Source organism: Castanea sativa, chromosome 1 (genome assembly GCF_040712315.1).
Source record: "Castanea sativa cultivar Marrone di Chiusa Pesio chromosome 1, ASM4071231v1".
NCBI lineage: Eukaryota > Viridiplantae > Streptophyta > Magnoliopsida > Fagales > Fagaceae > Castanea > Castanea sativa.
The window spans coordinates 90563996-90630787 of record NC_134013.1 but is presented as its reverse complement, the minus strand read 5'-3'; the positions used below and the strand labels follow the sequence as shown (position 1 = coordinate 90630787).

Here is a 66792-nt window from a genome sequence, read left to right as displayed (position 1 = left end):
TTCCTGTCGGCATTTACACGTGTTTAGTTTGTGTAACAACCAATTTGTGTAGTAGCAAATTTTAATGCGAGACTTATGGCAGGAATGTAACACATGATGGTCTTTTAAAATACAAACTATTATAATGCTTGCATGCTAAAAACAGTTCGGCGACTTCAACTTTTACTTGCTTTCCTTAAGAACTCAAAACCTCCCATAATTCCTTTATGCAACCATTGATTTCATCCATATTTTCCAATGGCTTGTGTAAAAAATGGTTGCAGATCACTCTACCAAGTCTTTTTTTTTTTTTTTGGGTAAAAGAGACGATGTATCTACCAAGTCGTTTCTTGAATATATAGTCTAATTCAAATCAAACCCCTTTGTTACTTAAATGCGTCACATTGGTCTTACTTCTGATGAGAACTAAAAAACTCCCAGTTTTCCTTTATGTAGTCCACATTGATTTCTTAATGCCATAAAATCCAAATTGGATGACATTATTTTAGGAATATTTGAATTACAATTCCTCGTTACTCATAAACCTTAGTTTATAGTCAATGATGAAATTGTGTATTTCATTATATAAGACTATAATATATTAATCACAATGATTTATTTTAATAAATAGAAGTGGAGATTCTAATTGATATGTTGGTGTATTTGGAATAAATTAAATTGGAATGCTGTGATTTGTTGTTCTACTAATTGTTGTCACTTTAATGAAAAATCTCGCGACTATTATATGCTTCAACTTTCAATACTAAGAGGACAGTTAACTCAAAAGTAAAGTGTAGATTACTTTGATGTATGTTAGAATGAAATATTGTTTGGTCAATGCCTCAGTACATTGAGTAATCACTTGTAACGTTATGAGAAGCCGAGATCACTATTTCTCATTATGGAATTCATAATATTGACGAGAGACAATAAACGTCCAATTAAGATATAAACGATAATTGAATATTTAGTGTGTTAGGTCTAGCTTTTAGTAAGTAGATATACAAATTTTATTCTATGGAATTAGATTCCTATAATATAATAACAATCGAGATATTAAATTGAGTACTCAAGAACTTAAGTGTAATATTAATACCTTCTCAACAAAAAAAAAGTGTAATATTAATAGAGTGAGAAATTGATAGTAACCTTATGATTTTATTTCACTATTGATAATTTTATGAAGGAGTTAAATGCAAATTTGAAGCTAGGGATTTGCCTACTTGCTTGCTTTCCAAGCCATCCTAGCAAAATCATCTGGCTATGTCAATAACAAATAGAAAAGTAGAGCCTTGAGGAACTTGTTTAATTAAATAAAAATCTAGAGTAAAATATAATTATTATTTTTATAGTATAAAATATAATTAATAGTAATTTTGGGTTGGTTATGAAATGACCAAAACGCAAGGCTCATTGGAAATAGACATTTATTTTTCATTTTGCTCACACGTCAAACTACATTTATAAAGTTCTTAGAGGGTTTAGCCACATGTGTGTGACAAACACAATAAGGCGTTCTAGGCGGTGCTTAGGAGAGAAGTTTGAATTATATTGTTTGAGTATTTTTTATATACACGTAGGTGAAAAAATGTGTGTAATGTTGTTTAAAATGTGAAAATGTAAGTTAGAACTCACTCACCAAACAAGGCCCTAATTACCCGAAGGTTCAAAACATGCCTAGTTGAGATAAATCTCAATATGCATTCATCTTCTTTAGAGCATACATGGATTCAAGAGGTTTTCTACAAAATAAGAGCCCATCCTCTTGGTCAACTATATAGTAATTGAGATGAAGATCAATATGGTTCAATAGTAGATCAAGTATTATTTTTGAATTTTTATTCTAGTGTTCCAAGTTTTAACCATAAAGGTATGTGTTTTCTTATTGAAATTTTTAGAATCAAGATAGAATGAGTTTATGCAAAATATGAAATAGATCATAATTTTATTCCATTGAGCACAACATATACGATGATGTATGTAGTTTTCTAACATTGTCAAGAATTTGGTAATATATCAATATGTGGAAAATAATCAAATGCTAACTTTAAATTCATTTTAACCCTGTTAATATTGTGAGAGAAGTAAAATAATCTTCAAGATTCGAGGATCAACCTAAATGCTACTATATTGGTTTTGCCTTTATTATTAAAGTACTTGCGGATATGTATTCATTTTCATATTACTATATGACTCATACCTATTATATCAAGAGATTGTGCTATGATTTTAAAAAAATTATCCATGTTATATGACAAAAATGAAAAGGTTTTGCCGACCGTGTTATAAGAGAAAAAAAGAAGAATGATGGCTTTCAAAATGGTACTTAATATTATGGGTACAAATCCAAATTTTAATTGTTAGGATTAAAAAAAAAAAACTAAATTTATAATATTGTTAGTTTTTGTTTGGGTAGTGTGTTTGCAGCCACATTTTGCATTTTTGTTTTTAGTTGAGCGCCTCTTGCACTATTCATGAATAGTGCGTTTTGGCATGTGAATAGTGTAACACGCATGAACAGTAACTTTTTTATTATTATTTTTATTGTTTTTACTTTTCAGCAAGATAAGTTGTATCCAAACAGACCCTAACTATATTTTTCAATATAATGCTAATATTTGGTTTATAGAGGGGACTATATTTATATTAGTTTTTTTATGAGAATATATTTATATTTAAATTATGGAAAATGCTAACGAATGCCCTAAGGGCATTGTTTAATAATCTATTTAAAGAAAGTTTTTATGGGGGAAAAAAAAAAGCAATTAATGTTTTGACAGCTTTTTTCATTTCCCATAAAAGTGATTTAAAAACTTTCCTAAAATGGATTATTAACCAATGCCCTAAGGGCATTCGTTAGCATGACCCTTAAACTATTAATGGTTGTATTAAATCTCCCAATCATCATATTTAATACTAACTACCAAACATTTAGTGTTCCTAAGATACTCGGACTTAATAGTAAATTCATGGTGTTATTTGCTAACAAGTTATAAAAGACCTTAATTTATTTTGATGGGTGAATATTCCTTTTGATCCAAAAAGCATCGACAGAGAAAACCTAGTTGGCTAGTTTATAATTGTTAAATTAGATGTGTACTAGTCATAACAAGGACACAAAAGTCTTCAACCAATAAAAGAAGACAGATCAGGAACTCAAAGCTTAAGCCAAATAATTACTAGCTCATTAAATAATAATTAACAATGGTTGTAATTAAATATTGAAAAGAACAGAATAATTAATACTATTTGCAACTAACTATGGGGGAAAGAAAGAAGAATAAGAAGAAAGAAGAATTTTCCTTTTGCGCATGGACAATGGGACAATGGATGTAACTTGTAAGCTTGTATGTGTACCGGGGTACGCATTGAATCGCATCTATGTTCTCACATTCCATCTAAAGTGAGACAAGTGTCCACATTGAGCACTCTATGCAATTTTTTGTTTAATAAAGCTATGATATATACTAAAAGTCAAAATATACCCACAAATATAATCACTTTAAGTTTGCCCATTCAACCAAGAAATTTGAATTGAATATCAAAATGTTGTGTGCCTACATTTGTGAATTAATGACAAATGTATTTATTCATTAAAAATAATATTAATATTTGTATTCACAAAAATTAGTTACAGTTTTTTAGATAAAGTACATCAAAAGTTAAATTTATACAAGTAATTGTATTACATTTTTTTTTCAATAAATAACTAAAGTCAAATTGTACTTGTACGCCAACATAAAAGAAACGCAAACACACACTCATGTTGAACTCAATCGAGGTGTGACTTGATTGTCATTGGTACTAACACATTTGTAGTACCTATTGTATTTGTATGGAGATTGAACCACAAGTTTCTCATTCCCCTATTTACCTAGTAAAAAAGTTGTTTGTTTTATCTAATAATTAAGTATTTATTATTATTTTAACATGTGCCCTTAGGTGCTCAATTTGTATTGTAGGTCTTAATTGAATATGACTTTGGTTAAAATTTTCCATAATGACACGCATTAAGGTACATTTAATGGTCTATTCAATAATTTTTTTACTATTTTCAATGAAAAAAAGTCAAATTTTACACAAATATCAAAAGAAATGCATATAATCATTTCGAATATAGAGAGAAGTGAATTATTGACGAGATATATATATAATTATTATATACTTTGTATGTCATACTTGAACATTTAATATCCCGTAATTTGTGTTCTTACATTTTTATCAAATTAATGAAATTGAATAGAATGAATTATTAAGAAGATATTCCATTTTCATCTATTCCTCATCTAGGAATTTGGTGAATATTAGTTTTGCCCATTTTTATTTTGTTGAGCAATTTTACTGCTTTTTTTGGGGATTAATTTTATCCATATTTTAATAAAATATAAATGATATAATAGTAAAATCTTATATATACATATATGTATGTATAAACTCAAATAGGGGAATAAATATATATTCTTCTTCTTTTTTAAATAAAAAAATGGGTGGAAGGAGGTAATTAAATGTGACATACCTACTTGGGCATGACTATAATAACATCTAACTCATTAAAATTGGGTCTATGAAGTATTAGAATAGGTAGACTCATAATTTGAACCACCCCCATTAAAGGTATCGGTTGACATTAAGTCTGCAACATAAAAATAATTTTGAATGCTTCCTAATTAGGGATTCAACTAACACCCATTAAAGGTATCGATTGACATCAAATTTGTGATGTAAAAATAATTCCAATGCTCCTTAGCTGGGAATTTAACCAACAGACCAACAATGAGCCACCCACCAAACCTACATATTCCAAGTCTAATGCCACCAAACAACCAAACCACCACCCCTTTGGTAGTAAATACATTATATTACTTTTGCTTTAGTTCATATTCTTTATAAACACCAAGCAAGATGTATGAGAGAATATAATACCATATTACTTTTGATTTCATACTATTAATTTATAAACTCCCAAATATATGGGAGAAGTACTTTGATCTTGTTCAATTTATTTGTAAATTTCCCCTATAAACTCACAAGGGTGCATTTGTTTCAAAGAGATGAAACCTCATTAGCATTTTTTTGGGATAAAATGTAAATTGCATAATCTGAATTTGGTTGAAATTTATTTTAATTTTCTAATTTTTCTTTCATTAAATTGGGTCTTTTAAGTTTCAAATTTATTAAATTCAAGCATTATGTTCAATTTTGTTAAAAAATTGCCCTTAAAAAAATTATTTTCGTAGGAAAAAAATCTATAAAAAAAATCTATTAAAAAATCTATAAAATTAATAAAAATATTTATAGATATTTTATGTAATTATATAATTGCACACTTAATGACAATTTTTTAATAAAATTTGACAATGGACCTAAATTCAATAATTTTGAAATTTAAAAGAATTAATAAAATGAAAGTAAAGTTAAAGACTGAAATGAATGTTAGTCAAATTTAGAAGATGTAGTGTTCGTTTGGAAAAATTATTTTTGCCAAATTATTTTACTATTCAACATATTTTTGCTGCTATTCATGGGTCTCATTGTATTTTTTGTATTATTCATAAATCTCACTGCACTATTTCAGCTAACTTTTATATTTATCTACAATACTTTCAACAAAATAAACTGATCTTAAACAAACCCGTAATCTATATTTTAGCCTAAATTTAATTATCACTTTAAGAGAAAAAACGAAAAATATTCCAACTTTTTAGAGGGAAAAGAAAGTGCTGTGCCAATATACTCCACTAGTTATGTGTATCATTAATTTTCCTTTTATGAAGTCCTAGTTGAATGGGAAGAAAAGGTAACAAAATTTAGTTTTGATTTTCATTGAATTTTCCAACTTTGTAAAGGTGGACAGTACACGCGGTTTACAGTTGAAAAAACTCTCTTTAACTCAAAAGTAAAATGTAGGTTACTTTGATGTATGTCGAAGCGAGATATTATTTGGTCAATACATTAGGACATTGAGTAATCACTTGTAACATTATGAGAAGCTGAGAACAGTATTTCTTATTATGGAATTAAAAATATTGATGAGACAATAAACATCCCATTAAGATATAAATGATAATTGAGTATTCAATGTGTTAGGTCTGGCTTTTAGTAAGTAGATATAAAAAATTTATTCTATGGAATTAGATTCCTATAATATAATAATAATCGAGATATTAAATTGAGTACTCAAAGACTTAAAGATATGTTTATCTGAAGGCAAAATAGAGTGAATGGAAAACTTTAGAGAGAAAATAGGAAGAAAAACTTTTTTGAGCGTGTTTGATTGGGTGGGGAGGAAGGAAAATAAATGATGGGCTCAAATTTTTTTTTTTTTTTTTTGAGACCTACCAAAAAGTTTTCTCTTCAAAATGAAGAGAAAACTGAGAGACAAAAGCTCATAAAATGAGCTTCCAAAAATACCCTTAGAATTCATCTCCAAGTTTACAATTCATTCGCTTCTAATTTTTTTAATCTTTTGATTTTTTCTTTCAGTTACTAACGTTTGTTGGCAACCTCTCTTCTTCTTCTTTTTTTCTTTCTCTGGAAAAGTGTTACCAACGTGTTGGCTTTTTTTTTTTCCTGGACGTGTAGCTTTCTTTTCTCTTTTTTTTTTTAGTGCTCATATGTTTATTTTTTCATTAATTTTGGTTGGTTTTTTCTTTTGTTCTTTTTTTTTTTAGAAAACAGTTTAGGTTAATTTCTTTTTTTCTTTACCAAAGTGTCCATCTATACACAACTTTTTAAAAGTATAATGTGTTACTTTCTGTTTTATTTAATAGGGACATGATTGTAGATTTATACAAACTTTATTTTCAACCAAACAAAAAAATTTTACATCCCTCCACTTTTTTCACCCTCCCAACCAAACACAAAATGAGGGAAACTAAAATCCTTTCTATACTCTCACTTTTCTGCCCTCCCAACCAAATGGACCGTAAGAGTAATATTAATAGAGTGACAAATTGATAGTAACCTTATGATTTTATTTCCCTATTGATAGTTTTATGAAGGAGTTAAATGTAAATTTTAAGCTAGGAATTTGCCTACTTGCTTGCTTTCCAAGCCATCCTAGCAAACTCATCTGGCTATGTCTGTAAAAAATAGAAAAGTAGAGCCTGGAGGAACTTGTTTAATTAAATAAAAATCTAGAGTAAAATATAATTATTGTTTTTATAGTATAAAGTATAATTAATAGTAACTTTGGGTTGGTGATGAGATGACCAAAACCCAAGGCTCATTGGAAATAGACTTTTATTTTTCATTTTGCTCACACCTCAAACTATATATATAAAGCTCTTAGAGGGTTTAGCCACATGTGTGTGACAAACACAATAGGGTGTTCTAATTACCAGAAGGTCCAGAACACGCCTAGTTGAGAGAAATCTCAATAGGCAGCTACACTAGTGAAAAAAGAAAAATATTCATTCATCTTCTTTAGAGGGCCAAAATAGGAAATTAGCAATAATTTTCAAACAATATAATTAGTAGTTGTTATTGTTTACAAACTATATTTTTTACTAGCATCTCGAGTCTAAAAGACTCGATGTTGGGTCTATAAATCGAGTCTTTGAGGGTCGATTTTTATGGTTTGATTCCGTCTGATGTGACATTTTTTTCACGTGACGTCCACCTAGAAATCAAATCTCTAAGAATCGATTTATATCTTCACTTTGTTTTCCTCCCTTCTTTTTTCCCTTATTTCCTCCTTTTTTTTATGCGTTTCATTTCCTCTGTGCATCTGTTCTCCATGTCTCTCTCCTCACTACCTCTCCATTTGCGCGACCTAGGTCACGACCTAGGTGTGTGACCCAGTGAGGTGAGGTTTAGGTTTTCAACTTCAGTTTGGGTTTTCTTTCTCCCTCTGATCTGATTTGGGTTTTCAACTTATTGTTTCATTGTTGAATATATAGCGAATGTTTTTCATTGTGCTGAGTTTGTTGTGTTTCTGGGATTTCTTAAATTTTTTTTTTTTGGTATTTCATTGTGATGGGATTTTTGTGTTTCTGGGCTTGTACATGAGAGACTTGAGATTAGACCATGGAAATCAAGTCTTTGAGACTCGATTTTGGCCTCCAAAATCGATTCTCTCGGACTCGAGATGTTAGTAAAAAATATAGTTTGTAAACAGTAACTATTAATTATATTATTTAAAAATTATTGCTAATTTCCTATTTTGGCCTCTTTAGAGCATACATGGATTCAAGAGGTTTTCTACAAAATAAGATCCCATACTCTTGGTCAACTATATAGTCATTGAGATGAGGATCAATATGGTTCAGTAGTAGATCAAGTATTATTTTTGAATTTTTATTCTAGTGTTCCAAGTTTTAACCATAAAGCTATGTGTTTTCTTATTGACATTTGTAGATTCAAAATAGCACGAGTTTATGCAAAATATGAAATAGATCATAATTTTGTTCCACTGAGTACAACATAGACAATGATTTATGTAGTTTTCTAACATTGTCGAATATTGGAGGCAATATTTCAATATGTGGAAAATAATCAAATGATAGGTTTAAATCCATTTTAACCCTATTAATATTGTGAGAGAAGTAAAATAATCTTCCAAGATTCGAGGATATAGCTAAGTGCTACTATATTGGTTTTGCCCTTATTATTAAAGTACTTGCGGATATGTATTCATTTTCATATTACTGTATGACTCATACCTATTATATCAAGAGATTGTGCTATGATTTAAAAAAAAAAAAAACATTTTTCCATATTATATGACAAAAATGAAAAGGTTTTGCCGACCATGTTATAAGAGAAAAAAAGAAAGAACGATGGCTTTCAAAATGGTACTTAATATTATGGTTACAAATCCAAATTTTAATTGTTAGGATTAAAAAAAGTCAAAGTGTTTTTTTGGGTAGTGTGTCTGCGGCCACGTTTTTGCGTTTTTATTTTTAGTTGAGTGCCTCTTGCACTATTCATGGGACATGAACAGTATAACGTACGTGAACAGTAAATTTTTTATTATTTTTTATTGTTTTCAGTTTTCAGTAAAATAAATTGTATATAAACAGACCATAATTATATTTTTCAATATAATACTAATATTTGGTTTATAGAGGGGACTATATTTATATTAGTTTTTTATGAGAATATATTTATATTTAGACTATTAATGGTTGTATTAAATCTCCCAATCATCATATTTAATACTAACTACCAAACATTTAGTGTTCCTAAGATACACGGACTTAATAGTAAAAAAGACCTTAAACTATTTTGATGGGTGAATATTCCTTTTGATCCAAAAAGCATCGACAGAGAAAACCTAGTTGGCTAGTTTATAATTGTTAAATTAGATGCGTACTAGTCATAACAAGGACACAAAAGTCTTCAATCAATAAAAGAAGAGAGATCAGGAACTCAAAGCTTAAGCCAAATAATTATTATCTCATTAAATAATAATTAACAATGGTTGTAATTAAATATTGAAAAGAAGAGAATAATTAATACTATTTGCAATTAACTATGGGGGCAAATAAAGAAGAATAAGAAGAAAGAGGAATTTTCCTTATGCGCATGGACAATGGGACAATGGATGTAACTTGTAAGCTTGTATGTGTACCGGGGTACGCATTGAATCGCATCTATGTTCTCACATTCCATCTAAAGTGAGACAAGTGTCCACATTGAGCACTCTATGCAATTTTTTGTTTAATAAAGCTATGATATATTCTAAAAGTCAAAATATACCCACAAATATAATCACTAAAAGTTTGCCCATTCAACCAAGAAATTTGAATTGAATATCAAAATGTTGTGTGCCTACATTTGTGAATTAATGACAAATGTATTTATTCATTAAAAATAATATTAATATTTGTATTCACAAAAATTAGTTACAGTTTTTTAGATAACGTATATCAAAAGTTAAATTTATACAAGTAATTGTATTACATTTTTTTTTTCAATAACTAAAGTAAATTGTACTTGTACACCAACATAAAAGAAACACAAACACACACTCACGTTGAACTCAATCGGGGTTTGACTTGATTGCCATTGGTACCGACACATTTGTAGTACCTATCGTACTTGTATGGAGATTGAACCACAAGTTTCTCATTCCCCTATTTACCTAGTAAAAAAAATGTTTGTTTTTCTAATAATTAAGTATTTATTATTATTATTTTAACATGTGACCTTAGGCGCTCAATCTGTATTGTAGGTCTTAATTGAATATGACTTTGGTTAAGATTTTCCATAATGACACGCATTAAGGCACATTTAATGGTCTATTCAATAAGTTTTTACTATTTTCAATGAAAAAAAGTGAAATTTTACACAAATATCAAAAGAAATGCATATAATCATTTCGAATTTAGAGAGAAGTGAATTATTGATGAGATATATATATATATATATATATATATATATATATATATAATTATTATCTACTTTGTATGTCATACTTGAACATTTAATATCCCGTAATTTGTGTTCTTACATTTTTATCAAATTAATGAAATTGAATAGAATGAATTATTAAGAAGATATTCCATTTTCATCTATTCCTCATCTAGGAATTTGGTGAATATTAGTTTTGCCCATTTTTATTTTGTTGAGCAATTTTACTGCTTTTTTTGGGGATTAATTTTATCCATATTTTAATAAAATATAAATGATATAATAGTAAAATCATATATATACATATATGTATGTGTAAACTCAAATAGGGGAATAAATATATATTCTTCTTCTTTTTTAAATAAAAAAATGGGTGGAAGAAGGTAACCAAAGGTGACATACCTACTTTGGCATGATTATAATAACATCTTACTCATTAAAATTGGGTCTATGAAGTATTAGAATGGGTAGAGTCATAATTTGAACCACCCCCATTGAAGGCATTGGTTGACATTAAGTCTGCGACATAAAAATAATTTTGAATGCTTCCTAATTAGTGATTCAACCAACACCCATTAAAGGCATCGATTGGCATCAAATTTGTGATGTAAAAATAATTCCAATGCTCCTTAGCTGGGAATTTAACCAACAGACCAACAATGAGCCACCCACCAAACCTACATATTTCAAGTCTAATGCCACCAAACATCCAAACCACCACCCCTTTGGTAGTAAATACATTATATTACTTTTGCTTTAGTTCATATTCTTTATAAACACCAAGCAAGATGTATGAGAGAATATAATACCATATTACTTTTGATTTCATACTATTAATTTATAAACTCCCAAATATATGGGAGAAGTACCTTGATCTTGTTCAATTTATTTGTAAATTTCCCCTATAAACCAAGGAAGTCAATACCGTACCGGAGGCTGTACCGGTTTGGCCACCGGTACGATATATTCCGGATACCGGTCAATACCGGTGTACCGTTTCGGGTTTACCGCTATTTTATATATGTATATACACACACACACCAAAATCTTTAGAACCATGTTTATAAACATATAATATTTCACTTATATTATAGTAAATATAAAAGTTTATTATAAAACATTACCTCAATTCAGAACAAATTATTCATAGTTTTAGACTTTAGTATCAAATAAAAGAAAAAAAAAACAATATAAAAAATAGAAAGCTTAGTTGTTCATTGCATACTAAGAAAACAAATAATACTAAGAAGTTAATGTAAATAAGTTACCATTATACATTTACAAAAATTACAAAATTACAAAACTAAAAAAAAAAAAAAAGCTTTTTTCTGTACTGGCCGGTATTGCCCGAAATTGGCCGGTACGCGGCCGGTATTTTTTCCGGTACAATATAGAAGTGTACCGGTACCAGTGCACTGGCCGGTAAGGTATGTACCGGCCGGTACGGCCGGTACCGGTACGGTATCGGCCACACTGCTATAAACTCACAAGGGTGCATTTGTTTCAAAGAGATGAAACCTCATTAGCATTTTTTTTGGGATAAAATGTAAATTGCATAATCTGAATTTGGTTGAAATTTATTTTAATTTTCTAATTTTACTTTCATTAAATTGAGTATTTTAAGTTTCAAATTTATTAAATTCAAGCATTATGTTCAATGTTGTTAAAAAATTGCCCTTAAAAAAATTATTTTCGTACGAAAAAAATCTATAAAAAAATGTATAAAATTAATAAAAATATTTATAGATATTTTATGTAATTATATAATTGCACACTTAATGACAATTTTTAATAAAATTTGACAATGGACCTAAATTCAATAATTTTGAAATTTAGAAGAATTAATAAAATGAAAGTAAAGTTAAAGACTGAAATGAATGTTAGTCAAATTTAGAAGATGTAGTGTTCGTTTGGCAAGATTATTTTTGCCAAATTATTTTACTATTCAGCATATTTTTGCTGCTATTCATGGGTTCCATTATACTTTTTTGTATTATTCATGGATCTCACTGTACTATTTCAGCTAACTTTTACATTTATCTATAGTACTTTCAACAAAATAAATAGATTCTAAACAAATCCGTAATCTATATTTTAGACTAAATTTAATTATCACTTTAAGAGAAAAAATGAAAAATATTCCAACTTTTTAGAGGGAAAAGAAAGTGTTGTGCCAATATACTCCACTAGTTACGAGCATCATTAATTTTCCTTTTATGAAGTCCTAGTTGAATGGGAAGAAAAGGTAACAAAATTTAGTTTTGATTTTCATTGAATTTTCCAACTTTGTATAGGTGGACAGTACACGCGGTTTACAGTTGAAAAAAAAACTCTTTTTAAGGATAGACGACAGCGCACGATAGTAAACATGTTGGGGTACAGGGGCACGCATTGAATTCCTGCTTTCTTTACTCTCTTCCTCTCTCTTCTTACCCAAAAAGAAGAGAGAGTCAGACAAGTGTGCGCATTGCGCACCCTCTCTCTCTCTATTTCTCCGCTTTTCTCTCGCATATAAAAGGCAGTCCAAGTCAGCTAGAAGAGAGAGAGAGTAAACAGTGTGTGTAAGGAAAAAAAAAGAAAAACTGAAAAAGAGGCAAAAGGAGAGAGGTCTTGTCGGCTTCAACCAAACACGACCTTATCGATCCCCATTCCATTTCCACTCGTTTTTCTCGATCTCTGTTTCTCTCTTTCTCTCTCTCTCTGTTTGAAACCCTAAAATTCCGATTCTCTCGGCGCTCGCTATTGGAATTGTACGAACCGGACGACAATCATACAATCTCTCTGTTTCTCTCTCTGTGTGTGTGTCTCTCTCTCTCTCAGGTAACTTATGCGCTATCATTCGCTCTCTACGGTTCGTGTATTTTTGGTTGTTGTTGTAAGAGTAGGATTTCTCTGCGGTTTGGATTGTGTAATTTTGTTCAGTGTGTGGGAATCTATCGTACGGTTAGGGTTTCCGTCACTGTGAATTGGAATCTGAGAGATCGGGATTTAGTAAGGTGTTTTGGTTGGTGGGAAAATGAAGGAAAGTGAGGGAAAAATGGAAATTGTTTTTAAATTTGAAGGTTTTGATTTTTCTAAAAATAGAAACTAAATAATCGATGACTAAAAACGGTTTTGATATAGTCTGACGGTTTTTTTTTTTTTTCAATCGGGATCGGAAATTGTTCAATAATTTGGGGACACGTAACAAAATTGCTGAATCTTTAATTTTCTGTTATTTTTTTTTTGTTGTCTCACCAACCAAACATAGCAGTAAATTACTCACTTCACGGTGAAATGTGTGAAGCATGATCCTTTCTAGGGAGCAAAAGTTACGGATCTTTTTACCGTAACGGTATTTGTTTATTGATTTCGGTTTTAAAACAAATTTGCCGGTTTTCAGGGCTAAAAAAAATAAGTGTGAAAGTTTGTGTACTTTTCGGGTTTAGTAATTGGCGTTAAAGTTAGAACCCCCAACTTTTTGTGCTTTCATTAAAGTTCGTGCTTTTAATTCATATAAAAAGCACAGCTAGAGAGAGAGAGAGAGTAATGAAGAGTGACATTTTTTGGCTCTGAGGCTTTTAATTATGGGCGATGATGATAATAAATGTGTGATAAATAATGGGTTTGGTTTAGTTGTTTAGAGAATTAATGTGATTTTAGATAATTGCCAGTATTGTCTTTTAAAACAACATTATTGAAGTGCAGAGTTTTATAGATACAGTACTGCTGCTCGGCTGAAGAATTCTGGTTTGTAATGGCATTTTCGGCGTCGAATCATTCCTCCAATGCTTCCCGTGCAGGTTTGTGTTGCTTGTTTTATTTTGTGGTTGTTGCCTATGATTTGGTGTAGATTATAATTAGGTGGAATTTTTGGTTAATCTCGAAGGGTATCTCTAGATGTATTTTATGCTGTTAATTGATCTGCATTTTGGAAATGATGCTTTATTGTAAAATAAAATGAATCTGATTTTAATTGCTTTTTTTTTTTTTGGGGGGGGGGGGGTGGGTTTTGAAGATTTAAGATTAACTTAACAAAGAATCATCTATAATATATTCATAGGTGGAGCTTAATGAACTTTCTATTTCTCTTATGTGATCTGCATGTGGGATATGGGGAAATTGTGGTTTGAAATCATCTGTGGTTTGTATTTAGGTTAATTGGATCAACTCAAACCTTTTGTTAGCGTCTTGTATCTTCATTTGAGGGAAACTGTCTTAAACAAGTATAATTGACAGTAACATGCAGTGGTGCTTTTAATTTTGTATCCTTCAGTTTGTTCTTGTGTTTTCATGCCTCTGTCTCTAATTTACAAGCCTTTTCTAACATTTGACAATTCAAAGCATGTGTATTTTGTGTATTTTTATCCATGTTTTGTAATTGATGATATTGTGTTTGTAGGGGTTCCCAATGATGCTTTATATAAGGAATTATGGCATGCCTGTGCTGGTCCCCTTGTCAATCTTCCTCGTGAAGGGGAGCGAGTTTATTACTTTCCACAAGGTCATATGGAACAGGTATTTTGAACTTTTGCCACGTGTTCATGTTGATTTCTATGATGTGCAAAGCAATTCTTCTGCAATGTTGATGTTCAGTGGTTTATAACCAGGAAACCAGTGTTTGACCTGTTAGAAAGTAATTGTTTTGCATGTGATTGATATAGGGTTGGGCTCATGGTAATCTGGTTTTACATATCCAAGATTTCAATTATGTTGTAAAAATTTTATTCAAATATATTTTCCATATAATGTCCACCTAGTTTGAATATCATTGGAGTATCTCCTTATTGTCAGTCTTCAGGCCTTTGATATGCACATAATTATTTATTTTTTTTGTCCCTCTCAGTTATTGATTTATGAAATTATTTTGAAGATATGTGGCTCTTTAAGTTATCACACATGCCACTGTTCACTGTGGGTTTTGGTTTTTATCTGGAAAATATTGTGTGCTACCTATCTCTGTTAACCAATATCTGCGTCTTTTACAGCTAGAAGCATCTATGCATCAGGGGTCAGAGCAGCAAATGCCTTCATTTAACCTGCCATCCAAAATTCTTTGTAAAGTTGTTAATGTCCATCTTCGGGTGAGTATGCCGTTATCATCATTATTATCACTTATATGGATCTTTTTTCTTGTTTGTCATGTATTTTGGAAGTCGGAGGTATTTTCTATGATTTTCATTCATTAGAACTTTACCTTGGAGTGTAGGCTGAAGCTGAGACAGATGAAGTCTATGCCCAAATCACTTTGTTACCAGATTCAGATGTAAGCTCTCTTTGATTTTCTCTTCTTATTGAGTTCATGGCATGTTCGTCCCTTTCTTTGTTGGTTATGTGTTCCTTATCTATACCTTACCTCTGGAACAGCAAAGTGAGGTTACAAGCCCAGATCCTCCAATTTCTGATCCTCCAAGGTGCACAGTCCACTCATTTTGCAAGACGCTTACTGCTTCTGACACGAGCACCCATGGCGGATTCTCTGTTCTTCGTAGGCATGCTGATGATTGTCTGCCACCGCTAGTGAGCTTCAAATGTTTTTTTAGCATTTGCTTATTTAGGAGATACTGGATAGCCCTGACCCATTTTTCCCTGTTTTGTTTCCTGGGCCTAATAATTTCAATATTTTTTGTTCAGGATATGTCCCAGCAGCCACCATGGCAGGAATTGGTCGCAACTGATTTGCATGGAAATGAATGGCATTTTCGGCACATTTTCCGAGGTTGACTGTTTGCATATTGGTTTTTCTTACACCGAATTGACTTATAGCTGCTATTTTTCCAACAGCTTAGGTTGGAATGTTGTTGTTGCTTGATGCTGTGTGCTACAAGGCTTATATGTCTAATTATGTGACCATTGAGTTCTCTCAGTAGCTTTAACTACTTATCAAAGTATTCAAAAAGTTGTAGTAGTATTGGTGCACTTGTAATGTTTCTGGAGGTTGAAGGAGTGTGAATCTCATTGGCAATCAAATTTTGAATGGAACATGGAGATACCTTTAATTTCTTGCTATTTCAGAAGCTTTCTAAGATTTTATGTCTGAATTAATTTCTGAATCGGTCCTTTGTTGCATGGTTTATCTGGATGTAATGGTTGAAAGTTGGTGTTTATTGTTATTTGCTTTCATTGGTTTGGCATATATGTCTTCTGGTACATTTATTTCTACATTCTTGTCATATTGTTAGATATACTTCTGTTACCATTTGTTGCCTTGATTTTGTGTATATCTCATTTGGAGTCTTGATTACTATGAAATGCCTGTATTACTAGTATATTGATCGAAATCATTCAATTCAGGGCAACCAAGGCGCCACTTGCTGACAACTGGATGGAGTGTCTTTGTTAGTTCCAAAAAATTAGTGGCTGGTGATGCATTTATATTTCTGAGGCAAGTTATACTGTCGTGGAGTTTTTACTTTTGTTACTTTGTTGCCACCAATCATTGTGTCATTTGTTTTATCCAATTATTGTTTCCAGAGGTGAAAATGGGGAGCTGCGTGTTGGAGTAAGGAGACTCATGAGACAACTAAGCAACATGCCATCTTCTGTTATATCTAGTCACAGCATGCATCTTGGGGTTCTAGCCACTGCATCTCATGCTATTGCAACTAAAACACTCTTCTCCGTGTTCTACAAGCCAAGGTTTATGTCTTTTCATTAATTTCAAGTGACATTTTAATTGGTTCCTATTGTTAATATTGTCATGTTTTCTAGTTTTAAAGTATATAGCAAAAAATTATCTGTGCAGGTATAAACTATGTCAATATAGGTGATATTCTGTAATGGGATGCCGTCCTATCTTGATTTATAGGGCCTCATCCATTTTCACATAAAATTATTGGTTTTTGCTCGCCCTTTATGGTGCTTTTACACATACCAAATGCCTTTTCAAACGTGATGTTAACGATTGGGAATTGGAGGCATTTGATTCTTTGTTTGATGTTTTGAGTTTCTGAACTAGTGTTTTTATGTCAGAACAAGTCGATCAGAGTTTATTGTAAGTGTGAACAAGTACCTTGAAGCTCGGAGCCATAAGCTATCTGTTGGGATGAGGTTTAGAATGAGATTTGAGGGTGAGGAAGTTCCTGAAAGAAGGTATGTTGTTTCCCTTGCATAATATTGTGTTCTTGGACTTGGAGGAAGTTATGATGCATAACCTGTCTCTATCATTTCAGGTTCAGTGGCACAATTGTTGGTGTTGAAGACAATAAATCATCTGGATGGACTGATTCTGAGTGGCGATCACTAAAGGTTAATTTATTTCTTTTTTCATACTTATTATTTTTGCGGGATTGGTCCAAGAATGTATTGAGGATGTCTGAACTGCTGGACATCTTATGGAAGTAATTGATTGTATATCTTGACTCCCTTCTTCCCTGTATCTAATGATATTGTGGATTTTTTAAGGATTGATTTTTTTCCTGGTTGGGTTAAGAATTTGTTATCTTGTACTTGCAAAGTCAGAATTGGTAGCTAGCTTGAGACTAAGATCTATGTAGTTTAAAATTATTGGATGCTTTGATTTCTGTCTGTCATTGTAAATTGTATATTTTTTTTTTAGGATATTGAAGAAAGGTAAATGCTAGAGGCAATCATTCAGTACCATTAATATTCAAATAGAAAAGCTTTTCAATATGGGATATTTTGTTGTGGCTTGGCTGGTTTTATAGCTTTCACATATAAATGCTTGTTGACGCTGATGGTCCTCTTCCTTCATTGTGGGAGTTCCTCCGTCAATGGGTGGTCTCATATTCCATTGCCTTGTGTAGCAGCCTTGCTGTCTTTACCTCTTGGGACTGGCCATGAGACATACATCTCTATTACTATTATTTTCTTTTACTTATCAAAAAAAAAATGTTGCACTATAATTTACAGAGATCCAAAATTTACTGTTTGAAGCAAATATCCAAGCTGCTCTATTAAGCTTTTCAACCAAGAGTTATCTTAGCAGTAACACTTATAATCTCAGTATCTCTTGTTCTTGTGAGTTGCAACTTAAAAGCTGTGCATTTTAAATTTCTGGATTATTTTATTTCTGGACTTCCTCTTGCCCCTGACTCTGCCTTTGCCAAGGGTTTAATTTTTTTGTTTAAAATTATAAGTGATAAATTATAATCATACCAACTTTTCTTGGTTTGGGTTTTAGGCGGACCCTTAAACTATCTGGTTGCAATGGTCTAAATTCAACTTTTTAGGTTCATGTTTCTGACAAATGATGGTATTGAGTCTTGATTGCTCAGGTCCTACATTTAGTTGGCGTTTAATTTCTCTCAAGGTGAACTTTGTGATGCAGCTCTGATAAATTTGCCCATTGCTACTTTTAATGTGGCATTTTTTCTTCATGAAGACTTTTATGTGCACACACCTGGAAACCATTGACTGGTTTATTTGTTTTCTATTGTAGTGACCCCACTTATGCTTGCTTTTAGCAGAGGGGGAAAAAAAAATCCTCTCCCACTTAAGTCCTCAAATCCTCTCTAATTTTAAGTTAGATGTGAGACGTGGTATTTAAAAAATTCAATGGTCTTGGAAAACCCATGTAAACCACTAAATGACCGTTGGATTATTAAATGCCATGTGTATCACATCAAGCTAAAAGTTGGAGAGAATTGGAGGATCTAAATGGGAGGGGAGTTTCTCCCCAGTGGGATATTGACTTGTTTTGATTTTTGACTTGTGATTTTTTTTAGGGTGTGTTTTAGGTTGGGTTTAATTGATTGGTTCTTCTTATCTTCACATTTGCTGTAATTTATCTCACTGTGAATGGTATTGTATTTCAGGTTCAGTGGGATGAGCATTCATCAATTGTGCGTCCAGATAGAGTTTCACCATGGGAATTGGAGCCACTTGTGGCAAACTCTCCACCAAGCTCGCAACCCACACCACGGAACAAGCGGGCACGGCCTGCTGTTTTACCTTCACAAACACCAGATTTTCCTGCACTTGGTACGAAAGTTTTCTAGTGGGAAATTATTTATGCCGATTATGCTTGTTGGTTTGTGATTAAAACTTTCTTGCTTTTGTGTATCAGGTGTGTGGAAATCCCCAGTTGAGCCCTCTGCTTTCTCATATTGTGAGCCACAACGTGGGCGAGACTTCTATCCATCACCTAAGTACAGCTCTGCTGCAAAAGGAAACTCTTTCAGCTTTAGTGGTAACAACTCTTTGCCTGCTGTTTCCAGCAACTCGGCATATTGGTCTAATAGAGGGGAAGCTGTAACGGAGTCTTTTTCACCGGTTATTAACAAAGAATCAGGTGAAAAGAGACAGGGAACTGGGAATGGCTGCAGGCTCTTTGGGATTCAGCTTCTGGACAGTTCCAATGTTGAAGAAACTTCTCAGGTGGTTATGTCCAGAGCTGTCGGGGATGAACAGCCAGTTCCATATTTAGATGCGGATTCTGACCAGCATTCTGAACCAAATCGATCTGATGTTCCTTCTGTTAGTTGTGATGCTGAGAAATCGTGTTTGAGATCTCCTCAGGAGTCACAAAGCAGGCAAATCCGGAGTTGCACAAAGGTATTTTGGCTCCTGTGCCTTTTCTACTTCTCCTCTAGTTAAGAGGTTTTGTCAGTTCTTTGATCAGTATCTGGTGCAGTTATGGTTTTATAGATTATTGGGCTGATGATCTGGCTCAAAAATTTGGTTCTAGATCTCTTTCATACCTTTTGCTGCCTGAAGCAAGCCCAAGGCAGGCTGATATTAGATTTTTAAATTCTTATGCTGTGAATGGAATATTTAAAACAATTTTTATAGAAGGCTTTGTGGTTTGGGCACTTTCTCCAGGCAATTAGAGCTTTTACATTAATTTCTGCTTGGGGTTCCATGTCTTGTTTGAAGATAATGTAAAATTTTAAGTTCAGATCAACTCTTCTCTTTATCTTTGATAAATTACCGATTGTCCAAAAGCTTAAACTATTAGGAAATGGTGAGTTTAATCACTTGACCATAATTTTAACACTTCTCCTCACTTGTGGGCCTAAACTTCCCCTTAATAAGTGGGGGCCGAACAAGTGGGAATTAACATTTTAAAAGGGAGGTAGAGTGAGGACAGGGATCAAACCCAGGATCTATTGCTTTGATACCATGTTAAATTACCGATTGCCCCGAATGCTTAAGCTATTAGGCAATGGTGAGTTTAATCACTTAATTATAATTCTAACAATCTCTATGCATGTGTGTATACACTATACAGTCTTCCAGACAACAATAATAGATCATGTCATGAATAGGAATACTCAGTTTTGTGTTCTTCAGCTGGGTCTGCTACATGCTATTTGGGAATATGTGAATAGTATTTGTCATTTTCCAGGTCCACATGCAAGGGATTGCTGTTGGGAGGGCTGTTGATTTGACGCGGTTTGACCAGTATGAGGATCTGCTCAGGAAACTGGAGGAGATGTTTGACATTGAAGGTGAGCTTTGTGGATCTACAAAGAAGTGGCAGGTTGTATACACTGATGACGAAGATGATGTGATGTTGGTTGGGGATGACCCATGGCAGTAAGTTCATTTGAGTTTCTATTTGATTTTTCCACTCTCGGTCTCTCTTACTTTTGCTAAGTCCCCGGCACATATTTACCCATATCTGTCATTTGTCTTTCAACTTGAAGAATGAATTGAGCTTCAGTTGCTCATGTTCAATGGTGTAGCACTCACCAATAATTGGATTTCATTTGATTGTGACTCTAATATATTGGACCATGAAATGTGGAAATATTCACAACTACTCAAATCATATTCCTGCACCCCAAAGTAATGATGTAGAAGTAGATAGTCTAAGCTCATCATATCAAGATTATTCTCTCTAGATTGTATGTTGGAGTTCCATTATTGTTCTGTCATTATCTTTTTGATGCAAGGTCACCTTAATTTCCAGTAAATGTAAATTGTGTTAAACACATCATCCTTGCTCTATTGGGCAAAAAAAAATAAAAATAAAATAAAATAATAGTAAGAAAATTCAGATAGGTCTTCATGTTCAACCCTTTGGGGTATGAACTTGGTATGTTCCAGTGTTATCTTCAGTTGATTTCTGTTTTAATATATGGGTTTCTGAGCCAGACTTATATAGAAAAAATGCTCTTGGGATTATAGGTAGAGATGTAGAGTTACCTGCCACCATTACTTCTAACTTTATTCTTTGATAGTGGAGTTGATCTTATTTTCCTATATCTATTGCAGTGAGTTTTGCAGCATAGTAAGGAAGATTTTCATCTACACAACAGAGGAAGTCAGGAGGTTGTCGCCAAAGATAAAACTTCCAGTTCCCTCAGAGGCCAAATCAGGTATGCCAGATTCTGAAGTGGCTGTAATTATTGAAGACCATTCATCAGTTGTTGGATCTGGGTGCTGATGTACCCATGTCTGGTTTCGCCTGAAACCTAGTTTAGCTAAACCATGAACGCTGAAAAGAAACCAGAAAAGCAAGTTACAAGGTAAAGAGATGCTTTGACTGGTAAGGTTTTGTGTATAGTTTTACACGGGTGTCGCTCTACAACAACAATGCATTTCGAGTGGAATTGCCAGTACAGTTTCTTGACATGCTGCATCAAGGACAAATGGAATAATACGTGGAGGGCAGTTCTTGAATGCACATGCCATCTGGACAGTGTGACTAGCTTTAGGGTTTGGGTGTTTTGGTTATTATTTAAATTTAAGGTCTAGTTTTGCCAAAAGAATTGCTTGTTCAGACTTCAGATAGGCTGCAAGTTTGTCAGCCTCAGAATGGAGATGATTTGGTTCTGAAAATATATATTTTACCTTTCTTTTCCCTTTCCCTTATCCCCAAAGTTTCTTATTGTTATTTATACAATACATCTATCTTGTATATAAATACACATATCTTCTCTATCTCTTGCGATTTTTATTATCCTTTTTGGTTTTAATTTCTGGCAATATAAGGTTTTGCTTTGGATAGAGTTTAGCTTAAATGGTTTCCTTAGAGACGAAGCATAGTAGTGGCAATGTCTCTGCTTATATTTTGTGCGTTGATGGTGGATCAAAGTGCTTGGAACCTTGTGCTTTTGTCAAGGTGGCTGTCTATAGCGTGTTATATACTGTAGTAGATTCGATCAGATGGTTGGACTTGGATATATAGAACCGTCAAATGGCCCTGGGTTGGAGAGCAATGACCCAATTATGTTAATCTTGTGAGTAAATGTGGAGGAATTCTTCTTACATCTTGATTTGGGTTGGGCGAATGGTTTGGACATTGTATATTCTGACCAAAATAAAGTGTATTCATAGAGATGCAAAGTTTGGTGTTTTTCTTTTAATTTTTTTCTGTTAAGTAGGACAGACCAGTATTGGGATTTGGGATCAATATTGCGTTATTATGGCCTTTTTTGAGGTCGAAAATCGTGTTTTTGGTCCAACCCCAATAGGTATTAGGGAAGCGTGTTGATTATCGACCACTTTACTTTCTCTGTCTCTTTCGACTAATCCAAGCTTTTAGTCAATTGATAGACAGCAGTAAACCAAAATGGTGTGGTGTGCAAGCATTGAACCGGAGATGCACCATTTTGTCATTTTGCTGAATTGGTGGAAATGGAATATCCCGACAGGAGCAGAACAAAGCATATATTTGGTGGGGCCGTGGGGACTAGTGGGCTTGCAACGGTCACAAGATTTGAAAATTGTAAAGAACACATTAAAAAATAAAAAAATAAAAAAGTAAACGTTTATATTTTTAGTAGTCTTAAGACAGACAGACAGACAATCCACCGCTCCCCCTCTTTTTTCAAAGATTCCATATCATCAATGCTGTTGAAGAGTGCATATATGCATCTATGAACTCATCAACAATTTCATCTTCAGCTCTCGCCCAATTTCCAAACCTAAAGAGAGTGTTTTGCAACTTCGCCAGCCACATGAAAATGCTGAAGGCCGTGAAGAAGCTCAAATTCTGGTCAAGAAAGAAGAGAAAAAAGAAGACCCAAGAGCAAGAGCCCTACTACCCTTACCCTCCCCGACCATGTCATTGTTGTCAGTACTCATCATGCTACTCATCAACTCAGCCCTCAGCTCCACCCTTACCACCATGGCTTGAACCTGAGCAGACCACCCAACACCATCATGCCATTCCATCAGCACCTTTGGTCCACCAGCCAAGTCAATTCCAATTCCAATTACCCCCACAAGAAGAGATTGTCTTGGAAACAACGACTACTCCATTGTATCAACCAACAGTGCCAGTGCCAGTGCCAGCTGCTACTGAGAGCAACTACTCATCTTATCAGCAATACATGGTGCCAAATCCTGTCTTTGGCATGCCTGTTGTGCAAACACCAAGGAGAGAGAGAACAGCAGGCTTTTTTGGATGTCTTGTTAGCTTTGGCATTCATCTAATCCGATGCTTCTGCCCTTGTTTTCACATCCGAGAAGTTCACTGACATAGCATTAAGCATGCCAATTATCACGACTATTAGTTGGGTAGAATTCTATGCTACACACCCTTCTTCTTTTATTTTTATTTTTAAATGTACTATATCTACATATTATAATAATAAATGAATGGGTTAAGATTTTTTTTTTTTTTTTTGAGGGGGTGAATGGGTTAAGATTAGGTAAGTATGGTATACATATATATAAAAAAGAAAAAAAAAAGGTGTATTTTGGTTAATTAGGCAAAAGCCAACTATGTGTATTCAGCAATGGGCATATGAAATCTATCAATAACAGTTTTATTTGCAAGCAGCTGAAAGAATTTCATAATGTAGGCGGTGACTTGTTAAATTTATGGTCTTTTTTCCCCCATAGAATTTTATATTAAAAATTCTCAGTTTACTTTTACCTTTTATTATTACTAGTTTACTACCGTTCAAGTCAGCTAGTAGAGAGAGAGAGAAAAAAAAAAGAGGCAAAAGAAAAGAGTGTCTTGTCGGCTTTCAACCAAACACGACCTTTTCGATCCCCATTCCATTTCCACTCGTTTTTCTTGATCCGATTCTCTCGGCGCTCGATATTTTAATTGTACGAACCATACGAGAATCATTCAATCTCTCTCGCTCTCTCTCTCTCGCTCTCTACGGTTCGTTTTTTTTGGCTATTGTTGTTTGCGTAGGATTTCTCTGCGGTTCGAATTTTGTAAATTTTGTTCAGTGTTCGATAATCTTTCGTACAATTAGGGTTTTCTGACACTGTGAATTGAAAGCTGTGAGATCGGGATTTAGTGCCATTGTTTGGTTGGTGAGAAAAATAAAGGGAAGTGAGGCAAAAATGAAAATAAACTTTTTTAATTTACAAAATGTTTTTAATTTTTGTAAGTTTTAAATCATCAGTTCTTGCCCACCACCTGTTCGATGCTTTGCTTCTTTGAAATTGGTAACTTGGTAAACATCCTTAGTCCACTATATCATAAATAGCGGTAACCATGACATTTAATTTTTTGATGAGGCGAAGTCTCACCTTCTCATCAGTTGTGAATTCTCATTTTCCTTTGAGGGTGTGTCGATTTTGCTCCACAACAATTCTTGATAAAGAGACAGACATAACAACACCTTCAGTACCTTCTTTTAGTTATTCTAGTAGTCTTCATCTCTCTCCATTGTTTACTGATGATAAAGCTCATTCGGGTAGTTATGATATCGAGCTTGTGGATCATGATACATGGAAAGTTTCATCGGGTTTAGCACAAGCTTGGCGAGGAGTAGTAGATGGTAGTTCTTCAGTGGGTGATGAACCAGTTGATTCTTTTTCTGAAGTTGTTGAGTGTGATCAGGACTTCGATGACATTGATAATATGAGAATTCGCGGCAATCTGTTTTATAAACTTGACCGGGATTCCAAGGAATTTGAGGAGTACAATCTTGATTTCCACGGGAGGAAATCTTCAAATCGAGAGAATGGTCGAAAGGAATGCAAAAAGGCAGAGAAAAAGGAAATTCCAAGTGGTAACATGGCTCCAAGAGTTGAAAAACTTCCTAAGGTAGTAAGCAACAAGTTTGTTAAGTCTCCACTTGATGAAATGGATAATGCTTGTGTTGGTAAGAAGAAGCTAAGGACTCTGACTTATAATCAGCTTACGGGTCCTTACCACGAACCTTTTTGCTTGGACATTTACATATCCAAGGCTTCTGTTCGTGCCTGTGTTGTTCACAGGGTTACAAGTAAGGTTGTAGCTGTGGCACATTCCATTTCTAAAGACATGAAGTTTGACCTGGCTTCAACTAGGAATGTGACTGCTTGTGGTGCTGTAGGAGCGGTTCTGGCTCAGAGAGCATTGGCTGATGATATTCATGATGTGGTTTACACTCCAAGGAAGGGGGACAGATTGGAAGGGAAACTTCAGATTGTGCTTCAATCTATCATTGATAATGGTATTAATGTGAAGGTGAAGCTTAAGCAAAAGAGACCCATAAGAGATTAAGAGGTGGTCTGTCATCTACACCTTAGAAGCATGGTTCAATTTGTTCTTTATAGCTAGTCCAGTCAGTTGTCACCGGAGTCTTTACTCTTAATTTTACTTCTTTAATTGAAACTGGCTCTAATTGCTTTCTGATGTGAACTGTTATAGTTTGATCTGATCATTATGAGTTCACAGCAGGAGAAAATTTCAGTGAAGGCCCTTTGAAGAGAAGACAAGGACCTACAACTACAACAATACAATTCCAACCCCAAAGGTTGTAAGATTCTGACTTCTGAGTGTAGTTTTGTTCACCTCTCTGCTCTACAACTAAATACAGGACTAGAGGAATTTAGTCGACCGTGGTCACATGATTCTGTAGCAGGCTCAGTTATTTATTAGGGTGCTCAATATTGTCTTGCATCATCTCTTGTACAATCATTTGGAGTTCTTGGATTTGTTTTTTGTAATGTATGAAAACAATCAAATCTTAATTGCTGCACACCCTTCTTTTCTTTAATGTACTATATTTATGTTTTATAATAATAAATGAACGGTTAAGATTAGGTAAGTATGGTATACATATATAAAAAAGAAAAAAAAAAGTGTGTTTTGTAGAATGACCAGTTAATTAGGCTAAAACCGTGTGTATTTAGCAATTGGCATATGAAATTTGTCAATAGCAAAATTTTATTTGTTAAAAGGTTTGTAATTAGTTTTTATTTATTTATTCTAAAGAGCAGCTGAAAGAATCCATAATGTAGGTGACAATTTATGGTTTTTTTTTTCCATAGAAATTTATATAAAAAGAATTCCTAGTTTACTTTAAATGTTATTATTATTACTGTTTGGAAAACGAATCTTGGTTTGTACATTTTCAAGTACAAAGAGTAAAGATGCATGTATAGTGCTAATTGTCAAATCGTTGTAGTGATAAATGATCACTTACTCCAAAAATTATACCAAAAGAAAATGATGAATAAATAAATAAAGGCTAAATGCAATTTTCTCACTAATTATCTTATACAAAACCTACTATCAGTCTTCATATACCAAGATGTTTTCCTAAACATTCCACTCAGTCTCTTCAATAACACCTTGATAGTGCTAGCTTGCAAATGTCAGTAAGAATACCTAAGCTTATCAAATCAAAGGCAAACCCTATACATTTTGAAAGATGATATAAATAGTTGTGTTAATTTGAATAAGTATGCATGTCTTTTGCATAAAAAGTGCTTCATGTCATCCTTCACCGCCAAGAGAAATCAATGCTACTGGAATTGTAAGAGGGCTATTAAAGACGATGAAGGACCACACCATTATGATTTGAGTAAATCTAGCACTGCATAAACTTTTGCCACAACTATTCTATGTGACAGATTGTGATTGATTTATATGTCACTTTCACTTCGACCCAACACTTTTTCTCTACCACTCATAGTCTACCACATGGACAGTTGTGACAAAAATTGTGGATTATTGATTGGTCTTAGAATTTTTGTTATGATTTTTGCTCTTCCAAGATTCTTCAGCCGTGTGTCCCAAACAAGAGATAGAAATAGATACCCAAACAGAAGATGCTTTTCATTTTAGATGGAGACAGTCAACTTCGGAGTTCTCAAAATAAGCACCATAATCAGTCTCTGAATATTTGAAGATTTAAGAAACAGAGACTGCAATCTCACATGAAAATTATATGCAACATTAAAACCTAAGACTATCAACCTAATGCTGAATCTAGATCCTAATTGTCAACAGTAGAGGCAGGAAAGATTATATGCAAACTCAAGAACTAAAGCTAAATGTGATTTATCTGGACATCATGTTTATCAAAATTCATCCCTTCTATCATATTGACCCAGTGTGCCAAATTAGTAACTCTCAGCAATTGTGATCTATCTTACAAGTTTCTGGTAATTCTAACTTAATCAGGTTCCCAACGGTCCTGCTTGTCGATATATTTATCAGAGTTGTAGCTTGACTCAAGGTCATGTGATTTGTGTCTCTGGACATACTGATCTGAACTGTTGGACTCACGACTCCCATCTGATTCCAAATTCTCATTTATGCTATCCCATCTTTTGTGACTATGCATAGAGCCTCTTTCCAGACCAGATTTTTCTATGCTGGATTCCCTACTGTAATATTTATCTTTCAATTTTTTTGCTGGTTCCCCTTCATGATCTGAGTAATCTGACGCTTCATTCCTGTGTCTCGCATGTTTCCTAGTTTGACTCTTGTGTTTTTCTCCATCACTGTCCAACCAATCAGAGCTAAGATTAGTATCATCAGCCCTGTTTTTGCTACCCCCACGATCGTGGTCACGTCTTGAGCTTTTCCTCTTTTTATGATGGTGTCTATCTCGATTGGTGTCCCTATCTGACCACTCTCCTTCAGGATCATGACTTCTGTTCTTGCTATCCTTATGATCATCTGAATGTCCCACTTTCCTCAGGTGTCTTGAGCTTTCACTCCTTTTTCTATGGTGCCTGTCTCTGTCTCTCTCCCCATCTGACCACTCTTCATCAGTATCATGAGTTCTGTTCTTGCTGTCCATATGATCATCTGGATGTCCCACTTTTCTCCTGTGTCTTGAACTTTTGGTCATGTAAGCATCATGTGTTTCCTGGTCTCCATCTCTATCTGACCAATTGCCACCAAATTTTTCTTGGCCTTCACAATCATCCACAAATTTAGCATTTCTGCTGTGTCTTGAGCTTTTCCTAGCATGACCGTCATGAGTTTCTCTATCTTCACTCCTATCTGAATAGCCCCCCTCAGATTTAACTTCATGTGTTCTATGATTGACATCTCTGTTCTGGTGTCTTGAGCTTTTCCTTGCACTACCATAGTACCTATCTTTGTACCTGTCAGACCATTCACCATCAGAATCAGTATCATGACTTCTACTCTTCCTATAATAACTGCCTTTAAAGTTCATATTCTCTCCACGCATATCCTTATCAAGAACTTCCATTTGCTTTCTGTTGTTACTCGTGCGCCCCCTCCGTTGTGTGCTCTTTTGAATATCATTTTTGTTGTCATTTCTTCTACTAGAACCACCACCATTCAAGTAGTCAATCTCTTTGGATTTAGATCTTGAGTAATACCTGCCATGGAAATTCAAGGAACTATAGAATAACATTCAATCATATAGAAGAAACAGAAAGGGGTAGACCAATTTAAAATGCATAAAATATATAAGAGTCGGATGAAACAGAACATGAAATTAGTAAAATTTTGTACAATTAACTAGGTACCATTAACAAGCATTAACACCTAAAGCCAGAATTCTCCAACATTCGTTAAAAAAAACAAAAGCCAACAAACTTGGACTCTGTCTTAAATAACGCCAAAAAAGATTTTGCACGCAATGGCCAAATTAAGAAACTGCTACTCCAGTCAACAGGAAAATTTAGCACATTAAATTGAATATTAGAAAGAGTTTTTTATAGAGCAACATTACAATTGACTACTATTTTTTACCAACCAATTTTATTTCCTTCTTGCATATTGATACATTGTTGTGCACATTGTCTGGCCATATTTTGAACATTACACGATTTACAAATGCCTTCAAAATTTATAAAATTGTTTGACAGCTTGTTGGGATATCTTGGAATGAGAATGTTGAAAAAATAAATCAACACTCCCAATTGAAAGGTTTTGATGAAAATAGATTAAAAAACACTTACTCTGGTCTGTTTATATTGAAAAAGTTTAGGATTACTAAAACATTGAATTGCAAAACATAGTTCAATATACCAGATTTCACAAACACTAGATACTGCATGCTGCATCTACTGCTAAAAGTATATGCACACCTGTCTACATCAGTTAACCTCTTTCTAGAGTGCCTCAGCTGCCCCAAATTTTCTTGCTCCACCTCTTTCTGGTACCCCACTTCATCAGAATAACCAAATAAAGAAGCCATCTTTCTCACCCAATATCTTGGGGGTGGTTTATCAAAATCAGCCCATTCATAGTCTCCACCAGGATTGCGGAAACAGTGGATAAAATTGCATGCAGTACCATGAGAACATGTCTGTAAAGATGCAACAAGAAAGGCCATTAACAAGAACAAAGGACAGAACTCAAAATTAACATAGAAAAGTGACTCAAGATTGATGTTCTTAGATTATTCAAAACAAAATTTTGGAAAATTTCTGTACAAAATTAAAAGCATAACGGAAACCCAAAAAAGACAACAAAGAGAATGCAACTGCCTCAGATAAAAATAAAGGTGATGGGCTGGTTGTACCTTGAACCTTGACTTCATATACTCCCCACAAATGGCAACTTTCCATCTGGTAACATTGACAAATTCACAACTTATCTGCCCAAAAAAAATACCAATATCAATAAACCACCCTCAAGAAACTAATGTTGAATTTATCATTTATTTTTGGTAAGAAGATTTTGACACTAAGGGAAGGGAAGGCAAGATTCAAAATTTTAAACTAGTGACCTCCGATTCATGAGGTGTGGGTTTGAGGTCAAAAAATGAGTGAAGAATTAAAGTCGGGCAGTTAAAAGACCACTATGGATATGACAAAGGAGCAACAAATTATTGATATTCTCATCTGGAACTGGGATAAAAATCTTATTTCAATTACATGTGGAATTGGGACTACTCCAAAAACAAGATTAAAATGATGTTTTAATTTCATAGGACACTCATCTATCAAAGGAAAATCGTATTTATAGTCAAAGGTACAGAGAGAGAGAGAGAGAGAGAGAGAAGAAAAGAGCATACAGATTGTGGAGTATAAAAATCATAATTATCATTACTAAATCCATAAAAACAAGTAGTTATATAACAAAGACACGGCACATTTCAATTAAATGATAAACCATATCAAACACCAAATTTCTACAATAAAAAAGTATACAATATGAAATATGGTAGAGGGTAATACGCTGGGGGATAGAGCCAAGTGCTTGTGCAAGAAATACACTGCCTACTAGCTAAAATAATCTTAGACACTGACTTATATTGAAGAGACTTCACATTTGAAGCAGATGCAATACCTGTTTGCCAGCAAAGTACCGACCATTAATAGAATTATAAACAAGAACAGCTGAATCCAGTGACTTATATTGTACATAGACATTTCCTCGCAAGTGGAATGCACCATTTTTGCACACCTGACAAAGACATGACATTTGTTACTCTAAGATTGGAAATAGATACAAGATTTAAGAAAGTCAAGTTCCAGGCCACATATTGTTGCTCCACAACAATATGCTTTGGGTGTTCTCCCTTTCAACATCCTTAAAGGCAAAATAAGGGAAGCCAAAGAAAATTGCTTAGACATGTTCAAATAATCTTAAGAAGCAAAGGATTTTTGAAGAGTTTCCTTTTCATTGTACTTTCTAGGAACCGACAATGAGCTCTAGTTACTAGCACTTCCTCCCCTTATAAGAATGAGGTGGAGGATGGGGTTGTGGGTTCAATGGGGTCAGTGTGTATCTTACCAATTAAAAATAAAATAAAATAAAAAATTTCCCAGGAAGCAGAAAGCTTTAATACATATCTCGATAGAGTGTAGCATACATGAGTTTAGTAAAAATAAATCTGAAATTTTCATGGACAAAAAATGTTTACATGAGAAAAGAGAAGGGGGGCGGGAGTTTTCTAACATCTAGAATAGGCATTAAGTTAAACCATCCTAAATGAGTAAAACAGATGCTTATTTTCTTGTCAGGATATTTTCTAATCTCAGAGAAAGATATATATATATATATATATATATATATATATATATATATATATATATATATATATAACTCTACCAAAATAAAACAAAAATCCAAACTTTGTGCAGTTTTAGCACCAGATAAACAATTCATATTTAATAAATATAAATAATCAACAAATCCTCAACCAACAAGTTGTTCAATGGACACATATTTGTAATAATCCTCAACCATCCAAAAAACAACATCCCACAATCAGGTGAGAACATGTTACTAACATATTTGGCTTAAAAGAAAATGCATGGACAGCAGCCAACAACCTTAAAATTTACAATTTCCCCAAACTTCAAAAACTCTGTATGCACATCCTCATAAAATTCTTCAAAACAACCTTCCACCTCTTCATCTGTGTGCTGAGAAGGAAAAAAATAAAAAGAAACAAATCAAACCAACATAATTTATCAGATATAAACACATTAGGCACTTATAAGATGATAAGCAACATGATGGATCCTAGTATCTCAATTTCTCAAGATCCATGTGAAAAAGCCTGCCAGCCTCCACAAAATCATGCTCATGGTTTTAACTTTGGCTAATATCCACGACTTTTTGATAATATAAAATCGGGCAGCTATGGAGACTACCCAATTTGAGTTGGTGTAAAATTAGGCCGTGATCAGGAAGTTTGGTCACCTTTTGATAAGACAATAATGAATTAAAAGTTTGGGAAAAAAAAAACTTACGTGGTAAGATAAATAATCTAAAATTCAAACCAAAATTTCTCATAAGTAAGCCATTTTAGATAAAAGATGCATGTACATTTACAGTAGTCAAAAAAAGTTTGTACTCTGCACGTTCAAGAATTAGGACCTATTCAAAATTTGTGCTGCAAACTAGTTCACCCGTCAATTAGCAAACTAAAAAACACAAGAAGATCAATGACATAAACACAAGCAAGCACGTCCATGCGCCCAGACAACATCTCTCTCTCTCTCTCTCTCTCACTGACTGTCTAAGCACACATGTAAAAGAAAAATAGCAAACCAGCATTGGCTCAATTATAATGATAAGAAAAAAGTCCATATAAAAGCTAACTTATCATATTGGACTTAAAATTGACACAAGATACTTCCCCTAAACTGGGGCATGCATATGCAACAATGCAAAAAATGTAGACAAGAGGAGGAAGGATATAGCTAATTTTTTCACATTAGCAACTAGACTTAGTAGTTGGAAGGTTATGCTTCAACCCAAGGAGGCAGATGACTCTCGACTAGTTAGGAGTTAGGACCTTCAGGCAACAGGGACAGAAAGGGATATCTTATGACGCTCAAAAGAGCCACTAAAATTAGGAGGTATGAGAAATTGTAAATCCTGAGAATATATTAAATAACTCAAAAAACTTTGGCATAATAACCCTAGATAGTCCTAATGCCTAATGCAAATGCATAGCATGACAGATTTTGCAGAGTTCATGAGAACATTATACTCTGTATCAAACTTGTGATGCATAAAAACCAAAATAACTAAAGCTAATTAGTCATTTAGTTGGTAATTGGATTAATCATGGTATGCAATGTAAGCTTCCATGAACTATTTACATTTCTCATTATTTAATACACACACACACAAAATAAACATAATTTTTTTGTTTCATGATAGAAGTGACGCATACGCTCTTCATCTTTAACACAAGAAAATGCCAAATGTATCCACATACAAGTATTTGTTGCCTGCATTCTCAAACCTCGCAAGGTAATGGCCATTACCAGCAGAGAGCTCCAATACTCCCAGCCAAAAAATCCACTAGTCGTCAAGGAAAATACTCATGGAGTAAGATAACTATAATAAATTTACTAACAAAAAAATCTCAAATATGAAACCAAACTCGGTTTTATGGAATATAAATAAATGAAGCATAATTATAAAAGAAAAGAAAAAAACCCCTTCCCTTATTAACTATTTTTTAATAAGGAAATTTTTTTTTTTGAAGTTCACAAATGATGGAATAATGGTTTCATTTATATAAGATCAAAGGAGAAAATAAAGAAGAAAGAAATAAAGAAATGAAAGGGTAAAAGGGAAAAAAAAAAATGTAATAATCTAGGAGATGAACAATTACTAGTTTAAAAATAAAAAAAAGGAAGGCATTGTAAGATAACCACCCTTGAGAGCAGCAAGTAGGATACAAAATTGCTAATTTCTTTTACTCCAACCAACCAATGCCAAAACCATGAACCTTCATTGAAGTGAATCTTGAGATGAATTTCTGATTTAAGGTCAAAGAACAGCAACAATAATTCCAAACATGAAAAGGACTGAATTAAGATCTACGTATAATATAAAATCAACCACAGAAAGACTAACACAAATATAAAAGTTTCAAATCATAACATGACCTATGACTAAAATAGCATCTGCATTTAGGATTTACAGGGGAAAAAATGCAAATATTATGCACATATTACATAAGAAAGTATAGGAAGCAGCATGTAGTTCTGCACTGAGCTTACTGTCACATCATGATTTAGCAGCAACAGTAGCTGAAAATCAGTTTGATATGTTTAGCAAGATGTGAACCACATGCTGATGTTGATAAAACACTAATTCACAAAAGGATACACAAGACATAAATCACCAATTAAGATGTGCCAAGTATTGACAAACGCCATCCCTGACATTATTCTGTGCTGCTTATATGAGACACTTATAGTAGCAACAAAAGAACCCAGCAAAAGGAAAAATATATATAGTAGAAACAAAAGAAAGATCTGCACAACCATGATGCATCAACCCAACTTATTTAAAAATGGTTAGAATTATGTGGTTAAATTATTAAATTTATCATATCTCAATAACTTAAGCTTTTGGGACAATCGGTAATTTAACTTGGTATCAAAGCCAGGTTAAGCCTACGCTATTGGGATATGGTAAATTTAATAATTTAACTACGTAATTCTAACAAAAATAAATAAATAAAGTTTTATTTTTGATGATCCCATCTTTAGTTACGCCACACTGTTCAATGACAGTGTAGAAGCTTTAGAGTTATTATCAGGATACAAGAATCACATGAAGGCAGCGTTTACAGACCTCAAGCCCCTCGTCTTGCTCCCAAGCAAGGCCAGGACCATTGTACATATTCCTGATAAGCAGTGTGCATGATTTATCAGGGTAAAAATGAACTCTGCTGCAACGCTGACCAAAACGACAAGCTCCAGTTTTTAAATGGAAAGGACAATGAGCTTTATCCTGCCAAATATACAAGTACACAGCTTAAAGATTAAAGACTATGCACACGTACAAGACAGACATATTTAAAGTAATCATGAGAGAGAGAGAGAGAGAGAGAGAGAGAGAGAGAGAGGACGCATCTGACTAACCTGTTCAGTTCCAAAATTTGGAACTTGTTGAGTAACATTTTCAATGATCTGTTCTGCTGATAATTTGGGTGCATTCTTATAATCAGCAAATGCTTCAGACTGTGGAGGAAGAGGATTTGACGTAGGCCTATCAGCATTCTGCAGAGTAAATGATAACCTCTATGAATCTTCACATCCAAAACATAATACACACCACAAAGACAATTAATCTAAATTTAGTTGATGATTGACATAGCATACGTCTATTCTTTGTTGGTTGGCATCCTTCTTTGGAACCTTGACCCTTTTCTTCTTGACAATGATCTCGTTTCCTTTCCAGATAATCTCAGCAGGCCCTTCTACGTATTCCCAATCGTCATCCTCATTGAGCTCATTTTCATTTTCAGCCTGCCATATTATGCAGAGCAATTTAGAAAAATCATTTCTGATATACAAAAAGAATCTCCTCCTAAATTACAAGAAAACCATTATGAGTTGCTGCCATAATAGCATTCTTAAACATCAATTCTCGCTTTTGAAAAAAACGTATTCACAAAAATGATGGCTATTCTTTGTCCCTGATGAAACCCTTCATTTTAAAAATTAATCAAATCCACGTATCCTTAAGATAACCATGTATAAAGACTACAAGTTTACGATATACTTGACTCACGAAAACCAAAAAACAATTAGCAACAACCAAAAATATACTAAGCATCATCTACGCATCTCTAAGTCAAATTCCCAAGTTTGCATTTAGATTTGAGGGTTTCAAATTCCCTTGATTTGAGCTCTGAGGAATTTTGCTCTAACAAAATCATCTACACCTAATCGTTTCAAATCTACATATTAATAAGGCTCAAATCCATACATGAATTTCATCAAATAGAAAGAAAAAAAATCTGTATCGATTTTCTATTCAAGTCATTTAAACTAAAAATTGAAATACAAATCCTTTTCTTCAAATTCTTCCATTCAAACAAACTATAAATGAGATCAAAGCAACCGTAACCTCTTTTCTTTCACATCCCACACTTCTTCCCTAAGCTACAAGATAGCAATTGAAGTGGTTTCAAAACTAGCTTCTTTTATTCCGCATACTTTTCTCATCATTCAAACAGAATCACAAACTTAAAAATAGAACAAAACAACAAGTAAGAACAGCCAAATTTTTATAAGCCTATTTTCTTTCTTTTTCCCACACTTCCTCAGCAGCCAAACGAAACCGCAAACAAACTCAACATTTATTCTACATGCTTTCTCATCATACAAACAGAACCGCAAACTTAAAAACACAGAATAATACAACAAAAATAAACGCATTTTCCTTTCTTTTCTTTTATTTTCCCACACTTTCTCAGCATCCAAACTGAAACAATGATCAAATAGAAAAACAAACCTAACCTGTTGTTGTCTTCTCGAATCTTCTTCAAGAGCCTTCTTTCTTCGCTCCTCCTCTTCTTCCTCTTCCTCCTCCTTCTTCTTCTTCCTCTCCATGGCTTCGATCCACGCCTTCTCTCGCTCCTCGAACTCCTTCCTATCCCTCTCCATCCTCTCCTTTTCCTCCTCCTCCATCATCCTCAGCTTCCTCTGCTCCTCCGGATCGTTCAGCCTCGCTTCCTCTTCCTCTCGCTCCTTCTCCGCCATTTCCTTCCTCACCTGCTTCCTCTTCATCTTCTTCTTCGCCTTCCTCTTCTCCTTCCTCCTCATTCTCTCGGCCATCCCCTCCGTCTCTTTTCGCACACTCTCTTCTTCGACTTCCTCCATCATTTCACGCTCTTCTTCTTCTTCTTCATCTTCGTCTTCCTTGCCTGCTATTGGCTCTGCCATTAGGTTCTTATTACTATGACAGAAGAGAATCGCGCTTGCGAGAAATTTTCCCGGAAAGTTTTGGTCGAGAAAATTCGATGCACACAAACAAACAGAGCCCTCTCACTCAATCATTCACTACCAGAGTTTACAATTTACAAAGAACTCGCCAATTATGAATCATTTTATGATGGTAATGAAACGCACCGTTTAAATTCCCTCTTAAACGCGCCGTTTTCTCTCGTTAGTGGTAAATAGCGCTTTTATTTAAAATGGGCTGAGGAAGATTTGGGCCCCCTTCCTTTGTAGCTCTGGCCCCCCTCCAAAGTTCATGAACCATCCCAGCCGGCCAGCCCAAGAGCGGAGGAGCCCATGTAAATCTCAAAGTGAGAGGCGAGAGAGACCCATCTCGCCGCCATCATGCGAGACCAATCTCGCAGATCCAAACGGCCACACCAACGCTGCCACGCGAGACTCAGAGTTTGTAGAGATTATAGAATATATTAGTGTAGTGTTTGACTGTTTGTTGGTAAATGATTATATCTTAATATATTAAAAAATAATGATTTTTGTATATTTGTCTGGATAGTTTTTTAATACTATATGGAAGCGTATTTGAATATCTCCAGCCTCCAACTTGAAATCCTAAGTCCGTCTCTGCTTACTCTTATCTCAATACTTTCTTTATAATTCCCTAGAATTTAAGTGCAGGGCAAAATGATTTAGTCTTTGGTTAGCGCCAAAATGTTGCTTTATAATTGCATTATCTCCTTAGTGAAAAAAATAAAATAAAATAATAATGGCAAAATTCTACTTTGGGAAGCAAAAATGTATTGCACTGTTTTAGTGTTTGTATATAGTACTAGAAGGCTGCCATATTTTTATTGTGGCTTTTGAAAGTTGAGTTAAGCATTTAGGTAATTAGAGAGAGAAGAGAGAATGGGTTTGCCAGATGCACCAGGAGATTTGTCGTCAGAAGTGGATGTTGAAGCATTCAGACGCCTCTTCCCTCTTCGTTTTTACGAGCGTCATCTCACCGAATCTATAAGGCCAGATGGTAGGCCGCTTGGAAGAGCTAGAGATACAACTATAGCCCTTGGTTAGTTATCGCTTCTGTGATATGGGATTTTACTGTATCATTGTTTTTACTCAAAAAACTGAAATTTCTCAATCCTTTTTTTTTCTTTCCAAAAACAAAAATCAAGGAGCTGTTGCATCTGCTGAGGGTTCAGCATTGGCAAAGATTGGTTCAACTGTTAGTGCCTTTCTCTTACTTTCTCTCTACATTTTGTTTTGGGCTTTGTGATCTAATAACTCAAAAATTATTGTTCCTTTGGATAGACAATGTTGGCTGCTATTAAAATGGAAGTAATGACTCCTTCCATGGACTCACCAGACCAAGGCTGCATAGGTTGACTATTAACTGCATATTTTCATATATATATATATTTTATATATGGGGATGTCAATGTGTAAATCTTTGTCATTTCAGCTATTGATTTCCACATGCCTCCAATTTGTTCTCCAATTGTTAGGCCTGGGAGGCCAGCTGAGATAGCACCAGTTGTGTCAAAACAATTGTCTGACACTATTTCAAGGCATGTAATTAATGTTACTTTCTTAGCTTATTCAACATAAGTGTTAACTTTACTGTTAGTGACTAGTTATATATGTGCTGTTGCAGTTCTGGCATGATCAACTTGAAAGAGTTATCCTTGGTCAATGGAAAAGCTGCTTGGATGGCATACTTGGTAATTTTATCTGCTTGAATTTCAGCAATTTCTTTTGGACAAATTATTAATTATAATGGTCCTTTTTCTCTATTGGATCATAAAGAAAGACTCAAAGTCATATCTTGTAGGACATATACTGTTTGGATGCTGATGGTGCTCTCTTTGATGCTGCTTTACTATCAGCTGTTGCTGCATTTTCTCATTGTAAGATTTACATTTTTTCTGTCATTTGGTATTGTCTGTGACCTATTTAGATGCTAGCAACAGGCCTAACAGAAGCCTAGAAAATTTATCATACTTGCACACAACTCAACACGCCCCAAAAATTTGAATCTCGATTATACTGTTTCCTTAACCTTTCCTGATGTATTGATGGTGAAGAGAGGCATGACTCTGGTTCTTACCCTATGTATGTAGCTTGATCATACTTGGTTATGTATGTGAGATTATGCCTTCTTTTCCCTGTTCAAATGTATGTTGCAAGTTTTACAATGTTTCTGTTGGTTGTGTTTTACCTTTTGGTTTACTTGGAGAAACTGGGTAAATGCACATCAGTTCTTTTATTTATCTTATCGTACAAGCCCTGTAGAAAGCTTCTTGATTGTATGGCGCAAGTCCAACCATGTATTGGACCTCCACCAATTTAGTGGTTGAAATTTTTGGATAGTGTTAGACAATTTTAATTTGAGAATTTTCTGTCACATGATCTCCCAAAAATATTTTCATTGTCCAAGCCAATGAGCTCCAACTTAAATTGTATCTACTATCATGATAAGAACAAATTTTTACCAGTCAAAACCTAGTGGTTGGAAGCTTGGGATGAGCTATAAATCCAAACATCTGGGGCTTGATTCTCACTAGGAGTTCCACTGAATTACTCCTCAGGGTGGGTGGCCCTGCCTTGGTGAGGTTCCACGTTGTTAAAAAAATGTCATTATAAGAACAACATGGAGGGTAAGGTTGTGGGTTCAAATTCAAAACCCATTGGGTATGCGTGTAACTTACTAATCAAAAGGAGAGAAAAGGGGTGAGGTTGTGGGTTTAGAACTCACTAGATTTATGAATAACTTACCCCAAAAAAAAAAATCATAGTCTAATTGCTTTGCTAGAATTAGATGGTCTAAAATTGATTTGTTTTATTGATATCATAAACTATGGGTGGGATCAGATTTATTTATTAATATTTTTTGTAATCCAAGTTAGTGATAGATTGGGTGTTTGTTAAAGATTTGTTTCTCAGTTTCAAGTTTTTATAACTACATAAATTTTTTCAATTCATATGTTTGCATACATATGAATGCAGATTTAACTCAAAATATTTAACTATACCTGCAGTACCTTATTTGTTATAAAATTTTCCATGCCTTGCAGTACAAATACCTGCAGTTTCCCTAAATGATGATGGTAAAATAGTTGTTGTGTCTGAGGAAAATGGAGGAAAGCTGGAAAAGGATGCTGTTAATAAAGAGAGGATGAAACTGACGCTGAAAAGCATTCCTTTCTCACTAACATGCGTACTTCACAAGAATTATATCTTGGCAGACCCCACTGCAGAGGAAGAGTCCATCATGGAAACTGTTGTTACTGTGGTTTTGGATTCTTCAAGTCAACTTGTTTCTCTTTACAAGCCAGGTGGACCAGTTCTCGCCTATACATCTGCTATCCAGGTTAGATTTCACCATTAAAGACACATTTAAAGGATCCATCAAAAGTGCCAATTTGTTGATCAATTTTAGTATGTTCCAAACTTTGGTTCTACAATATACTCAGTTAAACCATAACAATTATAGCAGAATGCTTTTTGATTGTGGGGAATATGATCATAATATATCTGAAACTAAATTGTAAAAACTGGTTGACTTTGATTCCATCCTTTTGTGGAATCAAATGGGAATCCAGGACTCAATACGTTGTTGGAAGTTTTGAATTATTAGACCTTTGTGTAGAAAAGGAATTAAAATTTTGAAATGGCTGGGAAAAAAGTTATGATGGCATTATACTTGATCAAATTCTGAACTAATCACCCCCCACCCCCCTACCAAAAAAAGAAGAGAAAAGACTCAGTGGAGACCATTTTTATACTGGTTTATCCAATTTATGCACAATTGTTCCAAGGAGCATATATCAGTAGATATTTGCCAATGCCCTTTTAACAATGACCTGTGCAAATACAAAGAAAGTTATTAGCTGAATGCTGATGATGAAGAGTTGCTGTTGTTTCAGGATTGTGTTGCATTGACAAGGCAAAGAATGAAGGAACTACAAAAGATTTTAGATGAAGCCAATTCTGGTATGGAGGTTGATTAGTGCAGTTAATGAGTTTGGCTGTTCTCTTTCGCAGCTATATCTATTTATTCTTTGTTTTCTGTAGTGACATTGTTAAATTTATAAAATTGAAAGGTGTTTTTTATTTTTTATTTTATCTTGGTTGCACAAGTGGAAGAGTTTGTTCTTTGCATTTTGAGAGAAATCGTGTAACATTTTTTTATTCTCGAGGGTAAATCAAATGTGACTTTCATAAAGAGGTTTTGTATATAATAGTAATTTTATGAGACTCCAAGATAAAGTCATCTGTAAATCTATTTGAAAAGTTAAAGGCATCTGTAATTATAATAGTAATTTATATATATTCATCAGTACATGTGCCTGGTACCTAGGTTCTTTATAGTAATGTATATATGTATATATTCATCAGTACTTCTTACTTCAAATATGCCTACATTGGATTAATCACCCACCATTAGACAAAATAATACTTCCATATTTTTCGCTTTGAAGGCTTTTTATTTTATTTTTTTATTATCAATTTTCGCAAGTGGGAGAAGAGGGATCTAAACCTTTCTTCTCATAAAAGAGAACAAGTAAAGCCATTGAGTTCAAGGCTCTTGGAAATCCATAAAGGAATCCATAGTTACCTTATTTTTTTGGGTTGTAAAATTTAGCGTTCCTTCCCTTTTATTATTATATTAATAAAGACAATAAGTAGTTTGAATCTCTTCTTCCTCCAGCCTTGGGGTCAAAACTTAAATAAATTAAATAAAAAAAAAAATAGAAAGGAAAAAAACAATAAGGTCAAAGATCACTTGCTGTTGGATCTTGATGGAAATGTTTGCAGTCTAGACATGGTTTAAAACTTCTTGATGTTCGATGCAATTATGAACTAATTGATAAGGTAGCATATAAGAACTAGTTGATAAGGTAGCATATAAGAACTAGTTGATAAGTTAATGTATAAGACATGGTTTGAAAAATGTAGTGTGTAAGAAATTAAATATCCAAGGGATTAAACTTCTTGTTTGCCTTTTTTCTCAAAAATGAAAATTCTTGTTTTCTTGTCTTTTTTTCTTTAATAAGCTTCCGTTTGGGAGGAGGGAATTGAACGAAATGAAAATAATAATTTTAGAGTATTGTTTTTTTCCCTTGTTTGGGAGTTTAATAGAGGAAATGGAAAATCCATTTTCTTGTTTAGGAGTTTAAGTAAAAAAGAATAAAATTGGTAGGAGGGAATACTCATTACTTTTTATTTCCTTAAAACCTTAAATTTTCATTTCCTCAAAATTGAGAGGAACTAGTGGATATCCCGCGCAATATACGGTGCATTTTGAGAAATTTAGTAAAAAATTATTTATAATCCATTGATTTCATGAATACTATTATTGTTTATCATAATTAAACTATGAAGTTTTCTAGTAAAACAAAAGTGAAACTAAATAAATTGGGGGAAAATTTCTTATAATTCATTCAACCAACAAATGTCACCATATTATGTTCACATTGTCACCTACAAATCTGGTGGTTCTTAGGTATCTTTTTTGTATGATTTATTCTTTATATATAGATTTTATAGTATTAATTTCTATATTTCTTATACCACTAAAGTTTCTATCTCCACTATATGAACATCTATAATTTGTATGTCAGTGAAAGTAGTTTTTCTTTAGTTTCAGAATTGATACGAGATAAAATTAAGGCCCATTAATATTTTAATTAAATAAAAGTTTGATTTTCTAAGACCTTAATTATAATAGGGTGAAAATTGAAAGAATGATATCTTAATCAATTAGCTATAAAATTTGCTAAAATACAACAACAAAAATAATAATGTCATAATGATGCAATAATATCAATTAGCTATAAAACATTTTTAATTTGTACTCTCCTTATAACACTAAACTACGTCGTATTATAAAATATTAAATATTAGTATTTATAAATTATTTGTGTAGAATTACACTAGTTTAGTGGTAAGACACACATGTGATAATATTTTGCCCAAGTTCAAACCCACTACGTCGTTTTATAAAATATAAAATATTACTATTTATAAAATATTTATGTAGAATTACATTAGTTTAGTGGTAAGACACGCATGTGACAATATTTTTACTTTCCTTATAACCCAAAACTACAACCTTTTATAAAATATTTATGTAGAATTACACTAGTTTAGTGGTAAGATACGCATATGATTTCCAAAAAGTTGTTAGCATAAGGTAAAACTCAAAGAGAGGTTTAAATTTAATTATTGAATTATTTTCCAAGATTCAATTTAACTTGTTAGATAAAAGTTGTCAACTATAGCTGGTACCTATGCCTGTTTGTTGTGGTTTTCTTGCTACTGAATGTGGCAGTCAATTTCCAAATCTTGATTGCTTCACCTCATTTTATAATTGAAATTAACAATGGTAGAATGAGACCTTAGAACTCATTTTACGAAAGTGCCAGACCTGATTTCCTTCTTAGCAAAAACCCATGCTAGAAATTGTCTAATAGCATCAAGACATTGTTTAAGGCGTAAAAACTAAAAAGTTAAAAAAAACAAAAAAGAAAAAAAAACAATAACACAATTAATTAGTTTTTAATTTTTGGATAATCAAAATTAAAAGCAATACACAGTATTCTTTTTTGTTTTGGTCAAACGAAACGATACAATAAAAAAACAACACAACCCAAGCTGTAACTAAAATCATTATGCAGAACTTTCAGCTCTTGAAAATTGAAATTCAATGAAGAGAGACTCTCATCACTAGCCCAACAGCTCTTTAGTCTCTGCTTCAAAATAGGCTTCAAAACTCACGGTTCCATAGACCCAAAGCCCACAAATTGAACTCGCTCTCGCTCTCTCTCTCTCTCTCTGAGCCAAAATCCCCAGTTGGGACGCACGCTGTATCTCTCGCCCACAGCGAGCCTTTAACCATTTTTCTTGCTTAGGTACTCCTCCGCTCTCTCTCTCTCTCTCTCTCGATTTTTTTTTTTTTTTCTAATATATGCTATAAATTATTGTTGCATTTGAATCTTTATCAGTAACTTTCCAATGCTGTGTTCTGTTTGTTGAGAAATTTTAGTACAAGAATTTTTTAAATTTTTTGGTCTCAAAACAATATTTACGAAGCCATGTATGAGTTCGTGACTTGAATAGAATAGAATAGAATAGAATACCCAATTTGGGTGCGTTATGTGTAAATTTACCAACAACAAAAAAGAAAAAAGTAGCTTGGATAAAATGAGAACATGGGTTCTCTTGATTTTGCGTTTTTATTAAGTTTCTTGGCTTCCAAATGGAGCAACACACAGAATAGAATTGCGGATTTGTGATGGGTGGCTATTGGTGATATTTTCATGCCCCTTGTCAGTCCTTATTAAAACAGTGTTTTGCTGGGACAAAGTTTTGCCCCAAACACTCAAATTTGAGCAAAATGTTTTACAACAAAACAAAAGGCACTTTAGTATTTGGTTTGTATACTATAGGATGAATTAGACAGATTCACTTTATAATTATCAATATCAATAGGCCTCTAATCCTACCCTTTTTCAAATCCAAAGCCCAATTTCTTGTTGGCAAGCACAGTATGAGAGGTTTTATGCTCAAAATTATAACCCACAATTCTCAGTTTACTTTGCCATGCAATTTGTTAATACAGAGTTTCGGCTGTTTTATGAAAATTTATAATGATATGTTTGAATTATTTATGTCTAACTGTAATCATTAATCCCTTTGAAGCTATTGCTGTTTTAATGGAGGGAGGAGACAGCTTGATAGATGCCATCTATGAAGAGGATAACTTAGAAGGCATTGATGATGTTGAGATGCTTGATGTTGAAGAAGGAGAGTTGGTGGAGCCCAATTTACATAATGAAAAGGGAAAAAGCAGTGGTGGAGATGTCAATTTAGAAATTCAAGGATCTCAAAGTAAAAATCATGGGCTTCGGGCCAGAAAGAAGAAGAATAGGAGAAAGAAGGGTGGCTCAAGGCCAGTTACAGACATAAACAGGTAATGTTCTGCTAAAGTTGGAAGAAATGGTTTTGCTTTGTTTATATTAATGAAACTTCTGTCTTTATTTAGTTACTTCTTGTACATGGCTCCTTGATTCGCATATATGTTTATAATATAGAATTTCATAATTCTAGTAAGCTTTTATGTCATCGCGTATTGATTAAAGTATTATAGAGTTGTTTCAATTTAATCACATCACTTGTTTGTGGTTGTTCCCTTTGGCATGTGATGCATGATGACCAAACAGTCTTGGCTACCTTTGTCTAATTTGTTTAGTGTTTTCAAGACTCAACAGCAAAACAATTCATTTATAATCCAATAGATATGCAATTTTTCTTCTTTGCTCCTGTTTTCATATGATGGAAGAATGTATTATCCGCTCTCTCACTTATGTTATCTGACTTAAGGTTTCCTTAGGGAATCTCCAATAGATAAGGCAAAGCCTACTTTTTTTTTTTTCTCCCAAATTTGGAGAGCTAGCCAAATATGTTGCTCCAACAGACTTGCTAGTTGCCATCCACTAGGAAAATTTTGTAATTGCTAGAGTCTCTCCAAATGTGGAGGGCCAATGTAGCTCTCTATGCTCATTTTCATCCATTATTTTAAGGTAAATTGCACTAAGAGTCTAAGACCCCTGTAAATTTTATGATGTTGCAATTAGAACCCCCTTAATTTATTTTTTTCACCAATATGGTATGGTAACATTGATACTGTACCAAATAAACCCCTTCTGTCAACGCCTTTTCAATGTCCTAACAAAAAGATGATGTGGCAGCACAGGATTTAGAAAACAAAAAGCTTCAAGCTTTATTATTTTCTTCCTCTTATCCTACATTTTCTCAGCAACCAAACACAAACTTGATAAAAAAAAAATCACCTTCAGAATAGAAAATTTTCCAAGCAAGCTGAATGCCTGAGAAAATGCTATTCAAGAAAAAAAAAATACTATTAAAAAGAAGCAACAATGTACTTTAGAAATCCACTTCCAAAACAACTAATCAAGCTAAAAGTTCCTGAGAAAATCAATCCCAGAAAAAGTAACAATGGAAAGTTGAGCTAGGAACCCCACCACAACCACCTTTGGCAACACCACCACCACAACAGTCGCCACACACAAACGTGTCATGAAATGAATCATAAAAAATCAAAGCGCAGTTTGCAATTTCCAATTTCTACTAAACTCTCAAATCTACAATCTCAAAGATCAATGTGATTCAATCTAAAAAACAAAAAAACAAGAAAAACCCTACCAATGGAAAGGTGGCTTGCTAAAATAGATAAGTTACTTTTTAGCTAAAATTTGGCTCACTTGCTGGAGAATCGGAGATGCTGTTATATGCAATAAACTTCGCAAATGGTGTACAAATTTATCAAGATTTTTTAATTATTTTATGCATTCAGTTTAGAAGGATTTTTAGTAGCTCATGCTTTGGTCCTGAAATTTCTTAACTTTCCCTTGCAGGTTTGTGTTAGATACATGTAGGCGTTTGAAAGAGAGAAAATCATACATGGTATATACGGCTGTAGGTTGTTTGGGAGTTTCTGCATTAAATGATCTCGTCAAAGAGGTAATATACCTTTCATGCAATCTAGTGCTTCATTCTCAGGAAAAGCACAATAGATCAATTATAATAAGCAGCAAAATGGTTTGTCTGAGTAAATAAAATTATTTGTCTTCAAGCTTAATTACATAAGAGAAACTACATTCTATAACTTAACCCTGATATTATTGTTTGTTATTATTTGCCTTGGTATAGGCAATGTGGAATTATTTTCGGCTGCTTTCATTGTCTTCTTCGAATATTGAGTATGGTCCCCATTTGATTATTAGCCTTTGCTAGGTTCTTGTTCCTTTCAACCTTCTTCCCTCAGCTGTATAATTTTTATATCCATCCTTCCTGTGGTTATATGCCTTCGATGGGGTTCTCGTTCCTGGCAACCTTCTTCACTTGTCTATATAATTTTTATATTCATTCTCTTCTGACTCCTTGAATACCGCTAGACCTCGTAATTGTTATTGGGTAAATGGTCTCTGCAATTGAGCTGCTTTGTGGATACCCTAAACTTCATTTTACTTCTTGAGCCATCTGCCTCTTCTTCTGGTGCTTCTTTAGATTGTAATATTAAGGGGAAAATAAATCCTTTGGTTTGGAGTCGACGGATATGATATGCTTGCTTCTTGTGAGGAAAGGTGAGAATTTTGGTTGTGCTTGAATTTGGACCAGCCTAGGGCTGAAAATGCTTGCTAGCCAATCTATTTAAGACCATACAGCCGTTCGTAGTTTCTGATGCTCAATATTGTTTCCCTACCCTTGCAGATTTCTCTTGCAGAAGCCATTTTGCTCATTTCAGTCGTGCTCTGAGCTGTGATGTCCTCTGGCTGAAACACTTCATGATTTGCTGTTTGTGTAGGTTGATGTCTTTTTTTCCCCTTGTTTTATCAGTCAGTATGCATGTAAAAAATAATTTCTCACGATAGGATTACATGTATTTGATATTTGTTTTTTGATTGAGAAAGGTGTCAACCGAGTTTGCAAATCAGAAATTTCTCAAGTGAACCCGAACTTTCTTTTTAATAAATACTCTAGACTGAATTACTAATAATAAATAAATATTTTAAACTGTTAATTTGGAAGATCACCATTTTTTGATTGAAAGCATGTGTCAATCATGTTTTCTAGTCAGAAATTCATAAATTTCTCAAGTGAAACCACAGATTTGTTTCAATGGAAGATTTTTTTTTAGCTGATCATGTGGGCATACTATTACATATCGTGTTATTATCCTTTAGGCTGGTAATTTATTTGTGTGTTAATTGTTTTCTTCTTTTTCCTTTTTCCCTTTTGTTCATTATGTACATTCCATTGAATCTTCTACAATGTGATTGTAGCAACTGTTTAGAAGAAGTGAGGACTAGATAGACCATTGACTTAGAGAAAAAGATTCTTATAAATCAATGGATTTAGGGTTTTCCCGAAGTTGCTGTGTGTGTGTGTGTGTGTGTTTTTCAAGGCTAGTAGTGTGCATAAGTTGGAATAGGAGTATGAATTTACATTATGCACGTTATATTTTATGCTGTGCTTAGGCACAGTCCTATATTGAAACATTGCCTAGCCTTGCTCAATAGCTTTTGGGCAATCATGATTGAGTGCTATGCAGGGACAGCTGACTGAAATTTTCTATCATTAACATATTTTACCTATTTTACAATGTAGAAAGAGGGCATATCTTTATTGAAGTAATCAAATCTTATAACTAGTTTCTATGTATTTGCGATCTTGATTGCTTGTAGGTATTTGATGAGGAAAGTGTCTGCTGACTCTTAATATTGTTACAGTTGTTCTCTTTTACTTTCCCCCAGTACATGCCCCTGTGCAGTTCAGTTATCTTTTACTGATTGTGAGATTTTCAGGTGGATGCAATTCAGGCTTGTGGAGGTCAGATGACTGCTGATGGCAGCCGCTGTCGAAATGGTGGTGGCATATTATGGAATATCATTAAAGCACGAGAACCAAAAGCCTACAAAGAGATAATGAAAAAAGTGCAGGAGTTTGAGGCAAATAACCTTCCTTTGTGTCATAACGTTCTTTCATTGGCTGCATTTTATTATTCCCGAATATAAAATTACAATATCACAACAGCTTTCATGATGATTTTTGAAGTGAATATAAAGTGCTGACTTTTTTTTTAATCATTACGCAGAAGCAATTCAAGCCACGAAATAATAGACGAGGAGGGGAGCCAAAGAAGGAAGGTAATTCACCAGGAACCACCCATTCATTTGCGGAAGGTACTCCTGCCACTTTTTCGGATAATTCCCAGCCAATATCTCAGATGCAAAATGAGCAGACAAATACTGGTGGTATTGAACGAGTGTCTGTTCGTGATAGATTAAGGATCCCAGTGTCTTATAATGATGACCTTCTTGGAGAGGATACGAAGGGTGATGCAGCTTGATTTTTGGATCATAAGAACTTTACATGGCTTGGTATTGTAGGTTTCATTCCCAGATGAGGTGCCAGATTATTGTGGTGTTTATGCCATAGATGAAACAAAATGTTCCAACCCATTTCCATTTGGGTGGGGGTGGGGATGGGGGATATTCCTTGTTTTGTACAAGAGGGGCTGCTGCAGTATTGATGATATTGGATTTTGTTTTAAAAGAAAATTTCCAATAGAATCTCAATTGATGAATGATCCTAATCACCATTTTTTGTGATGTATTCATTGTTTTATACCCACTAATCCTTTTTTATGGTGGATTGTTCGTGATTTATTCAATTGATTCTCTTGCTACTCTTTGTTATTTTGGATGAATATATATTATCTTGTTACTCAACAGGTACTGAAAGCAATTGTTGTGTATTCCTTTTCCACTCAACTAGTTTTGTTATCCTCAGTTGTAGCCCGGATTGTACAGTTTCAGATAACTCAAGATAGTGCCAAGGACAAACCATACCAGGAATGGCCATAATTAGAGGAAGAAAGGCTGTTAGTTCAGGGTCGGGGCAAAACTTAGCAATGTGGTTGTTATTCCTTCTCAATTCTTATTGGTAAAGATAATACTATTGGTGTTGCATTTATCAATGTGGCTGTGTTTGAATTTAATTGTCGAATTTCACCCAAGTTTTAGAACGCAGTGAAGGTTAAGACTTAAGACCTGGCTGTAAGTGGGTGATCAACTGGATGTCAGTAACTCCATTTTTGGTGATTCCTTCCTATTTTCATTCTTAAGCAATCTAGTCAAATAAACATAAACGTGATTCCCTCGAAACTAAACTAAAAATACAAACACAATTAGTCTGTTTTTTGGATGATCATAATCTAAACCAATACAACGATTCCTTTTTGTTTACCTCCTAACCCAAAAACTATAATAACTGTAAACAACTTTTGTCATCAGCTCTTGAAATCCTATCCAACAGTTAGCTCCACACTCTCACTCTCACGGTTCTCTTTAATCTGCTTATCCTTCTTCTTTTGCAAGTTAGGCCAAGGCTTGATGGGCTTGGTCAAGAAACGATCCAACAGAGAAGTCTAGAGGGGTTGTTTATTTGCCAATTGCGTGATTTGTTTGCTTCGTGTCACAAGGGTGTGCGCATATTTAGTGTTTGTTTGGCAACAGCTTATCTAGCTTTTCGATGAAATTTTTTGTTGAAAGTACTATGCCTTGAAAAAGTGAAAAAAGAGCAGGAAAAAGTAAGGTTTTAAAAAAATGTGTATAAAAACTAAAAGCTAAAAGCTAAAGCTAATGTGAAATAGGCTCCTTATATTAAAAAAAAAAAAAAAAAACCCAAACATTCTTTGATAAATAAGTTGAGATCTTACAAGAATTATCAGCCTCTCTTGGCTAAGGCATCGGTATTTGCCCAATTTCAAAGAAATAGATAAATTTAAAAGAGTATACACAATTACCAAAAAATTTATTTAAAAAAAAAAAACACTTCTCATGCATAAGTTACTTCTGGTGATTATAGCAGAGGAAATTTTTCATGAATTTTTTGCAGGGGAGGTTTTATTTTATTTTAATAAGATGTTTATATTATTTTAATAAGATGAATGTTAAAATAGAGTCTTTGATGTTGGGTGTTTTGTAAAGTAAGTTGTTAAAATAGATAAAATTGCTCTCTAAGTTGCTAAAAGCTTTATTTTGTAACTTTCTTATTGTGAATGCTCGTATGCAGCCAAAAGTAGCTATGTACTATAGCTCTGAAGGTAAAATATTTAGATATACCTTCACTATTGTAGCGCATTTATTGTATTTTGGTGAAGCTAAAATAGTAATATAGCTATTTAGCTTCACTATTGCTAGTGCTCTTACAATTTACAAATGTGCAGGCCAAAATGGCCAAATACAATCTCTGGCCAAAATATTGTCACGGTGGCACTTGCTAACTTAGATAATTTTAACTAAAAAATGCCACGTGAAACTCGAGTTTGTAAAACTTGAGTTCCTTGTAATTTGTTACTTGAATTTATAAAACTCGAGTACCACAAAATTGAGATCCATATCTCTAAAACTGAGATCCTCGTCTTTAATGGCATGTTGAACTAAACATAACCATATGTTTACGTTTATGTGTTTAACTATATCTTTTACTAACATCTCAAGTCTAAAAGAGTCGGTTTTGCGTCTAAAAATCGAGTCTTTGAAGGTCGATTTGCTGCCAATCTTCGATTTTCTGCCCATGTTTCTGTTTCTGGGTTTTTTTTTTCCCTCTCTCTTTCTATTCTCTGATCTGATGAGAAGGTGATGAAAAGGTGTAGAGTGTATTAAGTGTAAAGGGTTATAAATCGAGTCTTAGAGACTCGATTTCCAGGTGGACGCCGCGTGGAAAAGATGTCACATCAGACGTGGTCAAACCATGAAAACCGACCCTCAAAGACTCGATTTTTAGACCCAAAATCGACTATTTTAGACTTGAGATGTTAGTAAAAAATATAGTTTTGTAACAGTACCTACTAATTATATTGTTTAGAAATTATTGTTAATTTCCTATTTTGGCCACTTTATTATTTTGTTCTTCTATGCTAAATAAATTTATTTGTTAATTCCTTCTTTATTATTGTTTGTCAGTATCGTACTTTGGGCCTTTGCATATCCAATTCTAAAAATGCAAGTCACTTCTATTAGAAAGGAGGCCATGTGTGTTACGATACGAGTTGTCCAATAAATTATGGGACAATTCCATGGATTTTGGAGGGAATTACATTTTACCGTCCTAAACTATACCACATGTTACACTTACCCCCCTAAACTATGTAGATTGCACACTTACCACCCTAAACTATTACCCCTTGCACACTTTGCACCCTACTGTTTAGTTAACTATTAATTTAGACAGAATTTAGACTCATGTGCAAGTCATGTGAGAGATACAATAATCAAAAGACCAAATTGCCGCTTATCAACTTGTATCTTATAAACCTATATAGTCCTCATTGTTACACATCTTCTTCCCCACACTCTAGTCTCTTTGTCTCTTGCTTTGCTCCCCTAGTCCAAGTCTCTTGCTTTCATCAACTACAGAGATGAACTTCTCATCAACAAAAAAAGGTAAGAATATTTACAAATAAAAAAATGAATGAACACCTCAAGGATAAAGTCATTTAATACTACTTTCTTCACTGTACAATAACCATATCTCCTTCCAAGTTCCAACAACTCCAAATACAAATATTAATAAAAAAAACAAAAAAGCCTAACTTCCATTTAATTTGTTGCAAACATCCACTTTCTCTAAATTTTAGCTCTCCTTTTGAATTTTTTGTCTTCTTTGTCCAAGAAAAAAAAGAAAAACTTGGTTAATTTTCCAGGGAACAAAGAAAATACCAAAGAATTCAAGACTGGGTTTTCTTGAGCATATTCTAAAAGCACTTTCTTTTCCTTTCCCTTTTAATTCCACACCATGAATTACTATTTTCTTCCTTAAACAGTCTAATTAAACCCAATTTTTCATTGAAAGAGTTTCTGAGTATTTTCTGATAAAGGCAAACAGAGCTTTAACAAGCACTTACAACACACAAGTACATAAATTAATTAGAACCCGAATAAAACTGATAGGGTACTGATTTTGCCTATCTCGAAGTCGTCCATACAAGTCGTCCGTAACCCGGCTGGAACTGTAAACACCCTTGGAAACCTACCTGTGATTGCCTCGTCCAAGGATTTAGAGCCTTGGACGAGGAAGCGCCACCAGAGAATGAGGCGCTCGTCCAGAGTGCTGACAATCTCGTCCTGAAGGAATTCGTCCATTAGACAAGACGGCCCCTACGCATGTGCCAAAGTACACTCGACGAGGGAATTCCAGGACGAGGGTATCATACTTAGGAAAATCTTCGAATATAATGTGATAATTCCTTATCCCACGCATAACTGCCAGGTATCCGTTGTGAAATAGAAGCAAAACTCCTAAACGGTTATGGAAGTTACGTTTAATCCTTGCGCCTCCTTGAATCCAGGGGAGGTTCTAATTTCGATAACTGTCTATCAGAACACTATATAAACGCTGATTCAGACAAAGCAAAGGTACGTTTTGAATTTGCTCCAAAAAAGTTGGAACTCCAAAAATATAGAGAGAAAAACTAACTTTGCCATCGGAGGGTTCTTGGCCGGCAGCCCCGGTCACCTTTGATGGCTTTTCTTTCTTTCTTCAGGCCGTTGAGAGAGCGAGTGGTCCTTTCAAGTCCGAAGCATCCAGCCTACTGATCTTCTTTGCATCATCAAATGTCAATTTTGATTTTAAATATCTAAGCCAATTAATTGTAAAATTTCAAGCTTTCAAACTCAGTAGAGATAAAAGCATACACAAAAATTAAACTAGATGACATATAGGAGAAAGAAGAGGACGAGGAAGAAAGACATGAGTACAGAGTAATTCACATTCACTGACCTGAAAAATAATAAAATTTAAAAAAGTAGTATATATAGCCAAACGATGATGGGCAAAGTGGGAAAATTTCACTAACGACAGCCATGAAAATGTCATACTTTGATTTGAATTGGGAAGACCAGAATCTTTGTAGTTGATGAAAGCAACGGTGGGAGGAAGAAGAAGCTAGACAATGAGTGGAAGTGATAGATTGAGTTTGAGAGGAACTGAGAATATCATGTGAGAGACTTTTAATGGGATGTTTTAAGAGACTTGGGCAATTCTATCTTTTAAGTGGATGCAATGCACTCAAAAGTCATGTGACTTGCACATAAGCCTAATTTCCATCAAAGTTAACAGGTAAGTTAATGGTGGGGTGCAAGTGTGCAAGAGATAATAGTTTAGGGTGGTAAGTGTGCATCCGCATAGTTTAGGGTGGTAAGTGTAACATGTGATATAGTTTAGGATAGTAAAGTGTAATTTCTCCTGGATTTTGAGCATAGAGTGCTACACAACAAGATATAGAGCTGTGAGTGGAGGAGTAACAACATGTATCAATTCGGGATCAACCTTCTTGATTCTCGTGATTTTTAGAGAAGTTGGTGACAAACATAACCATATATTTACGTTTAAGTTTAAACAGTACCGTATTATCTAACTCCAAAATATTTTTTCTCAATTCTAAAGTTTAAAATTTTAAAACACAACTATTTAAAACTATAAATTTTAATCCAGAATCTAATTCATTAATTATTGTTGCAATTTAATTCTTTAATTTTGGAGCACTTAGTGCATTTTCACTTGTTTTTATATTTGCTAAGTTTATTGGCACAATATTTATTGAACAAAAAACTTGTATTGAAACTGGACTCTTTGAATTACAACACTTTACAAGCACCACTATTACACCAATGCACACATGGCATAGCTTTTTACAATTCACACGCTAGCTTTCTATTTATTACACCCACTCACCAAATACACTTGCACACACCTGACACCTTACTTCTAGACACCTACACACTATAACTTTTACAGTTTGTTTGGTTGTAATGAAGAGAAAGGAAAAGAGAGGGGGAAGGGAAAAAAAATGAGAGAGAATGGAAGTTTGCTTAAATGTGTTTAGATACAGGAAAGAAAGGAAAGAATTTCTTATATAAAATTTGTTTGATTTATAAAGGAAAGGGAAAGGATGTATGTGTATTTTTACATTTATGCCCTTATTTGAATTTCCTATATAAAGTAGTGTTTGAATTTTGAAATTTGTTTCTAAAAAGGTTAAGGATATTTTAGTAAATTCATTTGCTTTATTTTAAAATCAATCCACGATCATTTCAGCTATCCCTCCTCATCCGACCTTTTTGGGGGGACACAAAAATGTGGGCCCCTAAGAAAATCAATCACTCAATTTACATTGATCATTTTCATCATAATCCCTTCTTTTCTCTCCTCTTCCCTTGTTTCCAAACCAAGTGTTAGACTTGGTGCTTTTAACACACTGCACTTCACTTCATAAGTCACACGGCATGGGCATCATCCTATCTGTATATACTAGATGTGTGTCAGTTAAGAAACCGACTTGAAGGTTCTAGCTTCATCTTTTATTGGTAGTAAAATAATGTCTTTTACCTACCTTTTAGACACCTTATAAATTTGTGGCTCAGATTAAATTATGTAGGGCAGCTCTAGAGAATTCTGGAGAGAGAGATTAAGAGAAAAACACTAGAAATTTCTAGAGAGAGACCATGCTTGATTTTTAACATGGCAACGTCGTAAATTTATCATAAAACTTCTCCTTACCAAAGTGTCCAAATAGTTTCCTTTTTTTTAGTCTATTTCTTTTCTTCTTCATTTCAACACGTCTCACGCGCATAAGACCACATCTTTGACATGAAGTAAAGCTTGTGAGACAAGCTCTTTAAATGAGTCTTTGACTTTTCTACTCTAATGACCACACTTGCTCTTGAGGGATGGTGTGGGAATTTTCTTTCCAAATACCATTAAATATAAAAAAATTTAGTTAGTTGTCACGTTTCAAAACAATGTTGTAAACTAGCATCTCGAGTTTTAAAAACTCAAATTTCAAGATAAAACTCGAGTTTTTAAGTCTCGATTTGTAAGCGGTGGAAACGAAAATACACGTGGAAATCCACGTGGAACTCGAGTCTCTAGGACTCGAGTTTCACTTCTTCTTCCTCGCTCGCTCACTTAGACTTCCTGCAGATCAAACACAGAGAATCGCCTACTGTTCTTCCTCTGTTCTTTGTCCCTGTTCTTCGTCGTCGTGCAGATCAGACTCAGATCGTCCAATTGCCCACTCAGATCTGTTCTTCGTCTCTGTTCTTCGTCGTCGTGTAGGTCAAACTCAGATCATTCCTTTCTTCGTGCAGGTCGTCGACGTCTCCATCTTCTTCAGATCCAGTTTTCTCCAGGTCGTCGTCTTCTTCTTTTTGATCTGGATCTTCTTTTCCTTTTCTTCTCCGCCTTTTCTCCTTCTACATCTGAAAATTTGCTTCCATGGAACTCGAGTCTCTCAAACTCGAGTTCCACGTGGCTAAATTCTTCCACACCAGCAGTAGAATTCGAGTTTGAGATGCTCGATTTTTGTCATTGATCTCGAGTTTTAAAACTCGAGATGCTAGTTTCCAAATTCCTTTCAAACGTTCGTTAACTTATTATATTCTTTCTCCCTACTGCGTTAGCCTGCAAATTCCCCCGATGGTGTGGTTTGATTGATTTCAACTGAGGCTGGGGTAAAGTCAATGAAATGGAAAAGAAAAGGAGAGGTACAGAGGCATAGGAATCTAAGCTTATTTCCCACTTGTTCAAATTTTTAAAGGAACTCGAGCTTCAAGGGCTTGAGTTTCATATTACAGGGAATTTGAACTTTTAAAACTTGAGTTTTACATGGACTTTGAATTTATAAAATGCCTAATCAACTTTTGCCACTGTGGTATATTGCTAAATATTATGCAAATAGTGGTAAATTGCTAAATATTTCAACCAAAGATAGTATTTGGCCATTTTGGCATAAAGAGGTATGCCTAGACTTTCTCTTTAATTTTATTTAAATCTATAATATGAAAAATTACAATATTGATTTTTTTTTATAGTGAAAAAAGTGTTTTTTTTTAATAATTCGATAATTGGAAGAATGATGGTTTAATTATTTGCACCCTAATTCTCTTAATAAATTGATTTTTTTTAGGTTGGAAATTGGATTAATAATAAAGATATTGCATACTTTTAAACTTCAGGTTAATCATTCAAGTTTTGATTATAATTATATTACTTTTTTTTAATGCATTTGAATTTTATCTTGGTGTGTATAGACAAAGTCTCACACACACACCAGGTAATTACATGAATGAATCATTTAGGTAAGATGTTGGTTGGAGATTTTGAACAAGATTATTAGTTAAACTTTCATATATTTGAGCTTAGGTTGATAGATTCTTAATAGATATCGAATTTAATTGTAACAACCCATATTCTCATATCATGATATTGTCTACTTGGCCCAACAAGCTGCATGGTTTTGTTCATCCTCATGTCATATGACAGTAAAACACAACCTCATGAGAAAAGGCCTCATAACTAGACCATAACTTTCACTCAATTTTCTTTTTAAAAAAAAAAAAAAAAATTGATAAACATACACACACACACACACACATAGGGAAAGAGGATGAAATAAGGGAATATACTCACACACAAATACCAAAATTGCCGCCATAAGATAAAATAATGTAACTTTTGAAACAAGTTAAATAATCTATCGTTCTAACTCTAGAAATTAATAAAATTAAGGCTAGGGAATGCGGGTATTACATTAGCTCTTGACTAGATTATTTATCAAACAGGACTACTAATCAAACAAACTAACTGCTTTCACATTTATCGTCCTACTGATAAATTTAAGAGAATGTTATTGCTCTTGTGAAGTTTTAAAACCGAAGTGTTCTTTTGACTTTGGGCCACTAGTTTACCTTTGAACGTAGACAAAGGTAAACTTTGAACTTAATATACACTCTTTTAAGTTTTAACCAAAGTTATTTTTTGGGAGGTAAACTTTGAACTTAATATACACTCCTTTTAGTTTTAACCAAGCTTTTTGGGAGGTGGGGGTGTTAATGAAGGTGTCTAAATCTCTGAGTATCTGACTATTCCCTTGAGTACATAGTTCTCCCATCTCATAAACTCTAGGTAAGGGGTGACCCCAAGATGTTGCTGTTTTGAATTAAGACATCATGGATCTAAACAGATTTTAGGAATCACTAGGCCATCCCCACCCCTGCATTCACTCTTTTAACCAAGCCTGGAACATAGAAAATGATGCTGCAAGAGATGGATTGTTTGCAAAGTTCCTAACTAAACCAAGTGAAAATAAGTGTCCTGCCGCCTTAAACCTCCCTTCTTCAAAATATAGAATTATATTTCATCAGTAAGGCTTCACTATAAAAGTCACCAAAACTGAATTCCGTTTTCTTTTGAGGAGATCCTGGAGGGCCACAGGTTCCCTAACTATTGTCTTCTGCATATGTTGCAGAAGTGCTTCTGTTGCATACTCATTGCTTCACAAACAAAACCCGTTGTGATACTTCCGTATTCACAACCTAAAAACATGAGTCTATATATATATCACATAATTTCCTTCTCTTACAAAAGCTAAAAATTGACGATGGACATGGAATTTAAATGGACATGACGAAAGGAGTTAAACGTGGATGGAATTTAAAATAAACATGACTAAAGGAGTTATATGTACATTACTAAGTAATTATGCTACACTAATAATCTATTCCAAAATGTACCAATACCCCTCCCTCCATAAACATAAAATTAGACGTGCTTGGACTTCTTTTGTGGTCTGTTCAAATCTCTAGATTCCTCAGTAAGTTCTGCCAACTTCTCCATAGGGCCATCTTGTGGTTGAGTTGTGGCTGTATCCACCCATTTCTCATACTCTAATAGGTGCATTGGTTCTGAGGATGGTGGTGCTACTGTTTCTACCTCTTTCTCACCCTCTAGAAGGTATGTTGGTTCTGATGGTGGTCGTGATGCTGTTTCTACCTCTTTCTCACACTCTAGCAGGTGTATTGCTTCTGATAGTACTGCTGCTGCTTGCTCTACCACTTTCTCGCCCTCCAACACATAAATTGACTTTTCTGGTGGTGCTGCCTCCTTTTGATTCAGGTATGATGGTCCTTCCGAATCATCATCATGTGATGAAACAGCTTCTGGTGCTACTACTGGTGGTAACAATGACTCTGACAAAGCTGCTGCAACTGCAGCTGTGTTTGTGTGTGGTCTGCCTCGTCCTCTACCTTTACTTTTGCCTCTGCTTCGTCCTCTTGCTGATGGAGCCTTAGTTGTGGTTTGTGCTGTTGCTGGTAGAGGTGACACCTCCTCATGGGCGAGGCGTAATGAGCCCTCCATATTATTTGTATGTGGCAGGCAAGATGCTGGTCTTGTTTCAAGGTGCCGGGTCTCTCCAATCATCTGTAAGACACGGATGCACATGGTCTGGATATCTTTCATTGCTCGCATTGCACAGTCACTAGTGAAAGCACCAAGTATTGTAGCGCATTGGTTATGGATTGCAGTCAAGCTCTGGACCTGTCATTCCAAATACAGATACCTTAACAATTTTGACTCAGGTATTTTCAGTGCACATCAAAATAAAAACTAAAAGCATAATAGTTTTGACAAATTCTTACTAGCAGATGTGTTGTCCCACTTGAAGGCTGAAATCGCATATGTGGTCTTTGAGTGAGAGGAGTAATCAAACGACGTGTGATTTTACGATACCACTCCATGTATGGATCATGATAATACATTGGGTGCTCCTCTGACTCACCCACTGCAATACTCTCTTCACAAGCCTCCCATAACTGTATATATCGTCCATGATATGATCGCCAATCATAGTGATGTCTCCCTCGTCTGTCGATTGAATGGAGTTTCACCTCTGTATCACAAGGTTTAGGAATTCCTTGATGGAGACCAAATTGTCGCAGAACTCGATCAGGACGATGCCACTCGACAACATCAAAGCAGATTAGTGGAGCAATTGTTTGCCACACATGCTGGTCTTTTACACATACATCTGGTAGTAAAGCAAGTCGCTCAGTAGTGTATGGCTGCCATATCATCTAAGATTGAAAATAAGCTAAATCAATGTTTCAGACGCAAGCAGGCACACATAAACTTGCACCCATCTCATGATAAAGTGTGTATTATATCATAAATTAAAAACTTAATAAAACTAACCTGATCATCTGTCTGTTGATCAAGTTGGTCCCTGTAAAATATTAATGCTCTAAGAGGATTGTCTCTACGAATTACAGGAGCCCTCCACCTAAGGTAAGAGGAATAAATTTAAGCCCAATCAAAGGTATAGTAACAAACATATACATTAATTCAATAGCTTAACACATACCTGCATCCTAATGGATCCGTAGGCACTTGCTCTTCATTTATTGCTGCATCCCCTACAACTAGTGCAATGTTCCCTACATCCTCACTATCTGGTACAACTGGATCCCGCACTCGGCCACCAAGTCTCTCAGGACGACCAATATGTAATCGCTCCCATGCCCATAACTGTAGTGAAGTAATTTGTATAGGTAAGAGCATACAAAATTACAAACACACAACTATAAAAGGAAGCATACAAAGGAATATATACTGGTATGAATACCTGCAATAATATAAGAGGGCCAGCAATCTCATTAGCCCCTGCTTTACTAGCTCGACAAAGCTCACGATATAAGTATGCCAGTACAGCACTGCCCCAACTCAATTGTTCAATATATGAAAAATCCCTCAACAGGGGCAAGAATATCAACTGGACATCTGCTCCAGATTTATCTGTGAAGAGAAAACCACCTATCAAACCTAAGATATATGCCCTAGCATAACGCTGCAACGTTAGATCATCAGCATCTGGTGGAGGCTTATGGAAACGAGATCGTAACCAACTAAGCTTAAGTGCTGAACCATGAAGAACACTACGATCTGGTCTGACCCCTAAGAGCTCCTCGCAGAGATCATCCCATTGGAGATCACCATTACCAGTCACCACATGACCATTTATTTGAAGACCTAGAAGCAATGCTACATCCTGCAGAGTGACAGTACTCTCACCCACAGTGAAATGGAAAGTGTGAGTTTCCTGTCGCCATCTCTCAACCAATGCAGTGATTAGGGGCCAATCAATCTGTATAAATCCAATCCTGTATGCCCCATAAAAGCCAGACTGGATGACAAACCGACGAATACGTGGATCCAATTGCCATTCCCGCATCATTGTAGCCAACCTCTGTCTACATGTCAGGACACCAGGATCCTGCAGGGAAGTACATCAGTTACAGCTTTTTATATTGCGACACAAAATGCAGTTTTTCTTCACAAGCAATAAACAGACTAATAAGTAAAACTAACCTCTCCTTCCCATATGGCTGCAGATCTATGTTGGTTTTGCAGCACAAGCACTGTATTGTCAACTGGTCCTGGATCCAGAAAGCTGTCAACTTGGGCATCACGAGTGACTTTTTCTACTGGTGTCTACAAAACAGAAAATATAAACTCTATAGACAAATTCAGATGACAAGAAGACAATAGACCACCAAGGGAGAGCCAAGCATTGTCTATGAACTTAAAACAAAAGAATATTCTTGAAACTTACTTGCTTATTGGTGTGGGCCAGCACAGTGACATTTACTTGATTTTCAATGGGCACTGGTACTCTTTCCAAATACAACTCCATGCAGTTCGTTCCAGGTTGTCGTGCCACATCAAACATGATATCAATAGACTCGTCATCATCTATTGGCACAGGAATGTATTCCCTACATGCTGGATACCTGCAAGTGATCTTCAGTTTAACCTGGTGTTTGTCAAAGCCGCTAACCCCATAAACTGTATCCAGCAACTCATTATATGTAATCCCATAGCTGACTCTAATCGGTTTTGGTGTAGCACCTTCATAAGAAATTCCATGTGGTCCACTTGTAATCCTCCCATTCCAATAACACATTAGTGTAACACCCTGTCTGGCCATCTACCTACAAGTCACTAATTTAGTGACGGAAAATTACAATTATCATCTGGATTTTTATAATATGAATCAAGAACTATTCATCCAAAATGAGAATAGGAAATTTTTGAAAATACTAAACCACCATATATTATGATTTCTTGAACACCTTAGCTGAATCCAATGTAATAACTCTTAAAATAGTTGTCTAGTTTCTTAGAACAGTTGATGGTTCAACATAATGAATTACATCCTCCAAACTATCCCTCTAATCAATAATGTTATTTTAGAAGCTTAATTCATCTAAAAACTTAGCAATCTGGCTGATCCTTCAGTAGTGTGACACCTATTTGAATCATTCTCTGTGTTCTGATATATCTAGCAATTATCCAGCTTCTTAGCAATCAGGTACTTACATATCTTGTGGTTATAAGAAAAGACTGCAAAATAAAAAATAAAAAAGCATGAAAGGTTTTGCAGAGTTCATGAGACCATTATACTCTGTATCAAACTTGTGGCACATAAAAACCAAAATAACTGAAGTTAATTAGTCATTTATTTGCTAATTGGATTAAATATGGGATACAACTCAAGATTCCAAGAACTATTTACATTTCTCATTATTTAATACACACACACACACACAACAAACATGATTTTTAGTGCTTCATGATAGAAGTGACGCATACGCTCTTCCTTCTTTTAATCTTTAAAACAAGAAAATGCCAAATGTATCCACATACAAGTATTGTTGCCTGCATTCTCAAACCTCGCAAGGTAACGGGCATTACCAGCAGAGAACTCCAATACTCCCAGCAAAAAAATCCACTAGTTGTTAAGGAACAGTACCCATGGAGTAAGATAACTATAATAAATTTACTAACAAAACAAATCTCAAATATGTATGACATACAAATAAATTAAGCATCATTAGAAAAGAAAAGAAATAAATAAAACCTTCCCTTGTTAACCTATGACTGCATAAAGTTCACAAATCATGGCATAATGGTTACATTTATATAAGATCAAAGGAAAAACCAAAGAAGAAAGAAACAAAGAAATGAAAGCGTAAAAGGAAGGTAAAATAAAGGAAAAAAGAAATGTAATAATCTAGGAGATGAACAATTACAAGTTTTAAAAATATATCAAAAAAGGAAGACATGGTGAATCTTGAGATGAATTTCTGATTTAAGGTCAAAGACCAGCAACAATAATTCCAAACATGAAAAGGACTGAATTAAGATCTACGAATAATATAAAATCAATAACCACAGAAAGACTAATGCAAATATAAAAGTTTCAAATCATAACATGACCTATGACTAAAATAGTATCTGCATTAGGATTTACAGGGGAAAAAAGATGCAAATATTAGGCATAAATTACATAAGAAAGCGCAGGAAGTAGTATGTATTTCTGCATTGCGCTTACTGTCACATCATGATTTAGCAGCAACGGTAGCTGAAAATCAGTATGATATGTTTAGCAAGATGTCAACCACATGCTGATGTTGATAAAACACTAATTCAAAAAAGGATAAAAAAAAGACATAAATCACCAATTAAGATGTGCCAAGTATTGACAAATGCCCTCCTTGCACCACCACCTTGGACGTAGAAAGCTGGTATGTTTCTTCAGCAATGACCTTTGTGGTAGATGGAATATGGAATTTAAGAAATAGAGCTGTATTCCAAGGTGAAAAAGTTAACATCCGTGAAGCCTGTTGCGGATTCAGAGCAGAATCATAGAGTTCCATAACGCAATCCAGGCTGCAAACCAAGCTCTTTGCGCACTTCGACCCAAGTTTGGAAGCCCCCCTTGACTGGGTTCATCAAGCTAAATGTGGATGCTGCAACTGGACCATCAAGAACTGCACTAGCAGTAGTAGCAAGGAACTCCCTCGGTGAGGTGATCAAAGTATGGGCTAAACCTCACCATAGCTGCACCCCCATCCAAGCGGAAGCAAGTGCAATCCAATGGGCAGTCAAATTAGCCTCTAGGGAAGGGTGGAAACAAGTAATCATCGAGAGCGATTCCAAGATGTGTATGGATTCTTTGTCTGACAATCCTGCTGTGCCTAACTAGGCCATCAGCAATGATATTGTTAATATCCTAAACTCTATTTCAGTTTTCCTTAGTTGCTCTTTTGTTTGGGTCCGTAGGTCCTGTAACATTGCAGCACATAATGCTGCAAAGTTAGCTTTGAATTCTGCATTACCTTTGTGTTTTAACAAGGAGAATCTACCTGAGGTTATCCTCTCTGCTTGTGTGGTAGACTCCCAAGCTGTAGTTTCCTCTCTTTCGTTTGAATGACATTGAAGTTTAGCAAAAAAAAAGAGTATTGACAAATGCCATCCCTGACATTATTCTGTGCTGCTTATATGTGACACTTATAGTAGCAACAAAAGAACCCAGCAAAAGAATATATATATATATATATATATATATATATATATATATATATATATATATAGTAGAAACAAAAGAAAGATCTGCATACCCATGATGCACCAACCCAACTTATATATATAAAAAAAATAAAGTTTTATTTTTTGATGATCCCACAAAATCCAAGTCTTTAGTTACCTCACACTGTTCAATGACAGTGTATAAGCTTTAAAGTAATTATCAGGATACAACATGTTATGATTTCGTGGACACCTTAGCTGAATCCAATGTAATAAACTCTTAAAATAGTTGTCTGGTTTCTTAGACCAGTTAATGCTTGAACATAATGAATTGCAAGCACTTATAAGGCAATATCTAATTCACCTAAAAACTTAGTAATCAGGTACTTACATAAAAAATAAAAAGACCCATTTGAATTTATTTAAAGCTTTTTAAAGTATAGCTAAAGCCCATTTGAATTCAATCAACAAGCTTCAACAAGGGAAAGTGCAAAAAAACAAACATAGATTTTTACATATTCAGACAAACTAAACAAATTCAAGAATTGAGAGACATATATAGATCTGGTTTTGTAGAACATTACCTTATGAGAATCTTTATGGAGCTGTGACGTTTGTAATTTCTATTTCTTCAGATTGCTATGGAAAAATCTGGGGGAGAGAGAGAGAAAGAGAGAGAGAGAAAAGGGGGTTACATTATTTATCGAGAGAAACGCGGCGTGTTTTCACGTGTATCCGTTGGTCAATTTAAAGAGAGGTTATCATTAGCGGTTTCACGTTTTTTGTTTATCGGCAACGCGCGCGCCACACAGACTTGTGAACTCTAGAAGGGTTTCACAGCACTTTTAAGCGGTTTTAGATATATCTCAGCTTTTGAGGCCGCTGATTAAAGTGGCAGTTTCTTTCCTAAAGGACTAAATACTTAAAAAAAAAACAAAACAAAAAAAACAATAGTGGTAGTTTCCAATTGCAAATTAAATAATTGAAAAATTATCTTAAATCATAGATTAATATTGAGAAATTGATATTTAGGATGCGTTTGAATACCGCTTATTTTGCTGAAAACTGAAAATAAAAAAAAAATCATTTTTGGTTATTGTTCACACTTATAAAATACTGTTCATTTACCTTAATGCACTGTTCATGTCCTATTAACAGTGCAAGAGGCGTTGCTAAAAAAAAAAAAAAAAAAAAAAAAAAGCTGAAACGCAGAGTGTCTGCGTTTCAGCTGTACCCCAACGGGTACTTAGCTGCCTTTTTCAAACAGGCTAATGTGAGGAGTCATGAAATTTTATGATCACTTGAAATTAAAATTAAAGTGCAAATAAAATGCCATTATAATTTGGGTTTTTACACTTTCTATAATATAAAATTAAATTTCAATTACTTGTTAATCATATATAAGTTTTATGTCTTGACTTCAAATCATGTATTTGTTTTTGGACTCTTCATATTATGCCACATAAGTTTTGGTAGACTCAAAATTTTTCACATAATTTTTATTTTTTTAATTCTATATTTATTTGACTCATAATTTTTATTATTATAATTCCTTATTTATTTGACAAAAACTAATCAAATGTCAACTATTTCGTTTAACACTCAATATGTAGCTTGTATTTAGACTCTATTAGGAATTGTTTTTCTTAGAGTGACTTGCAAATTTTTGACTTGCTTCCAGAGCATGTTTGTATGCAACGCAAATTCCTTCACAGTAAAGGACACAGTAAAGGATGTGTAGTCGACTTACTTTCCTAAAAATCATATACAATTAAAATAATTAGGCTAAGCTTGACCCATACATCCATATAAGAAGTAGGGACTCTCATAAAAAAAATTAAACAACATTATAGTTGTAGTTTCAACTTTCAAGCCATGGGAAACCCACCTTGGAAACATTAGCAAAACATATAGAAGAAGAAACACACCGTGGCCAGTACTGGAAGATCATCCAATCTTCACATGCCAAATTGTGTAAAGCCCATGCAATCAAACAAAAGTTCAGCTACAATAACAATTGTGTGCACTCTTTTTATATGAAGCCAAATACATCGAAACCCAAATTGACAATAAGGTGCCAAACATTGAATGTCCTATATTTATTTATGATGCATGAATTGCATGTTTAAATAAGAACTAATAAATAAAACTTAATATCATATATACTCTATTTCTATATTTGCTACCTTACTTTGAAGGTTTCACAACATCATTATTTCATTTATTTGATTTCTAAACCAAAATTTACCACTACAAACATGTTTCTCTTATATTTATATTGTGTAGTTCGGTCCACTTCGGTCCTATTCGGTCCCAGTTTGGTCCATTCACTCTTACTCGGTCCATTTTGGTCAATTCACTCTTATTCAGTCTATTTTGTCTACTTTGGTCTACGTCAGTTCTATTCAGTCCACTTATTCTATTAAATTCTATTCGGTCCACTTTGGTCTAATTCGGTTCACATTGATTATATTCGGTCTACATCAGTCCTATTCGTTCCACTTCGGTCTTATTCTGTCCACTTTGGTCATATTCGGTATACTTCGGTCCAATTTAGTCCATTTTGTCAACATCGGTCTTATTCAGTGCAATTTAGTTCTATTCAGTTAATTTTGGCTCTATTTGGTCAATTCTGTCTACTTCGGTTCTATTCGGTCCATTCGGTATTTGGTCCAGTTTGGTCCTATTCAGTCTTTTTCAAAGACACTAATGTGAGGAGCTATGAAATTTTATGATCAATTTTTAAAAGGTGTTTATGATCACCTGAAATTAAAATTAAACTACAAATAAAATGCCATTCTAATTTGGGTTTTTACACTTTCTATAATATAAAGGCGAAACTACACTATTCGTCCTTGAAGTTTACCTTGTGTGCGCAATTGGTCCCTCAAGTTTGAAGCGAGTACAATTAGTCCCTTAAGTTTTAAAACTGAGTTGTATTAGTCCTTTTACTAATTGTTGTTGACGGTGTTACTTATGTGGTTAACAGAACAATGACTTGGCATTTTTTTAATGATGTGACATTTTTTAATTAAAAAAATTACAAACTAACTTTACATGTGGAAAAAAATATTCACAAGTAAATTAAAAAAATTACTTTCTATCTGTTGTAAGAACTAAGAACCCACAACGTAGTTTCAAAAAAAAAAAAGAACTTATTCAACATTGCTTAACTAATATTCTGTAAAGAGTAATCCAAAAGTAACCTTCATAATACAGTAAAATCTAAAACAAAAACAAATCAAAGGTGGTCGTGTTCGGTGGACTTGTTGACAAGAAGTTTCTCAGTGATATCATGGTCTACGATGTTGGTACTATTTTTTCTTTTCTTTTCTTTTTTCTGATCTTGGCTTTGTTCTTAATCTGTGTTTTCCTTATCATTCTTTCAAATTCTTTGGATTTAGCTTTCTAGGTATTTCTAATATTACTGTTTTG

General features: G+C 34.2%; 6 protein-coding genes across 15 annotated transcripts; 4 read left to right on the top strand and 2 right to left on the bottom strand.

Annotated features, from left to right (window-relative positions):
* Positions 1–12879: 12879 nt before the first annotated feature.
* On the top strand, positions 12880–22164 carry LOC142620232 (auxin response factor 1). 2 transcript variants are annotated; one of them, XM_075793633.1, is made up of 15 exons: positions 12880–13155; positions 14023–14117; positions 14717–14832; positions 15303–15398; positions 15524–15580; positions 15682–15834; positions 15949–16033; positions 16609–16699; positions 16789–16953; positions 17287–17406; positions 17487–17562; positions 19092–19257; positions 19343–19830; positions 20624–20814; positions 21496–22164. In XM_075793633.1, exons 2-15 carry the CDS (start codon positions 14072–14074, stop codon positions 21665–21667), a joined length of 2022 nt encoding a protein of 673 aa, XP_075649748.1. In that variant the 5' UTR covers positions 12880–13155; positions 14023–14071; the 3' UTR covers positions 21668–22164. The 2 variants fall into 2 exon arrangements, with proteins under 2 accessions (XP_075649748.1, XP_075649750.1); XM_075793635.1 differs by having other exon boundaries at positions 12923–13155; positions 14033–14117.
* A 1540-nt stretch (positions 22165–23704) lies between these two features.
* Positions 23705–26232, top strand: LOC142633102 (uncharacterized). Its single transcript, XM_075807378.1, has 2 exons — positions 23705–25684; positions 25856–26232. The coding sequence occupies exon 1, from the start codon at positions 24686–24688 to the stop codon at positions 25679–25681; it is 996 nt and encodes a 331-aa protein (XP_075663493.1). The 5' UTR covers positions 23705–24685; the 3' UTR covers positions 25682–25684; positions 25856–26232.
* A 984-nt stretch (positions 26233–27216) lies between these two features.
* On the bottom strand, positions 27217–36693 carry LOC142620223 (uncharacterized). Of its 2 annotated transcripts, none has more exons than XM_075793625.1 (9): positions 36124–36693; positions 34981–35127; positions 34741–34878; positions 34451–34609; positions 31678–31770; positions 30689–30805; positions 29919–29993; positions 29482–29702; positions 27217–28788 (listed from the first exon to the last, which is right to left on the bottom strand). In XM_075793625.1, exons 1-9 carry the CDS (start codon positions 36547–36549, stop codon positions 27582–27584), a joined length of 2583 nt encoding a protein of 860 aa, XP_075649740.1. In that variant the 5' UTR covers positions 36550–36693; the 3' UTR covers positions 27217–27581. The 2 variants fall into 2 exon arrangements, with proteins under 2 accessions (XP_075649740.1, XP_075649743.1); XM_075793628.1 differs by having other exon boundaries at positions 27217–28767; positions 36124–36692.
* Positions 36694–37346: 653 nt separating this feature from the next.
* LOC142605801 (uncharacterized) lies at positions 37347–40851 on the top strand. Its single transcript, XM_075777238.1, has 8 exons — positions 37347–37627; positions 37734–37783; positions 37870–37939; positions 38021–38126; positions 38213–38279; positions 38390–38465; positions 39633–39928; positions 40485–40851. Exons 1-8 carry the CDS (start codon positions 37468–37470, stop codon positions 40566–40568), a joined length of 909 nt encoding a protein of 302 aa, XP_075633353.1. The 5' UTR covers positions 37347–37467; the 3' UTR covers positions 40569–40851.
* Positions 40852–43239: 2388 nt separating this feature from the next.
* LOC142641107 (uncharacterized) lies at positions 43240–48795 on the top strand. The gene is made up of 5 exons (XM_075815495.1): positions 43240–43472; positions 44263–44533; positions 45999–46104; positions 47949–48092; positions 48239–48795. The coding sequence occupies exons 2-5, from the start codon at positions 44277–44279 to the stop codon at positions 48491–48493; spliced, it is 762 nt and encodes a 253-aa protein (XP_075671610.1). The 5' UTR covers positions 43240–43472; positions 44263–44276; the 3' UTR covers positions 48494–48795.
* An 8827-nt stretch (positions 48796–57622) lies between these two features.
* On the bottom strand, positions 57623–64235 carry LOC142620185 (serine/threonine-protein phosphatase 7 long form homolog). Of its 8 annotated transcripts, none has more exons than XM_075793601.1 (9): positions 63942–64235; positions 62508–63030; positions 60599–60987; positions 60355–60477; positions 59612–60259; positions 59351–59514; positions 59182–59269; positions 58629–59063; positions 57623–58527 (listed from the first exon to the last, which is right to left on the bottom strand). In XM_075793601.1, exons 3-9 carry the CDS (start codon positions 60971–60973, stop codon positions 57751–57753), a joined length of 2610 nt encoding a protein of 869 aa, XP_075649716.1. In that variant the 5' UTR covers positions 60974–60987; positions 62508–63030; positions 63942–64235; the 3' UTR covers positions 57623–57750. The 8 variants fall into 8 exon arrangements, with proteins under 8 accessions (XP_075649716.1, XP_075649719.1, XP_075649713.1 ...); XM_075793604.1 differs by having other exon boundaries at positions 60599–60977; XM_075793598.1 differs by lacking the exon at positions 62508–63030 and having other exon boundaries at positions 60599–61389.
* Between the last annotated feature and the right edge of the window lie 2557 nt (positions 64236–66792).

Coding starts and splice junctions, on each gene's coding strand:
- LOC142605801 (XM_075777238.1), top strand. CDS start 37,468: ATGGGTTTGCCAGATGCACCAGGAGATTTGTCGTCAGAAGTGGATGTT. Junction 38,280..38,389: donor CTGCTTGGATGGCATACTTG/GTAATTTTATCT, acceptor CATATCTTGTAG/GACATATACTGTTTGGATGC. Junction 38,466..39,632: donor TGTTGCTGCATTTTCTCATT/GTAAGATTTACA, acceptor CATGCCTTGCAG/TACAAATACCTGCAGTTTCC.
- LOC142620185 (XM_075793601.1), bottom strand. CDS start 60,973: ATGGCCAGACAGGGTGTTACACTAATGTGTTATTGGAATGGGAGGATT. Junction 59,270..59,350: donor ACGGATCCATTAGGATGCAG/GTATGTGTTAAG, acceptor CTCTTACCTTAG/GTGGAGGGCTCCTGTAATTC. Junction 58,528..58,628: donor GTGGGACAACACATCTGCTA/GTAAGAATTTGT, acceptor TTGGAATGACAG/GTCCAGAGCTTGACTGCAAT.
- LOC142620232 (XM_075793633.1), top strand. CDS start 14,072: ATGGCATTTTCGGCGTCGAATCATTCCTCCAATGCTTCCCGTGCAG. Junction 16,700..16,788: donor GATGCATTTATATTTCTGAG/GCAAGTTATACT, acceptor TATTGTTTCCAG/AGGTGAAAATGGGGAGCTGC. Junction 19,831..20,623: donor AAATCCGGAGTTGCACAAAG/GTATTTTGGCTC, acceptor GTCATTTTCCAG/GTCCACATGCAAGGGATTGC.
- LOC142641107 (XM_075815495.1), top strand. CDS start 44,277: ATGGAGGGAGGAGACAGCTTGATAGATGCCATCTATGAAGAGGATAAC. Junction 46,105..47,948: donor TAAATGATCTCGTCAAAGAG/GTAATATACCTT, acceptor TGAGATTTTCAG/GTGGATGCAATTCAGGCTTG. Junction 48,093..48,238: donor AAAAAGTGCAGGAGTTTGAG/GCAAATAACCTT, acceptor ATCATTACGCAG/AAGCAATTCAAGCCACGAAA.
- LOC142620223 (XM_075793625.1), bottom strand. CDS start 36,549: ATGGCAGAGCCAATAGCAGGCAAGGAAGACGAAGATGAAGAAGAAGAA. Junction 34,879..34,980: donor CCAACCAACAAAGAATAGAC/GTATGCTATGTC, acceptor TTTACTCTGCAG/AATGCTGATAGGCCTACGTC. Junction 29,703..29,918: donor ATATGAAGTCAAGGTTCAAG/GTACAACCAGCC, acceptor GCATCTTTACAG/ACATGTTCTCATGGTACTGC.
- LOC142633102 (XM_075807378.1), top strand. CDS start 24,686: ATGACATTTAATTTTTTGATGAGGCGAAGTCTCACCTTCTCATCAGTT.